The sequence below is a fragment of the Bidens hawaiensis genome, unplaced genomic scaffold, assembly GCF_021521415.1.
Source record: "Bidens hawaiensis isolate Kalapana, Puna unplaced genomic scaffold, B.hawaiensis_p1.1 tig00018412_1, whole genome shotgun sequence".
NCBI lineage: Eukaryota > Viridiplantae > Streptophyta > Magnoliopsida > Asterales > Asteraceae > Bidens > Bidens hawaiensis.
In genome coordinates, this window is record NW_027492777.1 from 104,715 (window position 1) to 176,803 (window position 72,089).

Consider the following 72,089-nt stretch of genomic DNA (forward strand, 5'->3'; position numbering starts at 1 on the left):
TCGGAAGTTTGCTCAGAAGATTTAGAGGGGGGCGGAGAAGAAGAAGATGAAGCAGCAAACATGGTTAATAAAATAAGAGAGAAAGGTAAGAACGATACCTGATGCGTTGGATGAAGGCGTGTATATAATCAAAGATATAGGGTGTCATATATAGACGGTTATAATTAACCTCGGGGGGTTAAAAGGTAAATATTCTGGCAAAACCGTCCCATCAATCAGTTTTCACAAGGATTTTGAATTTCAAAATGACAGTTGTATTCCACTGTCACCCGCCATTTTGGGGGCAATTGTTAGGCCATGAATTTTATACTGAGGATCCTTTATCCTTAACTGTCTTATGGATAGGTTATCCTTGAAATATGTATCAGGATATAAAGGACCGACGATCCTCAGTATTATTTTTTTACTAATGATTGTGTTTAGTATGGTGATGTGTTAGACAGGTTTGTATCAACTATCTTCATATAACAACTTCTAGCTGGAGCATGGATCCAGGATACTACTTCAACACATCTGATTATGGACTAATTCTATAGAAGATTGATGTTTAATAACAACAACGGTATTTAGACTTGGTCTACCGATTATATCGCTGCTGGATGACTATTGGCACGTGGTCAAAGATCGTGGAGCGGCTAAGTGGAGGACTTCCGGTTAATTAGGAGATACTGTTAATGTTATTATCTTATTTAAACGAGCTATGATCGAGTAGAAATAACACATGTAACATTGCACACGCTAGAGCTGAAACAAGCATTCTCTCTACACTAGCATACTTTGTAATCTCGATCATACACTCCACCACATTTGTAACCACCTTTTGTTTATTAATATAATCGACGATGATAGTTTTTACCGTCCGGGGGTTTTTTGTGCCGGAGATCACGATAATCATATACTTGTCGACCAAAGGTTACCTTGTTGATCATTGACTAAAGTAATCCGACCAAAGATTATCTTATTAATCCTTGACCGGAGTTATTTTACCAAAGATTACCTTGATAAGTTTTGACCGAAGTAAGACTATCTTGGTTAAGGGCTTTTTCCCTCGTGATCAAACCTTTGTGTTCACTAATATTCCGATTACACACTTGTCATTATCAAGTTAGCACCTTACCTCACTTAACAGATTTGGATACTTGATCCTTAACAGATTTTTATCCAAAACAAACTTGTACAACCAGCAATGCAGAAGTTCATTTGAAATTGTATATTTATAAATTGATTAAAAAATCATGTTGTAAAACATTTAATTGACCAAACAAAATGCCTATAACAGACCAACAATAACCCTACTTAAGCATCGAATTATCTTAATTAAACATCATTTAACAATTGATCTATATAGACTACGTATTCCATGCATGGCATAGCGAACACGTATACACTTGTACCCTTTTTAAAACTTTCAAACTAGGGGTATCGTTTTTATCCAAAACCTGAATACCGATCACCACCCAAATTAACCTAGGCTTGATTAAAATGTAACTGAAAACGATGGTAGTATTTGTTAGTGCACGGAAATTTGACACTGTGGATATGTTATCCTAGCATATAATATGGATCAATTATCCTTAGAATATGTTGCAGATCCTGTCAAGATCAGTGATTCTCAGTACTTATTGATTATTAATGGTTGTTCTCAGGTTTAGTCTTATATTTAGCTGGTATAACTGTTAGAAGACTCAGTCTATCCACTAACTTGCAGTCAAGAAGATATTGACGTGTCTTGATCAATTATCCTTCTGAAAAATTCCAGAACTATGTCAAGATCATGGATCCTCGGTATTTGGTGTTGTTAACGGTTGTTTCTTATATCAAGTACAACGGCTGATGACCAAGTCAAATCTATAATCTCGCCATCCAATTAAGAAAACGCGTGGATGATGAAGGAAACAACTCTAATTAAAGAAAAGATTGATTGAAGGCGGATTTTTAGGGATTATTAGTTATTCTTTTCTTGTATATAATGAAGATATGATCAGCTAGGTAAGACACATGATATACACACACACTAGAGAAGAAGCAAACATTCTCTCTACACACTAGCTTACTTTGTAATCTCGATCATATACTCCACAACACTTGTAACCACCTTTTATTATCAATATAATCGACGGTGATTTTTCACCGTCCGGGGGTTTTTTGTGCCGGAAACCACGATAATCATATACTTATCGACCAAAGGTTACCTTGTTGATCAATGACTAAAGTAATTCGACCAAAGATTATCTTATTAATCCTTGACCGAAGTTATTTTACCAAAGATTACCTTGATAAGTTTTGACCGAAGTAAGACTATTTTGGTTAAGGGATTTTTCCCTCGTGATCAAATCATTGTGTTCACCAAGATTTCGATTACACATTCAATATTATCAGCATAGCACCAATCCTCACATAACATATTTGGATACATTATCCTTGAGTGATTTTTGTCCAAAACAATTTGGCGCCCACCGTGGGGCCATTGGTGCTATAATCCAGAAAATACTCTATCATTCTCAACCTTTTCATACCCATATCACTATCAATGGCCTCTCAATCAACCTCCGCTTCATCAACTATGTCGGCTACGGTTCCTCTCTCATCAAGATCTTTGCCGCCGATGCCTCCGCCAATCACGGGAGCACCACGGGCTGCTGCTGCTGGAAAGAAGACGCAAATTCCAGTCTTCCAGAGCTCAAAGAACACTACTACCACTTCAGTGGTTAACTCTAACAATGATGTTTCTGCTATATTTTCACAGGTTAAGGCATACATGGAGCAGTAGAACAAAACCAACCATAGGATCCTACGTGAAATTGAAGATCTCAAGAAAAGAAAGAGTCCGGCGGAGGATCAGACTCCCTTGATGCCTAGGGTGCTGGAATTCTCTACTCCAGGATCCATGGCTCAACATTCTCAAGGTTCCTCGATCTTCCAGCAAAGATCATCCAGCCTTCAACCAGGGTCCGTGGGTCAGCATACTCAAGGATCCTCGATCTTCCAGCAAGGATCATCCATCCTTCAACCAGGGTCCGTGGGTCAGCATACTCAAGGATCCTCGATCTTCCAGCAAGGATCATCCATCCTTCAACCAGGGTCCATGGGTCAACAAACTCAAGGATTCTCGTTCGTTCAGCCAGGATCATCTATCCTCCAACAAGAGTCCATGGTTCAACCAGCTCAAGGATCCTCAACCTTTCAGCAAGGACCATCGATCCTTCAACCAGGATCCTCCGGATTGTATCTTCAAGGATTCTTCAACTCCCAACCACTAGGATCCTGCATCCACAATCAAGGATCCTTCTTCAAGGATCAAGGATTCTCAGTGGTTCAACATCAAAGGTCTTCGGAGGTCCATGAAGGAGACATTATCCTCATGCAGACCATAGCTTCTGGAGGACCAACTCCTATCGCAGATTCTTCTTATCCCAGCTACTCATCCGGGATACCTACCTTCACCCAACAAAGAGGTAACCCATATGATCCTATATCCTTTAACGCTAATTGTGGTCCCATGCAGGATGCAGGTGTCAACCAAGCTATGGCCAAGGAGCTACAGAAGCTCAAGGATATGATATCAAGTGTTCCCGAGGTGATACGACCAATCCCCGAGATACCTGAGGGAAGTCACAAGTTATCCAGATTTTCTCCACCTATCTGTGATGCTGAAATCCCAAAGCGGTTCCAGACCCCCAAAATGAAGACTTATGATGGGACCACCGATCCTGAAGAGCACGTTGCACAATATATGGAGCATATGGAAATCAACCCTATCCCGGAGAGACTCAAGGAAGCTTGCTTGTGCAAAGGCTTCGGATCCACACTCACAGGATCCGCCTTAAAGTGGCTGCTAAGTCTTCCTCCCTTTTCAGTTACTTCTTTTTCACATTTAGTTAACTTGTTCAACAGCCAATTTTCCTGTAGTAGGAAATTTGAGAAGTTAACTAATGATTTATACCGAGTTATCCAACCTAGTGATGAATCCCTTAGGGATTTTGTTACGAGGTTCGGTAGGGAAGCTCTGGAAATCCCTAATCTTGACATCGCTACTGTTGTTGAAGCATTCAAGATGGGACTTCAGAGGGGCTCCCCCTTTTATGATGATCTTGTGATGACTCCTTGCAGGTCTCTAGATGAAGTAAGAAACAGGGCACTCCGGTTCATACGATTGGAAGACGAAAAAAGGATCCAGGATCGTCTGGGGGCTCAAACAAAACAGGAATCCCCTGACAAAAACAAAGGATCCTCATACAGGAACAACAACTCAAAGCCGTACAACAAGTTCAACAATCAAAACGTACGAGCAGTTGAAGAATGAGAAGATGATGAGGACTACCCAAGTATTTCCGAGTATTGCTTCTCTGTTGATACTCATGGTTTGATTTGCGCCATGAAGGATCTTGGAGAGAAAGCAAGGTGGCCTCGAAAAAATGAGAAAACAACATCCTTCAAAGACAAGTCCAAGTGGTGTGCATTCCATGAAGACTTTGGCCATCAAACAGAAGATTGTATTGGTTTAAGGAGGGAAATTGGATACCATCTGAGCAAGGGTCATTTCAAAGAGCTCTTGGGAAGAAAAAAGTCTAAGGTCCAGGATCCTGAAGATGCACCACAGAAAGAAACTCCGCCCCCACCAGACGCACAAATAATCAACTTCATCTCCGGTGGCTCAGATATATGCGGTACTTCTTTCTCCTCGACAAAAAGACACGCCAAAGAAACCAAGTTGGAGAACGGAGAACGACCAGTCATATCCACTACTTTGACGACTGAAAAAAGAATCTTCTTTGATGAAGAATATAAGACAAGCTTCCAGGATCCTCACCACGACAGTTTGATTGTAACTTTATTTATTGCTAACCATTATGTGCGCAGGATCCTAGTCGATGGTGGAAGCTCGGTCAACATCATCCAACATGACGTGCTGCATAAAATGAACATCCCGGACTCAGAAATCATCCCGAGAACATCGGTGCTAGTGGGTTTCAGTGGTGAAACCAAGAAAACATTGGGGGACATCAAACTCCCAATATATATCGAAGGGTTAAACTCTTACCAAAAGTTTTGTGTTATTGACAATCTTTCTTGTTGCAACGTTATTCTTGGCAGGCCTTGGATACATGGAATGAAGGCTGTAGCCTCTACCTACCATCAGTGCATCAAATTACCAACTCCTTGGGGAGAGTAAGGATATATGGTGACCAAGTGGAAGCCAAGAACTATTATTCTTCATCCATGAAGCCGACAGCTAAACAAACGATAGCATAGCAATTACAGCAACATCCTAGGGACGTGCTGGAAGCTCGGGAGAGAGACACAAAAGAAGTATCTTTAGATCCTGAAGATCCAGATATGAAGGTGTTCCTAGGATCCAGTATCCCTGACGAGATTGAGGAGGATATAATATCCTTTCTAAAGCGACGAAAATCCACATTTGCCTTCAAACATTCAGACATGATAGGTATTTCTAAAGAGGTAATTACTCATAAGTTGGGCCTTGATTATTCTATTAAACCCGTCCATTAGAAGCAAAGGAAATTCGCTCCTGAGAGGAACGCGATCATACAAGAAGAAGTTGAAAAACTTCTTAAGGCCGGTATGATCAGAGAGGTTAAGTATCCTCGATGGTTGGCTAATGTGGTTGTTGTTTCTAAAAAGAATGGAAAGTGGAGGGTGTGTGTCGATTTCACCGATTTAAACAAGGAATGCCCCAAGGATCCTTTCCCGTTACCACATATAGACTCCATGGTGGATGCAACGGCAGGGCATGAGATGCTTACCTTTATGGATGCTTCCTTTGGATTTCAACAAATTCAGATGGAACCATCTGATCAAGAGGATACAGCATTCATGACTCCTACCGGAATATATTGTTATATTGTTATGCCATTCGGACTAAGAAATGCAAGGGCAACATATCAAAGATTGGTCAATATGATGTTCAAGGATCAGTTAGGCAAAACCATGGAAGTCTACATAGATGACATGGTAGTGAAGTCAAAGAGGGCTGAGGATCACCTTAGAGATATTGAAGAAGCATACAATATCCTTGACCGATATAACATGAAACTGAACCTGTCAAAATCCCATTTTGGTGTTAAGGCTAGAAAGTTTCTAGGATACATGGTGACCAAAAGGGGAATAGAAGCAAGCCCCGAGCAGATAGAAGCCATCATTAATTTAAAGTCTCCTGTGAATGCTAAAGATGTCCAAACACTGACGGGAAGAATAGCTGCCCTCAACAGATTCATTTCCAGATCCTCAGAGAAGTGCAAAGACTTCTATGATATCTTGAGGAAAAATAGAAAGTTTGAATGGACTCAAAGGCATGAAGATGCACTAAAGGCTCTTAAGGATTATCTATCCTCAGCGCCTGCTTTGATGAAGCCAATAGATGGTGAGTCGCTGTCCCTATACTTAGCTGTGTCAGGAAATGCAATCAGTGTTGTTCTAGCCAAAGATCATGAAGGACAGCGGCACCCGGTATATTACGTAAGTAAAAGCTTGTTAGATGCAGAGGTCAGGTATTCTCACAATGAAAAATTAATTCTTGCTTTGTTTATGGCCTCAACCAAGTTGAGACAATATTTTGAAACACATACTATTATTTTAAGAACTAATTATCCTGTTAAGAATGTGCTTAGAAAACCAGAATTGTCAAGAAGGATGGATAAATGGGCTGTGAAATTGAGTGCATATGATATTCAGTATGAGCCCAGAATAGCCATTAAGTCACAAGCGCTTGCAGACTTTGTGGCTGATTTCAGTAGTGACATACAAGAGGAGGCTGATTTGGAGGTTCAACAACTGGAATAAACCAAGGATCCTTGGATCTTCTTTACTGATGGAGCATCCAACGTAAGAGGAACAGGATTGGGTGTCCTACTAAAATCGCCACAGGAGGACATAATACCCCAGTCCATTGCGTGTGCATTCCAAGCCACCAATAATGAAGCGGAATACGAAGCTTTAATTGCAGGTTTGCAATTAGCTAAACATATTAGGATCAGGTATCTTCAAGTATATGTAGATTCGTTATTGATGGCTAACCACTTTAATGGCTCATATGCTGTTAAAGGTGAAAAACTGATCAAGTATCTAGATGTTGTGAAAAAACTATCAAAGTTCTTCGATTCTTGTAGTATTATACAGGTACCAAGAGAAGAGAATGCTGGGGCAGATGCCTTAGCAAATTTAGCTTCATCATTGAAGATTCCAGAAGATACGAAGATCCCAATCATCCACATACTCTCACCAGCAATAGGAGAACAAGAAGTTGGGGAGATAACAACTGACAAAGAGATAGTGCCTAGAGATCCATTACCCTCAAGTAATCAAGGATCTTGGATCCTCTCGATCAAGAAGTTCCTTCAAAATGGAGAGATTCCAGCAACAGAGAATCCTAAGTCCTTCAAACTTAAGGTATCACAATACATTATATTAAATAATATTCTGTATAGAAAATCCCTTGCAGGTCCATACTTGAGATGTATCGAAGATCCTGAAATTCAAGAGGTGCTCAAAGACTTTCACGAAGGAGATTGTGGTAATCACACCGGAGGTAGAGCCCTATTCTCTAGAATTCTGAGAACAGGATACTACTGGCCAACTATGAAGAGAGATGCCATGGAGTATTCGAAGAAATATGACTCATGTCAAAGACACGTCAACATTCTACATCAGCCAGCATAGCCTAATATCCTCATCATGGTCTTTCATGAAGTGGGGCATGGATATCGTGGGTAAGCTACCTAAAGCGCCAGGAGGAAAAGTATTCATGCTTGAAATGATTGATTACTTTTCAAAGTGGATAGAAGCAGAAGCTTTCGTTCAAGTCCGCGAAAAAGATGTGATATCCTTTATTAAAAGAAATATTATTACTAGATTTGGTATCCCTTCAGAAATTATTTGTGACAATGGTTCCCAGTTTATCGGGAAAAGAACCACTAACTTTTGTGACAGTTGGGGCATTAAGATGATTACCTCCACACCAATTCATCCTCAAGCTAATGGTCAAGCAGAATCAAGTAACAAGATTATTATCAACAACTTGAAGAAGAAATTAGGATCCAAGAAAGGCAAGTGGGTCGAAGAGCTACCATATGTTCTTTGGGCTGATAGAACAACACCAAAGAATGCAACAGGTCAAACACCCTTCTCATTGGTGTTTGGCTCAGAAGCTGTAATCCCTACGGAGATGGTGGTTCCTTCTTCAAGAACAAGCATCCGTGATCCTCAAGCCAACAACGAAATCCTTCTCCAATATCTGGATACTGTTGATGAGCTCAGAGACCTAGCTAAGATCAGAATGGCAGCATATCAGCAAAGGGTAGCTGGGGCATACAACAAGAATATCAGGATTCGAAGATTTCAAGAAGGAGATCTAGTTTTGAGGAAAGCCTTCCAAAATACAACCAATCCAGCGGATGGAAAGCTAGCACCTAAGTGGGAAGGCCCCTACTTGATCGAGTCAGAAGCCGGAAAGGGGGCATATCACCTGCTGACTATGGAAGGCAACAGGTTACCTAGAGCATGGAATGCTATTCATCTCAAGAAATACTTTTTCTAATCAGGGTCAAGTATCCTCAGAAGGATCAAGGATCCCAAAATTGGTAATATCTATCTGATTACTTATTCTTTTCAATTTCTTATTGTTTTAAGGATAATGTATTCTTAACGATTTGTCTCTTCCAAGTTTTAAGTAACAATGCGGGTTTCAATAAGAGGTTCAATGTCTAAGAGGTTGGCCACCTCTCCCTCACGCTTAAGGTACATCGCTATTTTCCTTGGCCTAGCTCACGTTTGGGTATGACCCCCGATGGTCATATCCTCTAAGGTTTAAAGGTTTTCACCTTTCTTATAAATAGAGTTTCTACACTCTCGCCTGGAGCGCACGCTATCCAACATATAGTCCGGGGCAGCGGGACCAGTACACGCTTAGTGGCTGACAATTTCGTTGTCTTCGGATATATGGAGGATCCTACGATTTATGGTAGATGTACCATATCACCGGTTTATAACGTTTTCACGTTATCTCAAGACAAAGGTTTCTAACATTTTCATGTTAGCTAAGGTTTATAACGTTTTCACGTTATCTCACGTTTGGGCTAAATCCTGGTTTGGGCGAGTCCCCAGTTGACATCCGTATCCTTGGGCCAGTCCCCAGTTTGGGCTTGTCCGCAGTTTTTGGGCTTGTCCCCAGTTTAACACCATTTCACGGGCTTGTCCCCAGATTACACGGGCTTGTCCCCAGTTTATTTTATGGGCTTGTCCCCAGCTTAATGGGTTTAACCCCAGGTAACATTATAAGTTATTTGCAACAGATTTTCTAAGTTCATCATGAATACAAGTTTTTATGGATTCAAAATCCTTAAATTACTTCTCCAAGGATCATCAAAGGTTCGGTACTTATGGTAACTTAGGTCTAATTAGACCATATGGTATGATTTATACTTGTAAGATTACATTTATTTGGCTAAGATCTTTATAAACTCTGTTTATTCAAGGATTTAAGATCTTTAAATTATTTTTGCAAGGTGTAAGGCCCCGAACCCGGTAGCCTTACTTTAGCGTCGGATTTACTCATAAACACAGTTCTTACAAATCAGAGTTCATTAAAACTTTCGCGGAATATAAAAACTTTCATGAAACGTTACAACAATCCAAAACTTGCCTTAGTTAAACATTCTTGTCTTTCAGAATGAACGTCAATTACATTAAAACATCTTGAGTCTTCAAATGCCAGTCTCCTATTCGCCCACCATGTGCTTGCTCAAGCTAGTTGTCTCATTCTACTCACCTGCGTGCATACTAAAAGTCAGCTACGCTGAGTGAGTTCTAGTTAATCGGACGCCATACAATACATACACATACATACATATCCGAAGATACATATCCATACCTAACTAGTTACCCTTCTGTTCTACATACATACTTACTACCATACATACATACATATCTACAATCACTAACCTCAGTCTACCGAGAGTACGTTCATAGTCCGCCGTCTATACCTGTACTCAAGGTCGTGAACACGTAAAAGGTCCGCAGTCCTTACCTATGTTCACCATTTATGGTACGTGCAAGGTCCGCAGTCCTTCCCTATACCATCCTACATCCACAACACGTACAAGGTCCACAGTCCTTCCCTATGTTGCAACCTAAACCATAGCACGTACGAGGTCCGCAGTCCTCCCCTATGCTACCACAATACAAATACAGCACGTATAAGGTCCACAGTCCTTTCCTATGCTGATGCCTATCTATAATACGTATAAGGTCCGCAGTCCTTAACTACGTTGTCATCTATTATCTGTAACACGTATAAGGCCCACCGTCCCTATCTACGTTTACATCTATCATCTACTTTACGTATAAGGCCCGCAGTCCTTAACTACGTTGTCGTCTATTATCTGTAACACGTATAAGGCCCACCGTCCCTATCTACGTTTACATCTATCATCTACATTACGTATAAGGCCCGCAGTCCTTAACTACGCCATCACCAGCCGAGTCTATGTCCGACAAAAGCTAGAGGGATTTGCCATCCTAACTTACTATGTCGAACGTAGAACTCACATACCATTCGTGTACCTGTATACACATACTTCACATATACAATAATTACATTATAGCATAAGAACACTCTAGGCGTTCTTTACATCATTCATTTAACAACCATACCTCTTGTCGATACGTGCAATATCCAAAGATCGTTCACGCCCCGACAAGTATTCATTTGTAATGTTCATACATCTTCGATATATAATATTCGTACCTTTATTTTTGACCTGACAGTACGCGCAATATCCGAAGATCGTTCGCGTACCGACAAGCAATCATTCATATCCATCACATATATCACATATGGCATACACTTATCACTTAGGATAAATGTATTAACAACACATCGAGTATGCACACAGCCCCGAAAACATAACACATAAATGGGGCTAGAAACTCACCTGAATCCTGTTACGCTCTCCGTTAATCGTTATTCCCTTCTTGAGCTGTGCACGGCTAACTGTATAATATTTACATTTATCAATTAACTACTACTACTTATGTTGTATTTCTATCTTTATACAACCCACAACGAACGGGGGTCCGGGGGCAGCGCCCCTGGCAGCGGGGTCTAGGGGCGGCAGCCCCTAGCAGGGTCCAAGGGGCAGAGCCCCTAGCTGGGGTCGAGCTGCCAGGCCAGCTTGGAAAAATTTTATTTACATTAACTGTCTTAACACATTTTCCATTAGGTTTTTAATTTATTTTCTAATCGAACTTGACTTTAGGCGAAGTTAAACCTTAGGCGAACTTAGCTTTAGGCGAAGTTAAACCTTATGCGAACTTAGCTTTAGGCGAAGTTAAACCTTAGGCGAACTTAGCTTTAGGCGAAGTTAAACCTTAGGCGAACTTAGCTTTAGGCGAAGTTAAACCTTAGGCGAACTTAGCTTTAGGCGAAGTTACCAGCTAGGCGAACTTGGCCGTAGGCGAAGTTAAGCTTTGAAGGCGAAGTTAAGCTTTGAAGGTGAAGTTACCAGTTTGCAGGCGAAGTTATCAGTTTGCAGGCGAAGTTATCAGTTTGCAGGCGAAGTTGCCCAGTTCGCAGGCGAAGTTGCCCAGTTCAGCTATGGGTATGGTTTTTATCAAGCATTTTGGCGATTTTAATACCCTTGTTATGGTTCGACATCACCCACTAACGTTCCCTAACCATTTCGTTCGTATATATATCCCGTATATACTATAAAGCTTGGATCTTTAAGCTTAAGGACATTCAATAAAACATAAACTTTAAAGGTCAAGAACATATCTTTTGTGCTCGTTTGGATCTCGTTTAACTTGTTTAATCACAACTAATCGTTTACTCTCTCTCTCGGATCTTGCTCGTTTCTCTCCCTCGGCCGCCGGCCGTATATGGCGGTGTGTGGTGTGTGTGTGTTTTGGAGTGTGTAGAGATTATGATGGAAATGAAATGAGGGTTTAGGGTTTTAGGTTGGTTTAGGGGATATTTATATCCCTTAAAGCCCATGGACCTAAAGCCCATTCTCATTTAACCCATCTCAATTAATCTAAATCCATGATCCGTTCTTTACTCGATATTAATTAATTAATAACGCGGAAATCACTAAACGTAACTTTCTTTATTCAACATTATAAATTTTAGGATGTTACACAAGGATATTCTATCCTAAAATTTTTACTCAAGATTATTTCCTAAAACCTTCAATGAGACTAAACCTATATCAAACAAACTTTCAGATTAACTAGTAACAAGAGAATAGTCAAAAAGTTTTCAATTATTATTAATCATAAGTCACCTGGACTTACCCAAAATTCTTAACCCGGATTTCACTATTCAAAAGATGAACCATCCACCCGGGTTAAACAGGTGTTACTAGTTGTTCATGATTTGCAGGAAGAAGGTTATACAACCGGAAAGGAAGTTCCCATGGAAACTCCATCGATATGTGACAATTATATCCAATTTGTCAAATCTCATCTGTTTTGCAGGAAGCTTGATTTCAAAGGCAAAATGACAGCTGTGATCTTATCACAACCGCCATTTTGGGGGCAATTGTTAGTGCACGAAAATTTGACACTGTGGATATGTTATCCTGGCATATAATATGGATCAGTTATCCTTAGAATATGTTGCAGATCCTGTCAAAATCAGTGATCCTCAGTACTTATTGATTATTAACGGTTGTTCTCAGGTTTAGTCTTATATTTAGCAAGTATAACGGTTAGAAGACTCAGTCTATCCACTAACTTGCAGTCAAGAAGATATTGACGTGTCTTGATCAATTATCCTTCTGAAGAATTCCAAAGCTATGTCAGGATCATGGATCCTCGGTATTTGGTGTTGTTAACGGTTGTTTCTTATATAAGGGTTGATATTTATCAAGTACAACGGCTGATGACCAAGTCAAAGCTATAATCTCGCCATCCAATTAAGAAAACGCGTGGATAATGAAGGAAACAGCTCTAATTAAGGAAAAGATTGATTGAAGGCGGATTTTTAGTTATTCTTTTCTTGTATATAATGAAGATATGATCAGCTAGGTAAGACACATGATATACACACACACTAGAGCAGAAGCAAACATTCTCTCTACACACTAGCTTACTTTGTAATCTCGATCATATACTCCACAACACTTGTAACCACCTTTTATTATCAATATAATCGACGGTGATAGTTTTCACCGTCCGAGGGTTTTTTGTGCCGGAAACCACGATAATCATATACTTATCGACCAAAGGTTACCTTGTTGATCATTGACTAAAGTAATTCGACCAAAGATTATCTTATTAATCCTTGACTGAAGTTATTTTACCAAAGATTACCTTGATAAGTTTTGACCGAAGTAAGACTATTTTGATTAAGGGCTTTTTCCCTCGTGATCAAATCATTGTGTTCACCAAGATTTCGATTAAACATTCAATATTATCATCATAGCACTAATCCTCACATAACAGATTTGGATACATTATCCTTGAGTGATTTTTGTCCAAAACAGTATTCTGATCGAACTTGTACTTCGAAACCGAATACATATTAACCCAACCCAAATAAACCCAAAATAAATAACCCAAAACCAATTAACTTGAATCTTATTTGGTTCAATAAACAAGTAGGATTCCTATAACATAAAACCCAAATAATCCAACTCGAAACCCAATTAAAAAACCCAAACAACACCTCTAAATCCCGACCAACAAAACAAAATTAAAGTTATTAAAATCCAATAATCTTAAAAGAAAAAAAAATCATTAACTCTAACAAAACACCATAAATACTAGGGATGAGCGTTTTCGGTACCGAATTCGGCACCGATTTGGTACTGTTCGAGTTTTGAGCTTTCGATACTGGCATGGTATCAGTATTTCTCGAATTTTACACGAAATATCGGTTTCGTACCAAACATTTTACCAAGTATTTCCAAATTTCAGGATGAAACTTTTTAGGATCGATACAGGTACAATTCCGAACTCGTGATAAACACCCAAGTTGTCTATTTCAATTTTCTTTGAAAGAGCCGCTAAACGATCGGACCAGACAGGCGTTGGTAGCTTGACCGCCTTACCCGTCATTGAAACACAAGCTGTAGACGTATCATTTTCACTTTTTACAATTTACCCACCATGTGAGCTTCAACTAGCAACAAACCACTTCTTCTTCATCATCATCATCATCACTACAGATCTTCAAAACCCACAAATCTCCACACTGAATCAACACCACCATGAAGCAATTACACAAACAATCAATCACAAACCAACGCAGAGACGAAGAATCACCCACTTCCGAAGCCTTACCATACTCTCCAAAATCCCTAAAACACCCTTCATCATCATCATCATCATCATCATCATCATCCTCCAGATACATTCCAAGATCCATCAATTACCTTCTCAAAGAACAACGCCTCTTATTCATCCTCATCGGAATATTAATCGGATCCACCTTCGTCCTATTCAAACCCTCAAATTCCACCGACCCAGATGCCCAAATCACGTCAATTGGCCATAACGGTGAAAACCCACTTGGGATCTCACGTAAAGATTTGGTTTTTAATCTCAACCGGCCGGTTAGGGTTCCAGTGAGTATTGGCGGGAAGAGGCGGCGGGTGGTGGTGACAGGTGGATCTGGGTTTGTGGGTAGTCATTTGGTGGATAAGTTGATTGCTAGAGGTGATGATGTCATTGTGATTGATAATTTTTTTACTGGGAGAAAAGAGAATGTGATGCATCATTTTGGAAACCCTAGGTTTGAGTTGATTAGGCATGATGTGGTGGAACCTATACTGCTGGAGGTTGATCAGATCTATCATTTGGCTTGTCCGGCTTCGCCCGTGCATTATAAGTATAATCCGGTTAAAACCATTATATCCTTTTCTCAGGTCTTTAGTTTTTACTGTTAATGTTATTGGTTATCATGTCATGTATGTGTATGCATGTTTATTAACTTAGGATTAGTTTGTAAAGTATTGATTTCATGCCCACATTGATATGCATAACAGCAGGAATTTTGACCTTAATGTTAGACGTATGTTCGAGCCAAAATCATAAAATTCGGTGATTTTGTTGTTCGGTTGGTGATTTTGGATATGGTTATCTGTATAGATTGTTAATAATAACATGTGGTATTGTTAACTTAGTAAGTCTTTATTACAAGTTTAACGATAGATTTTGTTATGACATGCATGTGACGCTATGACCGAAATATTAGCATTCGGTTGCATTATATTTTCTTGTGAAAGCTAAAGAACTTGTATAAATACCAAATTTGAATCATTTTTCCACTTGTAACTGCTATTTGTAGTGTAGATTTAAGTGAAAGGTCATATTTTGATTTAGTGTGTTTTGGTATGATTTCTTTACTTGCTACGTGATTTGAAGTGATAAGAGTTTAGAATTCCTTAACTAATGTGATTACAAGACCAATGTGATGGGCACTTTAAACATGTTGGGACTTGCCAAGAGAATAGGGGCAAGATTTTTGCTTACCAGCACGAGTGAGGTGTATGGAGACCCACTTGAGCATCCTCAAAAGGAGACGTATTGGGGGCATGTGAATCCGATAGGTGAACCATTATTTCAAATTTATCTTATTTTACTTTGTGTTTGTGTGATGCTTGTAAGTTGTAACCATATAGTTTATGATATTGCATAGGTGTTAGAAGCTGCTACGATGAAGGGAAAAGAACGGCTGAAACCTTGACGATGGATTATCATCGAGGTGATGGCGTTGAGGTAATTAATGAATAATTACATTTTATCGTTATTCTTTTAGTTCATTTCCTTGTGATATGAACATTGCAAACAACTTATTGCATCATTATGGCAGTATGAAATGTGACAGTTATGGCCTTTACTGTAGGTTCGGATTGCACGTATTTTCAACACATATGGTCCTAGGATGTGTCTGGATGATGGGCGTGTTGTGAGCAACTTTGTTTCACAGGTGAAACCGAAGCCTCCTTTTAATTTTTTCTTTAATTAGTTGATAAATGATATACTATCACTTACTTTATGAATCTTGTATATGATTAAATTTCTTATGAGAAGGTTGGTTTTGCAGGCCATTCGCAAGCAACCAATGACAGTTTATGGTGATGGAAAACAAACACGAAGTTTTCAATATGTCTCTGACTTGGTATGTTATTACATAAGCTGTAGGATAACTTTTAATAAGCCTTTTGGTTAATGTAAATTGTAAGATTATCTAAGATTTAGTTTTAAATCTAATTCTGATGGTTATTTAAAGGGCAACTTGCACAAATAGAGACAAGATTTACATTTTTTAATGATTTTAGCAACCGGCTATAAATTAAGCCGAAAACAGAAATTAACTTATAATTTAGTAATTTACTACCCATTTTAGCAATTAATCTCATTTTAACTTTTTCTACTTGTACATTGCTGAGGTGGCACTGGTTGGTGTCATACCAGATGCCACATCACATTTTAAATATGCATTAAAATCTCTAATTCAAAGAAAATAGAAAATAATTTTATTTACAAGTTTGAAAATTTGATTTACTAAAGTTTTTATTTAAAGTAACAGTTGAAGGTCACATCATATGCCACATGACATATACATATACACTAAAATGACAAATTTATGTCAACCATTGCAAAAAGGATCAGCTTAATTTGCTAACTATGAAATCTAACTAGATAATAAGCTGTAAAGAAATGTAATATGGTTGCTAAAATCTGTAATAAAGTCTAAATTAGTTTCTATATAGCCCAGAGTTTAAAGTTGTTTGCTAAAATCTGGGAAAAAAGTGCGCAAAGTTCGTCTCTTTGGTGTATATTTTCGAAAAAATAATAAAATAAAACTCATTATCATTTTGCAGTTAATATTAATCTGTTTGACCCTGCATGTCAAATTCCACCTTTTTAGTTTACCAAGGGAGTTCCGTTTGTACTTTGTAGTATGATTTAGTGTCTTCAGATCAGATTAACAATGAATAATCTTGATCTTTTTAGTGAAACAAGGTAAATAATTTGATAATAATTCAGGTTGATGGACTGATGGCACTAATGGAAGGCGAGCATATTGGACCTTTCAACTTGGGCAATCCAGGAGAGTTCACCATGTTAGAACTTGCTGAGGTTTGCTAGCTCGTGCCCCCAATGTGTTTTTTGACCGGCCCATTTTGTCACTTCTAGGTTTCAAACTAATCATGATCATATGATCTTCGATATTAGGTGGTCAAAGAAACTGTTGACTCAAGTGCTACAATAGAGTTCAAAGAGAACACTGCCGATGATCCTCAAAAGAGAAAACCGGATATCAGCAAGGCGAAAAATATGTTAAATTGGGAGCCTAAAATAACACTTCGTGAGGGTCTGCCATTAATGGCGGCTGATTTCAGAAACCGAATCTTGAATGAAGACGAAGGCAAAGGTGCGAAGTGAGATTTTCTTGATTCATACATATGTGTATAGATTCAGCAACTTATATCTATATGTTTGCTTATTTCTTTCATATGTGTTTTTCCCATCCAAACCCTTTAATTGGATTGGTTTGTTTGTGTAATAGATTTTGATGTAGCATCAAGAAAGAATTTTATTTTTTATTTTTTGCTGTTTTTTGTGTCAACTGATGTTATCCACATGAATGTTACTTTCTATCTTTTCTAGTGGTTTCAATAAAGTTTATAGTTTTTAACAAAAAAAAAAAAAAAAAAAAGCAAGGGCGCGATTGGGTCGGGGTCGGTTAAGGAAGCTTCTTCATAAATCCATTATATGTTTATAGGCTTAAATAAAAGGAGGAAAGCAACCTTTTGAGTCCTAAAAGATAGAAAGAAAGCATGTTGGAATTTGTTAATAGATAGGCATCTGATTCAAAGATGATTGTAGCTTGTGGAAAGTGGCTTCGTGTGCCCTTCTTCTATGAATGTGTTTGTATTTGAGCATTTGTTCCTTTAGAATATAGGAATACAATTCCTCATGATCACTCCAATTTTCTTTTTTTGCCTTTATTCTTCTTTTCAATGCCCAATCTCTTTCATACCTAAGTTCTTTTGACAAAAAGAGTAAAGCCAAAATGAATTGAGTTTTTCTTAGTCGAGATTCACCCCGATGAGAGCCGTTTAGGTAATTTTTCATAACCAAAGAGTTTTAAGATCCGTAAACTCTAACCATGTTTGATATTAGTGTGACGAGGCGTGAATAGAGAGCGTGTAGTACTTTAAAAATCATTTTGGGATTAACATGTTTTTATATTCTTTTGTTGTGTTATAATTACTTATATACCCGTATCGTTTTCGGTTTCGAGACGAGCTTGATGTTCATGATCATATCTTGTTGAATAAAAATAACCTATTTACCTATTATCTATGCTTTATTGCTACATCTTATTTGATATAAATACATAAAAGAAAATGACCAACATAACTTTTTAACCATCTTTCTTGAAACAGAAGCTAGCTAGAAAAAGGATGGTGATATTGCCACCAATCAAGGTACTTTCATGAAGTACAGCCATTGATACCCATCTTACAACTTCTACTGTGATCACCATGTGATGGTGCATGTTGATTATTGAAGGATGCTCCATACCCACATGAATCTTTGGTCATCCCCAATAGATATACTTCACCTACTCAACATAATAGCTCTTTTAGCAACTAAAAATGGACCATAAGTACTTGGTACACATGCACAACTTTTATTACATTGGGTACATATGTTTAAAAACACTAGTGCTATATAAATAAATCATGTTGTGGTTGTGTATGAGAAGGAGCAAATGTAAAAATGGAAATTTTGTTAAATTCACTCTCATCTACTTTTATTGTTGAGACATAATGATGTGGTCCTGAACAATGATACATTTCGAGGACATAATGATACATTTCGAGGATGTCGTGGATCACTTGTCAAGTTACTCAAGCATCTGTTACTACATCTGTTTCGTTTCGTAACCATCTATAAGTTATTCGATGAAACAAGTTACCGTAAAATCCGTGTTATCTGTTATTAATACGTAGAAGTAAAGACAAGATGAAAGATACAAAAATCTTATATAGTTAACAACTTAAAAGATATAGCATAGTAATAGTTTCAAACTTTCAGTCACGTCGATCTTAATCTTATCTTAATGTACATTAATGTAATTGTGTGATACAAACAAAACTGGTGGGTCCCATGTATTTATGAAATTAATGTAGTTTGTAATTGTAACATGGGAATTCAACCGTTACTTTTGTTTTCACTTTGAATGCTAGTCACCCCACCTCATGTACCTCTGGCCTCACTGTGCTTCTGAAGCCATGTCCCATGGAGTGTTTTAATTGTATTTTAACTTGTTCTTATTATTTTTATTAGTAATCAATCTGATTCATTATTATATCCTAAACACAAACTTTTGTTTTCAGAGAGCCTCATTCTTTATTCAAAGCTTATTTTAATCTAATTGACAACTTAATCAAGTTATCAATGAACAATGTAAGTATGTATGTAACACGCTAATATGTTCCGTTCCCGTTCCTTTCCTATCATTGTTTTTTTAAAAATAAATGCTTAAACCCTTGACACTATTACATTTTTACCACTTCCTGTAACTTGACTATAATGGTAACAAAAAAGCGAGATGAATTTTAGACAATTATTACGCTTATCACAAACTTCTAGAAGGTTTTCCACAACTTTGGACGATCAGGACTAATGTTGAAGACTTTGAACGGTGAAGATCAACCTAAATTGCAATTACCAACTTAGCATAAGGGGAAACAATATGATTATATAATTTTGAATGTGCTTAAATGTTTTATAATTGTTTAAATCAAATGATATAAATCAGCCATAATATAAAAAACACCAAGTGTACAATATATTTTTAAATACAATAGTAATTTGTAAATGTGCAAAATGACTATATAAATTAATTAAGCAGATTCTATAGGCAGGTCAAAAGCACCACCACTTAGTTGTAAAACTACTACACAACTCACCATGAAAACCATTGATATATTTTGTGCTTCACAAGCTGCCATCACCACCATGGCTTCCGACATTCACCACCACCCCTCCTCCTCCTCCTCTTCCTCTTCCTCCGGTCGCGCAATCGACCGACACAACCCGATAATCCAAGACCAAAAAAGACTCACCACAACAATTAATCATCTCCCACCACCACCACCTCCAAACCATCACAAAAATAATAAAAAGACAAAGTCCAAAACATTAAATGATCAAAAAAGAAAAAACATAGATGAAAACAATGAGGAACAGGAACAGTTAGTTACAATTAAGAATAATCAAGTTGTTAGAAGACAAGGCGGAGTGTTACTAGGCTGGGGTTGCACTAGGCCTGGTGATTTCATTAGCCCGGCTAATTCTTCGAGGTTTTTGTTGTCGGATAAAGCGTTGTCTGATCAGTTTGATCCTCTTTTGAAGCAAGTTTTACCGCCTGCACCACCTGTTGAGGAGAAAGTTTATAAATTGGATAATGAGATGCCTTTCAAGAAGGATGATGGGAATTTGAAGACGACTCCACGGTCTTCGTCCTCTTTGTCATTACGCTCGTCCGATCAACAGGTTTTTTTTTAATATGTAATTATGCTATGTTAGAATCCTGTGTATTACACGGGTTGAATATAAAAGGGAAAAAAGTGGTAAAGTTAAGTAGCAGGACTGATAAAAAAAGTATATTATTTGTTATGTGACGCGGTTATGTAACTAGTTTATGTATCACAAAAAAATATTCATTTATGTATATAAATTTTTATGTGTTTAAAAAAATGTTGTTTCTATATATTGCAGGTGGTTGTGTTAAAAGTGTCGTTGCATTGCAGAGGATGTGAAAGAAAAATGAGGAAACATATATCTAAAATGGAAGGTATACAAAAGTATAAAGTTGATAATTACTCTATGTTTCATGTATATTTTTACTAGTCTTCAGTATATATAAAAACAGGAACTTTTAATACTTTTGTTTAAATTCAAGACTTGAAAATATTGACATAAATGCAACAATTGTTGTAGGGGTAACATCCTTTGACATAGACTTTATGGCAAAGAAGGTGATGGTGGTCGGTGACATAACACCTCTAGCGGTTCTCACAAGCGTGTCAAAGGTCAAGAACGCTAAGTTATTAACTCCAACAACAATCGCGTGTCCACCAGTGCCTCAGGTGAACTCGGATTTCTCCGAAATCAAGAAGCAATTAGGATTCGTCGCGTAAATTAGTACGGGATCAAGTAGGCTAGTGGTTTTAATCTTGGAGTGTTTTGGTTCATTTTTACTATTTAAGTTATGTTGTGGACATGATTTGTGATTTAGGTGGAGGGACAAAACGTACTCTATGGTATTTTTGTGATTATCAAAATAAAATAAAAAATAAATTGGAATAGTTTTCATAAGCCCAAGGTGTGACAGTAACATGACATTGAATTTGTTCTGCCCAAAAAATAAGTTATAATAACAAAGTGGGAAGGCATAAGAATATTTGTATGGTGTAATTTTTATTATTAACCTTATCTTCTTCCTTTTCTTTTCAAAATGCTCTTAAATAAACATTTCAAAATTAAAGTATTTTCCAGAGTGACTGTTTGATTATCTTATCTATAAATAATCTTGATGTGAATAAGTAGTTTGCATAAAAGAAAAAGGCAAATAATGATGAAAAATTATAAGGTAAAAAGTAAGGGGTAAATTGCACTAATACATGATAACCTTTTTTATAAGTTGTTATTCAAACGGTGAATTTGTAAACAGTGAAGTTGTAAAACATACAAGCACCCCATCTTTTCCGCAAACTTATTCAATTTCATGTTTTGGATGTGGGAAATAATCGTGTCGAAAAAGACTACTGAAAAAGAAATGTCTCACCATAGAAGCTATTGATTGATAATGATCTTGTAGAAGAAGATTTCTACATGTTATTTGTCATATGATATATTTGGTCATTAAAATCACATGCAACCTATTATAAGTTTATATCATATTGATTAATAGATTTAAAAGTATTATACTATTATTTACCATGCTTGAGTTCTATAAGGGCCATAGTTTGTATGGGGCCTATGGGCCATGGTTTGTGAGCTTTGTTCTTGAGTTTTAAAAGAACAATAGTGTGTTTGTATGGGCCATAGAATATATATATCCATACAAGTTTGTTATTGTTAATAAAAAAAAGTATCATTTTGAAGATGCAAAAATAACCGACCTGCCGGATTCGAACCAGCGACTAAGGATGGCTTTGAGATGATACCCACTACAGTCCTCCGCACTACCAACTGAGCTAAGGTTGGTTTGTGTACTACGATTTTATTTAAATTTTATATAAAAGTGAAAAATCAATTAGAGGCCTTTATAGTTGACTAACTCCACAATGGATATAGTTGACTAAAATTTGAATTCAGTGATATATCATGTAACTCCACAGCTGAGGACTGAGGTTATGAATAACAAACTCAACAACATGACCAAAAACTGATTATCTAATTGATTGTTTAACCCTAATGTATCATAGAATCATTTTTACAAAAGCAATCCCAAACACCCCTAATTCCGTATTCCAGATCAAAAATAAAAAGGTTAGGTTCATACTTTATATGATGATGGTCAGTTTTTGCAATAATAAAATGGACATTTACGAAGACATGAAAATAATCCAAGGTCATTAATGCCCATCCTGTGTTATAATGGCTCAACAACATTTATCATCATTACATTTTAAATCCAACATCACCTTGTACAACATCTGAACATTTAACAAAAACACCTAAACTTGGTTCTTCATTGACCGGTTCTTTGTTCCCGTTATTTGTTCACGTGGTTCTATTCCTACAGCCTAAACTCTTACTCCTACCATCCACCTGCAATTTCCATTACTAACTCATCTACCAACACCTCAGCAATTTGCTTACCGACAGCATCCATTTCATCAACCGGTTCGAACCAATCCAGATCCTTATCGATAGATATATCCTCAAACTCCTCATTTGCATCTCTTTCTTGCTTAGCAAGCACCTTCTGCAACTGATCTTCAAACCCTATTTCAACCAATGTCATTTGAATTCCTCGTTGGCCTAACGGGGTTGATACCATAATCTTTGAAAGGACTAGCATCGCTTCGTTTATGCGGTCATGAAACAAACGCCTTTCGGATCTTGTAACGGTTGAATCCTGGGAGTATTTTTTTTCAAGATGATCGAATAATATAGGATCAATAGGACAATCTATGGAGTAAAATGTGGTTATGAATGTATACGGGTCATGGTCATAGAAACTGGAATCATGTAGCAGATCGGCTAAGTATGTAGATTCCCAACTTTCTGACTCGGAGACTGTAAATGATGATGATCTTTGTTCGGTTTCTTCGTCATTTGTGCTATCATAAACCGATTCCAACTCCATTTTCAGCAGATGAAGTTGCTTCCTTAGCGCTGAATACGCAGAGGCGTTACATACATATTTATAACTTTGGAATAATTAAAGAAATGGAATTAAGGAGTTTGAAACATTAGCTACCATGTATTCGCGAACTGACTCTCTCGAAGCACTCGGAACCGGATGATGCATCTTCTGTAGGAGGAACTTCCAGTACTGAAGTTTGACCATGTTGGTCAAAATCCTTTGAGCCTTCAGAAGATTCTGGCTCGGGTCCAGACAACTGAGTGCAAACAGTACCCTGTGAGTTTGCAGTCCATGGTTATTACAGCTTCTAGAAGGTGAAAGTGAAAACATAACTAATAGCCACTAAAATATAAAGTTAAAAATTCAAACTATTTTTCTCAATAACCATGGTCCATGAAAAACACTTAGATTTACTAATACCATGCCTTCACACAATACTAGAAAAAAGTAATCAATGCCAAGTGTCAATATGGTAAAAAAGCAAACCTGTGAATTTAAACTGTCTTCATTAACAGATGATGAATCTGCATCTCCTAGCATGCAAACATCAATAACAGAAGGTGACTTTGTGGTAGCATTTTGAATATCAGAAATAAGTAACTCTTGTTCAACATGATCCTCGTTCTCAAAGCAAGTCTCGGTCGGTGAAATGTAATCAAATTCATGAACACATGCATTACAATGTTGTGAGGACCGACATCTTCTACTGTAAGGTCTTAAAATTTTGGACCGTGGCTCTTCTCTGTGGCTTAATTTACCCTTCACCCCCTTACTTTTACCTCGATTAACAGGCTCGTTATGCACCATCATCTTCTCATCAGCATTAACTTCATGATAGTTACTTGTTTTATGGATTCGATTGTGGGAAGACGGAGAAAGAGATCTTGATCTTGATGTGTTTCTGAGATATTCATCTCTCCAACCATATTCATCAATGACTCCAACCGGGCCCGCCGCATATCCAGTTTTATTGCGCCGTGTTTCAATGTTGGGAACCGAAAGCATTTCTTCCAGTGTGTTATTTTTACCAACTCCCATATCTTTATATCCATGAGTTTTCCACCGTTGTGACATTCTCTTTTTTGCTTCCTTAATCACTGCAGATTCAGACATATTAGAGTGTGAACGCCTGGGGCGGGCCCTCGCACTTTGGTGAAATGAATTCCGTGGAGAAACCGCCATAATTTCTGATTCACTAGCATATGCACTTGCATATTCCATAAAACCAGAATCAAATAAACTGATATGCCCGCTTTCAAAACCCTCTTTCATTTGAGTAGTAATTTGTCTTGCAATATCTCTAGCTTCTTTGGACTTGTGTCTGGAAGATTTGAATTCACTTGGTGGGCCCTTGTACAATTCGGATTCTGTATCATTGTAGATCTTTGCAAGATTTGGCTTAAGAACCACAATTCTTGTAGGGGAAATGGTGGTTGCATCTTTCCTTTCTGGCTGATATCTTGATGATCTACGGGAGTTATCATTACTGTGACATGAATAGCCTGAATGTGCATCTTCATTTCTTTGATGAGAAACAGGAACACAATAGTTTATTGTTTCTTGCAAGACTTTTACATTGGACACGTGTCTGACAGCATTTGAAGGCTTTAAAAGTGTTATCTGGTTGCAGAGAGGACCATAAGGGTTGTCTTGTTGATCCTTATGCAGAAAACTGAGCATCAAGTCTGAGTTGGAATCTACTCTTTCAAGTTTGGTTTTGATTGCAATCGACTCTCTAAATATTTCATCACATCTTTCCTGGATATACCCTAATTCCAGCTTCGTGGATCTCCGTTTTGCAGTGAATTGCGGTGAATAAAGCTGATTTCCAACATGTGATGCTTCTGGATCTTCATACACATCTTTGAAATGTTGTAGTTCCACTGTGGTCTTCCTATCTAACTGATGATTGAATGACTTTTCATTCTTCTTGACAGTATTTTTGGAAATTTCAGGCACCTTTTTTTGTTGTCTGTGAAGAGGCTGTGGAGATGGCAGTCCATCTAGACCCATAAGCTTAGCTATAAGACTTGGTGACCGCTTTTTGGCTGAAGTTTCGTTCATCATTTCTTTAGCCAATAATGTCTTCATGGGTGTCCCATAAACTTGTTTAGAAGACGTTTGCCCAGTTTCATACATGAACTGCAATCACCATATCGATTAAGTCACCTGTTAACTTCTCTTAAACATAAAAGATGCAGAGAAAGTAGAATATTGCAACACTCATAACTTGCGTAAATTAATCACAGTAAATTAGCTCATGACCTAGTGACTGTAAAAGAACATACAAAACTAAGTAATAAAGCCTTGTCTCACCTTCTTTTGCTCCGTGAAATCATCACTCTGGGACCTGGCGTGAACAGTTTTCCGGTTCTGGTTATCTCCATTCCCTGGAAAAAGTTATTAATGTTTGCTCAAATGCAGAAATGCATCATTAATTGTCAGATAATAACATAATTTCATAACTAGATCAAGCAAATTATCACCAGACAACTTGTAACTAGAACCATTTGCCCTAGCTAGCAGGATTACAAAAACAGAACTATTTAGTTCAAATTAAAGGCTATATTATTAAACAAAAAGCAAAATAGGTAGGTTAAAAAAGCATTTAAGCATCTAGATTAGCTAAATCCACACTCAATTAATAGGCATTCAGAGCACCACGCCATGCCCTGCACCACCATAACTCAACAACTTATAAAAGGAAACAAATCACCTTAAACCACCACCACCACCGCACGCGAAGCCGACTCTACAGTCAACCCTAGGTCTCACAGGTCATAATAAAATCACATTAAAACACAGCAAAATAATAATAATAATAATAACAACAACAATCACAAATCAAACCCTAATTTTCATCAACATAAAATTCACATAACTACAGATAGGGCTTCAAATCCTTCAATTTCCTTCCTAATATGCAAAACCTAATATTCACAGCATAAAATGACTAAACTCAAAAAGCTGATTCCACACATCAATTAAACTGAGCAAATACTATATCAATATTAAACAAAGTCTCACTGTACTCAACTGCTTTCAATCTAACAGCTGAATATCCTCAACAACAAAGCATAACAAAGCTAACACAAAAATTACTGAACTAGAGTTTAATTTTAACCTCCAAAGAGGCACGGTAACTTCGATTTCTTCCGCTTATCTCTCTCCATATTCAACCTACAACACAAAATTACCGTTAGCGGAGTTAACAACCTAATAATATATAATATATGAAAATAACAAAATGTAAGTTAACAGAGAGAAGAATATACATTAAATTCGGCTTCGGTTGAATGAACAATTTGGTGTCTAGAGAGAGTATGTGTGTGTGTGTGTGTGATTTTGAACTTTCAAAAATGTTGTGAAGGAGGTGAGTGACAACAGTGAAAAAGGCCCCTAGAAGAGCAAGTGGATCCCGGTCCCACCGTAACCTGTAATATCTCTTTTGTGACACGTAATACTATTTTTGTCTTAATTGTATTTTGAGTTTTTTACTCTACGGACGAATTTTCTTTACTTTAATTAAACAAAACGTAATTAACACTCTAAATCGGATTACTTAAACTGAAAATGAATTAAAGATAAGACTATACGTTGCCGAGCTTTTGTTGGCTCTAGATTATCTTTAAATATTGCATCATATCGTATCGATTAGACATGAACATGGTTTTGGATAAAGCCTCTACTCACTCACTTAAACTTTTTTTATGAATAAAATCGCTGCTCACAAGTAACTTTTCTCAAACATTCCCCTCCAATTTGCCTGTTAGCACCCGTGAGTGAGCTCACGCTGGTATATTCGCGCTGACACAGTGACACCCATTATGGTGTTCACGGGTAATGTGGCAAAGCTCACTGTCCGCGCCCCTATTGGCCTTGCTCCAACAAACAGTCTGTGGGTATCGTGATGAAAGTGGGAATGTGTAGTAATTGAAACCTGTTGTAATGATTAGATAATATTTAAACTGAAATGGAATGATGTAAATTGTATGCAAACCTTTCGAAAGTGTGATTGAGGAGAAAAAGGCAAAAACGTTGTCATGGTAAAAAAAAACTCTCGGAATGAGAAAATGCCAAAACTATCTCATGTATGTAAGAGGCATTGTGGTTTTTAGGCATTAAAATTGTGTTACTGTTACATGGGATGACCAACGCCCCACTACACATGCCCTACACATCGAAGTGAAATAAATAAATGAAAGTAGTATTTAAGTTTTTCTTGCCCTATTTTTTGAAAACTGAAATACAATTTGGTTTTGGTTATATCTCGTTAAGAAAAAATGAGACGCACCAAAACCAGGAACCAAATTATCTCGAACTTATATGAATGTTGGTTATTAGATTTGCGGTTAAAATTCATTATATTAAACCAAACGTGTCATATATAGATGTTTTTAACAAAAATTTCAAATACGAGTTATTATTTTGAGTCATATTTTTCAGGCTTTAAACATTTTTAACCGAGCCGAAACTCATAGAGAGACTCTATTGCATGTTGTTGGCCTTAGAACATAACATAAATGTTTTTGTTCTGTACACGAATGCCTTCATAATTTATGTATGATACAAAAAACATATATCCGTTTTTACTTTGCCATAAATAAATTGGTCCCGCTCTTCAAGAAGATAATTCCTCATCTATTCATAAAGTGGTCCTAGTTTATTTAAACTCCAACAATTTAATGTAATAATACTTTTTTTATTATTATTATTATTGACCCATCAATCCATCATGTGACCAAGTCACCAAACAAAAAGGTCTCGCACTCCATGGTTGTTTGGTTCTCCTAACTACTTTTTAACAGAATAAACCTTTTCAAAGAAATTGGAGTTCGAAGAAGTTGGATTTGCAATTATAATTTCCTAATCGATGTGTTCGTATGTTTTCTGTTTACATGTCTGGATTATCTTAAACTTCTATCCATGTTTATTCTAATAACGACTCCTAATATGTCTAAAAAAATCCCATTTATTATTTAATTCAACTATGTGTGTCTACAAATTTATCCCAACATCTTTATCTCTCTACTTACAACGCACGAGTTTTTGTCTTCTTGACAGCCCAATAATCTATATATTTTATCTGTACTTTATATGGAAACCCCTTGTTTTGCCGATCTCTTTCTCTCTACCTAGCCCATCCAACCTAGATATGGTTACATCTAATCACCATCTATGACTATCGCTGTGTCATTGCGAAGAAGTATGTACCCCCACAAATGCATGAACACTTGTTTCAATCCTAGCATGAATATATGTGATCATCTCTATTGTTTCATAAGTACCCTCTATTCTTACAATTGTCTCACATCAATCGACGTGACTTACTATTCTACATATTTTTATGGTGATTTTTAACAATTGAAAACAATAATTAGATGTATAGGAAAATGTCGGCTTCAACAATGGTTTTGTAGAATCGTCTTCTACACAATATTTTGAGCCTCGAACTTGTATTCTCCTTTGTTTAAGTTATGATAAACTTGCAAAATCGAAGTCGTAAGCCTTGTTACATGAAAAGAGATCTCCTTATGGCCACCATCAGACGTGAGAATCAATACTGTTTTGCAAAACTAATAGAAGTTAAGTGCATGTGAATATTGCGTACATTTTCTTATTTTAATATGGTGTGTTTATATGGTTTAGATGTCAGTATCATGAGGATGATCACTAACAGAATAGTAAGCCATATATTATGTTCCTATTGAGGGAATTTGCCTGATCCATTATGCACGTTGCCATGTAAGCATAAAGGCAACGAGTATCCACACATGATCCGAGCCCGTCGAGTCGTTATATCATGCGTTTCCGGTTTTATTCCCGAACCCAACCAACTTTAAACATGAAATATTTTGCAATATACTTAACCCACATAGATGGAGGGCCATGCTATGGTAGTTGCCAAACTTATTGAAAGAAAATGACATTTCAAGTGGTGTGTGAACAAAAATTACCTGTTTTTGATGGCAATTGAAGCTAATTAAAATGATAGGACCATGTAATATTAAAAACAAATGAATTACAAATATTAAAAATATATAAACTCAAAATTCTTATATCACATATCTTTCCTAAAAAAACTCGAATTTAAATTGATCGTATGATATTTTATTATATTTATTGCGTAGTTATTATTTTGTATAGATAATTGTTCTGTCTTTATTTGTATTGAAAGATCAAGTCATGTGACAAGAGAGAGTGCCACAAATAGCTGCCAACTATAGTCATTTAAATGGTCGAGTATTTGGTTGGTTATTAAATGTTTAAATCAAACCAAACTAGCCAAATAGGAGGTTGTGAATTCATCCCCTACAATAGACATAAAACCATCAGCAATGACGAACTCTCAAATGACAAAAAAAAAAAAAAAAAAAAAAACTTGGCAAGTTAGGAGCCTCTGACCCACGTATGAGCCAGTCGATCTACAGAAAATGAATATTCTAGCTACGTCTCTAGACATTTGTGGCGGATGCATCCATGTGGATGGATGAGACGGGAAGGGCCATTTGAGCGAGATAAATAGTTTGAAGAGAAAGGATCAAATAAAAAGTTTGGTTTCTTAAGAATGCTAGGAAGGATGGTATTTTAGTCTACTATTTTAATATTGAAACCCACTTAATTTAATTTCAAAAACTCACTTAATTAAAACACATTTAATTAAAACCCACTTAAATTTTCACTCATCTCCTACAACTACCACCGCCCACCGCCACCCACCGACACCACCTTACCGGAAAAGTCTTCGGAAATTTCGCCGGAAAATAAAACATTATGAAAAACAAAATGAAAAAGACACAATGGAAAAAACACTATGAAAATAAAAACACAATGACAAAAACACAATGGAAAAAACACTATGAAAAATAAAAACACAATAACAAAAACAAAATGAAAACACAATTAAATAACACAACGTAAAAAACACAATGCAAAAAACACTATGAAAAAATAAAACACACTTGTATAACACAATTTTGTAAAACACAATTATGATAAAACACGCCTTTTAAAACCCACGATTATTTTTTTATTTTTATAAAGCAATATGGTACTCATATAAAAGATAAAAAAACACTCGTTTTTATGGTGAAATTGTTTTGAAAAAAAAAATGTCGTATAAAAAAGTTATGAACGTTTTAAAATGATGGGGGAATTTGACATGCGCATTGCATGTGGAGAGAGAAAGTCAACAAATGTGTTATCCCTAATATGCCATTACCCTTGTTTTACACTTGATAATATCTTTAATCTAATCTCAACCATTCAATTCTCAAATGAATGGACAAGATTATTTCTTATCCTTCCTAGGAAAACTAATCTTCTTATTATAACTCAACCGATAGTTTGAATTATACTTCATGAGAAATGATCAAATAAGAAGTTTGGTTTTCCTAAGAAGGCTAGGAAGGATGGTATTTTAGTCTATTATTTTAATATTGAAACCCACTTAATTTAATTTCAAAAACCCACTTAATTAAAACACACTTAATTAAAACCCACTTAAATTTTCACTCATCTCCTACAACTACCACCGCCCACCGCCACCCACCGCCACCACCTTACCGGAAAAGTCTTCGGAAATTTCCCCGGAAAATAAAACACTATGAAAAACAAAATGAAAAAGACACAATGTAAAAAACACAATAGAAAAAACACTATGAAAATAAAAACACAATGACAAAAACACAATGGAAAAAATACTATGAAAATAAACACAATGAAAACACAATTAAATAACACAATGCAAAAAACACTATGAAAAAATGAAACACACTTGTATAACACAATTTTGTAAACACAATTATGATAAAACACACCTTGTAAAAGTCCACGAATTTTTTGTTTTTATTTTTATATAGCAATATGGTACTCATATAAAAGATAAAAAAAACACTCGTTTTTATAGTGAAATTGTTTTGAAAAAAAAATGTCGTATAAAAAAGTTATGGACGTTTTAAAATGATGGAGGAATTTGACATGTACCTTGCACGTGGAGAGAGAAAGTCAACAAATGTGTTATCCCTATTATGCCATTACCCTTGTTTTACACTTGATGATATCTTTAATCTAATCTCAACCATTCAATTCTCAAATGAATGGACAAGATTATTTCCTATCCTTCTTAGGAAAACTAATCTTCTTATTATAACTCAACCCTTTAATGTCCACTTATCTATATCTATACTATATATAATATATAAGTGAGGGACCTCTTAAATTTTAAGAGATGCCACTCTTGTTGCATATTATACAAGTAACAATGCATATAATTTTAAGAATTTAGGGGTACAGTAATCTTTGCATATCCAAATACAATATACAATCGTGGTCCTTTAACTTTAATCAAATTTTGTTAGTATATTAAATAGTTACATATTCTCCCCCCCCCCTAATTATTAACCAACTACCCCACAACATTTAAACGGCTGTATCTTTTTCACAAGTTAATATTTTTTCTAAAAAATTACACCATAAAAACGAGCATTTTATTATCTTTAATTTGAGTATGGTATTGCTATAGTTTATTAATTTTTTAAAAACTAACATGTTACATGATTACCAATTATTACCGGCAATAGGTCGGGCATGTTCGACTAATGGTGTTGGAACGGTTTAGGGTTGAAACAGGTTAATACAAAAAGGGTTAATTTAGTTCATGTCGGGGTGAGTTTAGATCGAAAGGGTTAATGTCAAAACGGGCTTCGGGTTAAAACGCTTTCGGCTTGAAATAGGTTCGTAAAAAAATTGGGTTAAAAGGAGTTTATTTGAAATTATTGTACATTTCATCTTTGCTTCTTGCTTGTCGCCACCTATTATGCGCGTTCAAGCATCAGTTACATGGATGACATTGTTTATACATACCGGTTGCTCGCGTATAGGCATTATGTGGTGCGCTTACTGGCATCGATTACACGCCCGATGCCACGTTAAATGCATACCACCGTCGGGTTTCGCACGTACCGCTGCGAGGTTACAAACGTACTAACAACGGTTGCGTTTCTATGCGCGAACAACTGGCTAGTTAAACTGAAGAGTCAAATTTAACTATTTAGATCATATAAAGTAGTCCACATAATCAAGTATTTAATGAGTGCTTGATCTTAAACAATTCTAAACTTCTAACATTGTTGGCAGAAAATGTTATAATTTGCCTAAGCAATATAGCAAACAATTATAAAACATAGTTATTGGTAACCTACATGTTTCTAACGGGAAATAACGTAGGAATCAAACAGTTTTCTAGTAGTGGCTAGTGAGTAATCAAGTTTTATATTTTTCTGGTCACTTATTTTTAATATTTTCGTAACAATTGAATAATATTAAAATTTACGTTATTCAGATAGTTATTAGGTTATATTTATCCGAATCTTAATTTTTATAGACATGCTACATTTTTTTTCAATTAAATAGTCAAGTCCTTCGTTTATAGGTTTGATAGGCTTTTGTACGTTATATGGCCTGTGACGGAAAAGATGACCACAAAAATAATCCTGTCGAAGAAGAATCTGGCAGAGTGATTGGTAATTTGACTAGCCATGTATTTTTCATTTTTATTCTATAATTTTTGTATATATACTTATAAGCAATGTTTTGGTTTTATGTTCTTAATTAGTTTTCGATAATATCTAATAATGCCTTGTAAGTAAAGGGTTTTTATGATGATTGATGGGTATTTGTCATATAGATCTGTAATAATAATAGATCATCATACTACGGTGAAACTTTTATCGAATTTCATAACTTATTCAAACGAATAAAGTCGCGGAAATATACTTAATAGTCTTAAATCGCTAGTGATCTTGCATGATCAAGTGTGTATGTTATACTCTCATTGAGTCATTTCACCGTTAAGTAGAAGACATTTAACTAAGAAATTTTTTTTATAGCAGATCAACATTTCTTTAAATGTATAGAGAGATCTTTGCTCGCGTGTAGATCGTTATTGTATCTTGAAAATCTTTTGATCTTTTTCCAAGTAATAATTTGGGATCAACGCGAACAAAATTTAAACAAGCAAACATTAGGATTGTGCATTCGATTGATGTGTGAATTGTGATTACCGGAAAGTTAAAAACAAGAAGATTCAGTCATCTTGGTAGATTAGATGATCTAACACAATATTAACTTTTGCATAAACAGAAATTTAATATAATCTAAGCAAACTTATTGAAGGAGAAGATACGTAAAACATGGCTGCATACCATTAAATTAAAATAAGGGGGGAAATGTCAAAACCCGAATTTCATAATTGCTTAACAACCACGTTTTAAGACAAAAAGAGTCATATATAATATCCACATCAATATAAATTAAGATTTGGTTGTTGAACAACAATGGCAATTTGTTTTTTGTTGACTCTCATTATCTCAAAATGATCAATAATAGAGAGAATAGAGATAGATAATATGAAGGCCCTATTAGTTGGTTTCATCAGTCAACTATCATTTTTATATCATATCAAGTGATTTTTTTCTAAAGCCCGGACACCCAGGATCATCCTAGCAAATAAATCATCCTTCTAACTGAAGAACATAACGTGATGACCCACGCAAATTTGACATTATTTGGTTTCACAATGTAATGTTTTGGGTTTGATTCACATATATTAAATATTTACAAACGGATAAGTCAAACTGTAAAATCAAACCATATAACACCTTTGGTTCCAACTTGCAACTTTCAAGGTCATCTCCAGGTTACATGGTTCGTGATGTGCATCTCTAGTTCTCTACTCTCTAGCTATGTAAAAGTTTGAGGTCTTCTCGATGGATGAAAACTATAGTTAAAAAACAGTTTTTTTAATCTAATATATTCAGGTTAACTCAATAAATCTTTGATAAAGATTCTTTTAGAAATAAATAATATAACTTGGTCTGCTCTACCTCCCAAATATTAATTCATCGAATACTTTATTGTTTTACTTTTTCGAGAGAAGGTATTTGTGAATTTAAAATGAGACCATATGATTCACTCGAGAGTGATATAAAATAATTGGGGTTTGTCTACATACTCTAGCATAAGGACAACGTACAATAAGAAAACATGCAAAACAAAATTATGGATTTGGTGTCTCAAAGTTTGGTGATTTTGCATATTGTCAAATATAGTTTATTGCATATCGTATTTAAAAACTATAATAATAATAAAAAATATACCATGCTATGCTTCTCAAACAAGCTCCCTTTAATTATATAAACACTAATGACTAAACTTTTAGGAAATGTAAGGAGAGCTTATATAGTGTGCAATAAATTGTTTTGTCTTCTTATAGATTATAATCTTATAATGGTGAAAACCGAATAAGAAAATGTATAGTGTAAAAATAAATAAAAAATCAGTAAGAATAATGAACATTTATAAATTTGTTGAAAATATTATGGTTCGTCACAACAATTCTCTTTACCCTCACGAGCTTCTAGTTTCTTCAAGATAAACTAAATTATGATTTATGAATTTAACTTGGCCTGAAGATCGTCATAAGGTTACATGCCCATGTTAAAATACCACGCTATTGTCACGAGCTTCAGGTTTTCTCAAACTAAACTGAATTATGGTGTATGAATTTAACATGGCCTAAAGATTATCTTAAGGTAATGTGTAAGGGCATGTTAAAATACCATGTTATTGTCACATAAACAATGAACAAGGTGACGTGTAAGGGCATGCTAAAATACCATATTATTGTCACATAAACAGTGGACTTTTAACTAAATTACTTTTTAACAAGTGCATAATGGCTTTAATGATGCATGGGTTGGGTATGCTTAGAAACACTAGCGCCAGTACCTACGGGTTGCGACATATATAAAGCTGCGAGATGTGTTGTAAACGAATGATGGTAGGGTGGAAGGTTTCAACTGGTGACGCCCCTATCCACCCTAAGAATTCAACAAAGCTCAATTATCATCCTAATTACGTTCAAATATGAAATTGATAATCACAATTACTGCTATATTCTCTATAATAACTTCTAGGTTCTTTAAATGTTCTTTAATGCGTATGTCTTCTTTTTTACTTCCCTAAAGCCAAATCTAGAGGAAACAAAATCTTAAAGTACACAATATATATAATAAGGACATTTGGAACTTCATATTTGAGCTATACTTTGAAAGATTAATCTTGAATTAATAATATAGTTAAGGGTTTTATTTGTTATGTTTTAATTTAGGTATTTGATTTGTAGTAGGTTTAGGAAAGGTAAGTCTTGGAGAGCAAGTTTAGTAGGTCTATAAATAGGGTCTAGTTTATTAGTTTTATTGGAAAGAGTTGAGAGAGAGTTTAGAGAGAGTCAAGGAGTCTCATCTCCATGTACGTTTAATAAGTTCGTAAAGTTCGTTTGTTATGTTCGTTTGATTATATGAAAAGAGTCAAGGGTCGTTACCCCCAATATCTCGTGTTCGTTGGTTTGATAAGTTTGTTTGATTTGATTGTTTGATCCGTCTGAGCCAGCAATTGGTATCAAAGCTTAGGCTCGTTATTGGTAAAAGCTCGTGGGTTTCTTAGTTTGTAGGTTTTGGATATTGGTAGAATAGTTTGAAAAGAATTCGGTTGAGGTTTGGTGCATAGAAGTAACATATTATTTTCTTGGGAATCGTGATTCATACTAAAGAGTTTGTTGCTTTAGATTTCTTTTATTGCCACTGTTCACCATATTCCATCTAAGGAGTATTAATATATTTTTTCTAGGAGATCGAAAATTCACAAAAAGAATGTTCTTGATTTAAAGCAAAGTTTATGGTAATTGGTTATTTATTGGAGATTGGTTTCGGGATCGGAAATCAATTCTAACTGAAAAGCAGACTAGAAAAGGAGTAACGATAGGAAAGACGCGATGGTGAGTGAGGGACTTCCGGTATTGACGAAATCGAACTACAAAGTATGGTCGATCAAGATGGAGGGATTTCTGAAAGAGTGTGGTTTTTGGGATGTTATTGAACCTACAGTCGGCTTAGTTGTAGATGAAAGGAAGATGTATACAGCGTTAGGGTTCATATATCAAACCCTAACGGAAGACATTTTGGTACAAGTTGGCATACTTATGAATGCTGAGGAAGTATGGCCTGCTTTGAAGATTCGATTTCTCGGAATTGATTATGTACGAAAAGTAGAAGATGAAAAAGCAGCTCAAGAAGCCACTGAGAAAGAAAGATTGGATAAGATCGTTGAGAAGGAAAGGTTGGATGCTATTGTTCAAGAAGAACAAGCACGTAATAATGAAGCTCGGGAAGCTGCAGAGAAAGAAGAAGCTTTGCAAGCTGTTTTGAAAAGTGAAGGAAAAGAAAGGTTGAATGAAGAAAAAGAAAGAATTTCTTCAGAAGAAGAAGAGAAGATGGAGAATCTTAAGATATGTTTTTATGACTCAAACAACCTTGAAGATGAGAAAGTTGTTAAGATAAGTGAGCAGAAACAAAGATCCGCTACTGATGATGATAAGAGGAAGGATATTGTACTGAATGAAAGGAATGATGCAGCTAACTGGTCTGCATATTTAGAGTCAAGTGTGAAAGTCAACAATCAAGCAATTGTTGATGGAAGGTTAGAACCGAATGATAGGTTTAAAAGAATTTTCAGAATGAAAGACCCAATGGGGTTTGATACAGAAAGAATGAATGACTCATCTGCAAGTTTTGATGAGCAAAGAATGAAAAGAAAAGTGAAAAAAAAGAATGTGGAGAATGAAGTGGTATGTGAGATCAATGTGGATGGTTTGAATGACGAGCATGAAGAACTTGTTAAACAAATTTGTTACAAACAATTGAAAAGAAAGGGTAAAGATGAACCAATGATTAAAATTTAAGAGTTGAGAGTGTTATGCGGGATTCAAGACCTTGGTGGTACAAAAATAGATGAACAATTCAAGAATAAGGGGGTGAATGAAAGATTAATCTTGAATTAGTAATATAGTTAAGGGTTTTATTTGTTATGTTTTAATTTAGGTATTTGATTTGTAGTAGGTTTAAGAAAGGTAAGTCTTGGAGAGCAAGTTTAGTATGTCTATAAATAGGGTCTAGTTTATTAGTTTTATTGGAAAGAGTTGAGAGAGAGTTTAGAGAGAGTCAGGGAGTCTCATCTCCATGTACGTTTGATAAGTTCGTGAAGTTCGTTTGGTATGTTCGTTTGATTATATGAAAAGAGTCGAGGGTCGTTACCCCAATATCTCATGTTCGTTGGTTTGATAAGTTTGTTTGATTCGATTGTTTGATCCGTCTGGGCCAACATAATTCATGATTATATGTTCAATCATTTTATTTGTTGACAAAGAAAAATCAAGGAGACGTGTCATATAAGGATGCCAATAAATAAATCTTGTACCAATATATTACGTACACAACTAGATTAGTTGCCTAAAAAGCTATATTAGCATTGTAAAGTATCTTTACGACTTTGATCATGGAAGTTAGAAGTTTATAATATATTATGCATCAAATTAGGCACCCCACTAATCTAATCTTTATATTCAATGATTAATTTAGTGAAATTTCAAGAAAATTTGTAACAATAAATAGCGTAAGCCAATAACAACTTGACCAAGCAACCACATATAATAATTTGCAATTTGTTACGGAACTGAAAGATGGTTAAAAGGGGTTTGTTTGGGAAGACCAAAGATGTGTGTGTCTTTAACCATATAATCTAGACTTCAAAAGATAAATAATTGAGATAACTGTTACCGGATAATTAACAGAAAATGTTTTAACCATATAATCTTGACTCGTGCTAACTAATTGAATAAGATAAATCATAACTTTTGTTGGGCATGAAAACCTTAAGAATGTTAGAGATCAGGCCCTTAAAACATACTCAAACAATTGATTTTATAATCTAATAATATATCAGGACTCTTTGGTTTATTCAATAAACTTGCACGCAATTTACGTTGACCCTAATTTGGAAAATAAGATAACATATTCTATAAAACTAAATAACACTCATTATTCTTACCATAGCAAATAACATACCAAATAAATTAAAATCTATTTTTAAAACTCTTACGATTTAGCACTTCAGTTTTCACTTCTCTTATAGAAATACACGTTAACTTTTTGATGAATGTTTCATGATTAACTTATAAAACTAATGAAAGCAACAATTTAATATAGAAAGAGTAAAGTGTCATTTTCGTCCCCGAGGTTTGACAAATAATGCGAATTTAGTCCAAAAAGTTTATTTTTTGCATATGGACCCTTCACGTTTCTCTATTCTTGCCAATTACATTCAAAACACTAACTTCGTTAAATTTAATCGTTAAGTCAGGGTAGATATGTCTTTTCACTATTTCTTTATTATAATACTTATTTTAGTGAACTGCGGTTTTCGTCCCTCTAGTTTGTCCAAATATGCAGTTTTAGTCCGGCAGTTTCACATTTGCAATTTTCTTCCCTATAGTTTTATTTAACTTGCAATTAAACTCGAATTCCCTAATATCGTTAAGTCTGGTCGGTAATCCCATCAGTGTGCCCTTCACGTGAGGGGCAGTTTTGTTCCTTGTTTTTTTTTCCTTTTTCCCCAAATACACCCCAGCCCCTCATGTGAGGGGGCTTGCGAATTAGGACTGAAGTTTATTTAGGGAGAGAAACGACAAAACTGGTCGACACGTGAGGGACATGCAAATGGATTAACGAACAAAATTAACGAGGTTAATAAATTTGGGTTTGACTGCAAGTGAAATAAAACTACAAGTACGAAAATTGCAAACTTGAAACTATTGGACTAAAACCGCAAATTGGACGAACCACAAGGACGAAAACCGCATTTCACTAAAATAAATATTATAATAAAGAAATAGTGACAAGACATGTCTATCCCTGACTTGAGGATTAAATTTAACGGAGTTAGTTATTTGGATATAATTGGTAAGAATTGGGAAACGAGGAGGGTCCATATGCAAAAAAATAAACTCTTTGGACTAAATTTGCATTATTTGTCAAACCATAATGACGAAAATGACACTTTACTTGTATAGAAATTTTGTTAAATGGATACACTCTTGTGATCACAAAACCCTATCATGTCCTATAACTCAATAACTCATGAACAATGTACCCTTGCGCATCAACCTTAGCTCATGGCCAATCCCGATGACAATATATTCATCACATATCCTTTTGACTATTCTCGTCCCATAATTTATTTCACATTCTCGCGTCTTATGCATTCTTTTCACATTTGTCAGTCTTATGAACCTTTCCACAAATAGTATTATCACACCATGTATCCACCCATGTTATTTTCATTAACCCATAACCTTGCTTTCGTCATTCACATACTACCATATGCATAAGGACATAACATATCACATTCTCTATATCTATCCCGCTACTCAATGGCATTTTCATATTCATTTGGTGCCCAGCATATTATTCATACAGAACATTATCATTCAAGAATCCACACATTTATCATATCATTTTATGACATGATAAACTTTCGATGACCAAAGTACGCAGGGACACTGAAAGAACCTCCAAATTAGCCATATGTTTTCTTTCTGGAACGACTTTCTTATTTGTTAGGTCACCACACTTCCCAAATTTAAAGAGCCACATTGTTCACTCTGGTAAGACGATGTTAACCTAACTAAGTTCACACTGACTTTAGTGTTTGGCTCAGGCATTCATCCTGAAAACCTTACCGCTGGCTACCACTTAACAGTCGTTGTGGCACCAGAAAAGCAGATGTCTCTGCCGTAACACATAGTGGGACAAAAACCTGGGTGAGCTTGGGATTCGAGCTGAGAACCTTGCAAGGCCTAGCTAAAATCCTTCATTACCATAATCCACCAAAAGTGACACAAGTGAGGATCGAACTTGAGTCTCACTAGAGAAACTAAGCCTCTTACCACTATGATATAAGCGGGGATTCTCCAAACCACATGTTGATACAACTTTATAATTAAGCAGTAATTAAAGATTAAAAAAAAAGAAGAAGAAAGAAAGAAACTTTTATACAACGTTAATCCAAATTCACAATATCACACACTGTAGAAATAAGCATTTCAAACTTTCATCAAGTTTTCATTTTTCACAGAAAGAAATACTTTTCAAACAAACGGTTAAAAGTTAAAAACTAAAGAATATGTACATTGAGAATTTGTCTTTTGGTTATTGGTTTATGCATTTAAAAAATGATTCTATTACAACGAAATCTTTAAGTTACATCACATATTCGAGAATATGTACATTGAGAATTTGTCTTTTGGTTATTGGTTGATGTAGAATGATGAAATCTTTCCAAGTTACATCAAATATTCAAGAATTGATCTGAAAATCGATACGCGCCCTTCAAAGAAAGACAAATTATTTGTTGCGTGAAATTGTGTCGGTTTAGGTCATTATGTAAATTTTAAATTGATATAATACATATTTTATCGTTTTAGTTTCTTAGTTGATTATGCTATGTAACAAGAATTGTAATATTTAGACTAATTATCGTAATTTGTAGTTGATTATGATATTATTGATCCGAAATTATGTAAATATGAGTAGCGAAACCCATCCCAAACTCGACTTATTACGGTCCCTAATTATCTATTATCATTGTTGAGCTAATTAAGCAAACGTAAATGCAAACTCATTGGTCCTAGAAAAATACAATGTCCTCGTATTTGTTTTCAAGACGACCACTTTTTGTAGTAAATAATGAAACTTTATTAGTCCAAACCGATTAATCACTCTCTCTAAACCAAAAGTCTTTAATAATTAAATGTCCCCATAAAACTGGATTACGTTATTGAGAAAGAAGACAAAAAAAACATAGCCCTAAAAATATAATGCAGTCCCCAACTTGATAATATAAAACAAACAGTTCGTTTGAAAAACAAACCCCCTTCTTTCATAGAATAGGGTACGGTGATCACAAAGATTCTTCAAATCTTACTCCCAAGTCTTCAATGTCTTAATTATTATTTAAAAGAAATTTTTAATACGATGTAAATTCACTTAGGGTCGCAAACGATCCTCGATTAGACTGATAAATCTGAAACTCGAAATATTAAGGACCAACATTCTGGTATTAGATTAGTTTTAAAACATTACATAGGTATGAGATAGGTATGATATTAATGATATTCAATCCAATTACCAGAAAGATACACATGTGTTTACTCAAACCACACCCATAGTTTTTTCTTTGATGTCAGAGGAATGTACTAATCCAGTAATTTTTTTTACTTTTTATATCTTTAAGTTTGTTGGGTAATCTTATCTTATTATACTAATAAATAAAAATAATGATGCCTATGTGTCATAACCACATTTATTCCTAGATTAAAATTCCCTGCTAATCTTCTAATATCTCTTCTCCTTTATCCATGTTATCCATGGATCATGAGTGAAAATGGTTTGACCCATGAGTTACATCTCAATATATAATGCACAAATTAATGACTATTAGCAACAATCCAAAGCCTAAAATATAATATGTCAACAAATGTTATAAGAATTAGAACTTGTAAATTCAGTTTAAATTATGCGAGACTTCTCATTTCATATATATAAATTTTTAATTATGCAATTTAACTTAAATTTCCAACTAACGTGATTATTAGTTTTGTATCTTTATTTATTTTTCTAAACGTAATCATTCTAAAAAAACTTTTAAACATTGAAACCATGATCAGTTATACCAAAAAAAAATAGAGTCCTGTAATTCAAATTTTTGCTAAAAAGTTATAAATCTGAAACTCAAATTTGGAAAGGGGGGGGGGTCTTTCATAAACATTTATTACATAATCGATTTCAACAAAACAAATCTTATGTTTGTGACACTCGTCAATTTCAGGTTAACTCCGTTAATCCAAACTCCGTCAATTCAAACTTAAGATCACTAGAACTATAACGCACATCTCATTACATTTAAACTAGGGTTTTAAATGACGCTTGACAATCACTACACATGTAGTCTTTCGGGATTTCACCGAAACGCACACGAGTCGACTCAAACCATTGGTGAACAAACGACAAACATCAAAACAATAAATACGTGATAATTATGTGTTAACATATATGTTACTTGATATGTTAGGTGGAATGCTAAACACAAGAAGCAAGAACTAATTGTTTACACTAGAAATTTAATAACTAGAAGTAGAGGGGCCATTGTGTAACATAATTATTATTAAATAATAACAAAACCCTAATCCCCCTACCCTTTCCCTAGACCGATCGCCCCCCCTCCCTCTCTTCTTGGCTGCTGTAAACATACACACACACATACAAGGATTTTTCAAGCCTTTGTTGAAGAATTAAGGTGCTAATAGGTAATTAACTACTTCTCTATGCATTCTATGTGTTTAATTTTGATATTGAATGGGTTAATCAAAACCCTAGATTCTTGAAAGTGATGATTAAGATGAGTTAGGGTTTGATTGTATGTTTGATGATGAATTGCTAGTGAATTGATAACTAATTGCTTGTTAATTACTTGTTCTTTGATTTTAAACTTTCAAGTAAAACCCTAACTATGTGTGTAACGTAAAATTGATATGCATGGTTGGTAAATATTGTGTCTAGAGTGTTATATGCATGGGTTATGGTTCATAGATTGTTGTTATGTTGAGTTTTGATGTAAACTGGTACTGGACAGATTGTTGATTTGATGTTTAGACGACTGTAACTGGATGTTAATGTGGTAATTGGTCGAAATTATTAATACTACAGTGTACTAGGTTGAGTCTAGTTTCTAAAAAGTCCAAATTTGTAATTTTTGAACGTGTAAAAGTTAACTTTTATTATTTTACAAAACTGTAGTGCAAGTCTGAATTGTGGGGTCTGATGTTAGGCTATTTTGAAATTATCATATCTCATAAACTACAAGACCAAATGGGTTGGTTCCACTTCTGGAAGTTAACATTTTGAGTTAAGAAGCTAACCCAATTGGTCTTGGATTGATTGGAATTACCATTTAACGGGAATAACAAATAACATTCTGTTGCGCATGATTTTGGCTGCTGTGAGTTTACTGTAATGTTTTGATCATTGTGAGAAATCTATGTGGAATAAAAATACAATAAAAATAGTTCTGGAAACCTAGCTCATGTGTCCTTTTGTGACGATTTTTGGTGAATTAATTGATATGTTATGATCTGTTGAATAGAGTAATCTTTCAAGTAGAAATCTGTCTTGATAAAACTAGCTGCTGAACTATGTGAAAATACATGAAACGTGTTTGTTAATAGATAATTGCCATGTTTTGACTAAATTGCCCTTGTGGGGAGATAATTTACTAGTAATGTACAATTTTGGTATTTGATGCTTAAGTAGTTGTATACACATGTAACGTGTCACCAATGTGTTTGTCGAGTCATACATAATTCACAAACGAAACACGAAACGTATCTCATGCATAGGTATTATGTGCCGAGTCTAGAGACTCAATAATAGTTTAAATACTTAGAGAAACTCATTTTTGTTTTAGAGCACTAGTGAGGATTTTCTTTGACGCGCATCTCTCGGATTTGTTTTTGAATTCTTCGCAAACAGTGAGTTTCACGTTCCCCTTTTACTCTTTTAAACGCTTTTTACTTGGGGGAGATAACATACTCCAAACGCTTTAGAATTTGTTATTAGTTATATATCACTTGTAAGGCTAAGTGGCAAACAAACCAACTAAAGTCCTTCATAACATCGAACCGTTTAGTATTTGTATAATAGCGAGTCACTGTTGAGTAGTACTACTGGGTTTGACAAACCCCACCCAACTCTAAACTCGACTGTAGGTCGAGTGGGTGTAATCTTGGCTAACACGTTACCATGGTCGTGGTTAACATGGTGGCAAGGCATATGATAAACAGTCAGCTTCGGTGTCGAACACTTAGTAAATACTTGTTTTATACAGCTACCTATTGATATATAATTGACTTAACACTATCTGGTAACGCAAACGCAAACGCAAAACGTAAACGCAAACGCAAACGCTTTATTTATATAAACTTGTGAACTCACCAACCCTGTGTTGACACTTTTAGTATGTTATTCTCAGGTAGCCGAGGCGGGCGCGCGGTATAGGATCATGCATTCGTTGAACACCATCATTTTAAAAACTTGTTTTGAACTTTTATTTATTTGGTTTTAAGTCGTCCTGTGTGACGCAACCCTTGGTTATGATTTACGCTTCCGCACTTATTTAACTTAAGGTTTTGTGATTTGAAAACTTTGAACATCATGTTTGATTATAACTAATGATTCCGATCCTGTTAGTTTACACCCTCTGACGGTAAAGCTCCGTTAGTGGATTTTGAGGGTGTGACAATGTTACTCTACTAATAAAAGAAAATGTTGATGCTTAAGTGTCAAGCCTACATTCACTCTGAGCATAATTTTTCATCATTATTCATAATCTCTCATCTAATTCATCATAACTATCCATTAGTCAAAACCATTTTGTCAATTGAGTTATAACATAGTTAGATGGATTTTATTAATCATTTAAAGATGTATAAATGTCACGTTTATAATCACCATTCAAGAAGAGTTTATGCTAAATGAAATCAATTATTGGTTTGGTTGTGGTTTTTCAACATTGCAGAAAATATATATTTAGGTGTGTATATATGTAATTTGATGACATTATACTCAAGATAATTGTCTATATGCATATTAATCATCATGGAAAATATATATTTTATAAGTCGTGAAACGTGAAAAATTTATAATTCATAATCGTTTACTTTGTCTAATACATTAGTTTACATTTTAAATGAGATCTTAAAATGATGATTACAAATTTGAAATACTTCTTTATATACAAAATTTGTTTCACATGTTGCGCTTAATGTGAAGACACCTTTCGGACATGCAATCCTATTACCGAATTGTGTTTGTCGCATTTCGACTACAGCTGTATCACATGTTTTATTCTGATTTGACCCGAGACAATCATCGAATACCTGCAAGTCATTTAAAAAAATGGTACTTCGATAAAAACTAATATAGCCTCAAAGGCCTATGTAGGACCTTGCATTTATAACAACTCGGTTTATCACCATCAATGAATCTTTTAGATTTATTATATGGTATTAAGCTACACGCAATTTCAATCATGAGAAATATTTTAAGAATCACAATTAAAATATCATACCTGATTTATTTAATTTATTTTTACCTTTACTTTTGTTTTTTTTTTCAAATAATAGAACTTATATATTTTCGCCATTTAACAAATCCCGTGTAATACATGGGTTCAAAGGCTAGTAAATTTATATAAAAATTAAAATTGTAAGAAATGTACTTGGAGATTCTAAAAAATAACTTTTAACAAACTAACAAGCCGAAATTACCGGTTCCTTCTCAAACTCCTTTAGTTGTAGCGGTGAGTTGACGATAGTAATATATGGGGTATTGGGCTATGATTTCGTTTGGGCCTAGAAAACCTTGTCTGTTGGACAGACACAGATCCTTATCAAAATGGTTTCTCACATCTGGGCCGAGTTTCGCTTGGGCCTGGAATTGGAAATCCAATTTTGAATTCGGGTCACTCTCCACCAAGAAAATAATGAATCAAGAATGCTTGTGGGAAGGAGATAGTCAGAGAGAGGTCATCAATGGGATTAGGTCTAAATGTCTGATGGCTCTGGTGGCACCATTCGTGAACCAAATGCATTGCGAATACTATTAGTTGTTATACTCGAAAATGATAAACTACATGTCTACACCTATGTAAAATTTTCTTACCCGAATGATATGCAACACCTACCTATCTTACCTTGTTTTAATCTAAGATATTTAGTTGAAAAAAATTGTTTTTTTAACACATTTTAAAAGATAATTTTAGTTATATCGTGTCTTGTGACTTGGTGAGAATATGCAAAACCTTTTATCCAAAATTTAAAGAATTTTTAAAAACATTTGAAAACTTAAAAAAAAATATACAAAAAGTATTTAGCGGTAATAATTTAGCTATAACGTATCTTGTGAGAATATGCAAAACCTTAGAGCATACACAATAATTAAGGCATTTTTAAGGGTTGCTTTTTGGTGTTTTTACATGTCATCGGTTTTTATTTATTACGGACAAAAAGTTTTGGACACATTTTTAAAAAAGATCATGGATAAGAACTAGAAAAAATGAGATGGAGATGGACCCTTTTTGTGGTTGGTGAGGATGATAATGTATTTTAGTGTTTTTAAATTTTTTTATTGGATGGGTTATGAGAGTTTAAAAAAATTGATATTTTTATGATGTTCCGTGACTATGCATGTTTTTTTTGGAGTTTTTCGTAGTCATTATCGTGGATGCTCATATATCCAAAATTTAAAGATTTCTTTAATCATTGGAAATCTTAAAAACAAAATATTTTAGCTGTCAAAAGCTTTATTATCATATTCTGAAAATAAAAAAAGGTTAATTTAAAAAAAATAAAAATTCAAGAACTCTTTTACAGATAAAAATCTAGTGTGTGAAAAACTTTTATATTTTTATTAACGCTCTACTATTTCTTTTACCACCTGTGTATTTTTATTATATTTGAAAAGCGTTTAAATTTTCCTTCAATATTTGAGTGAAACCCTTAATATGAGAAAACCTCTTTAAGTCTGATTTTAAATATGAGATCTTATGATTTTAAGTTTGAACTTTTAACCATTACTCTCATGTCTATACCCACTTAAATTTTAATATTGAATAATTTCACTATTTTGTTATAAATATTTTAAAAATCTCTTAACTTTTGTTAAAAAAATAAAATCAAATCAAAGTATATGTTTATGAATATACCGATAATTTAATAACTTCCTTATTTTATAACATTCCAAAACTAGTTTATCCCCTCCTACACGCAAACACTCCCACCATAAATACATCATTTTAAGTCAAAAAATAATAATATTATGGATACCAAAACCGTTGCTTCTGACGTCACCACTCCCAACGGTACACTCGGACGCCACCTGGCACGCCGTCTGGTCGAGATCGGCGTGTCCGACGTGTTTTCAGTTCCCGGTGACTTTAACCTGACGTTGCTCGACCATCTCATTGCTGAGCCTGGACTCAACCTCATTGGCTGCTGCAACGAGCTCAATGCCGGATACGCTGCAGACGGTTACGCTAGGTCACGTGGCGTTGGTGCATGTGTTGTTACATTCACTGTTGGTGGACTTAGTGTGCTCAACGCTATTGCTGGTGCTTACAGTGAGAACTTGCCGGTTGTGTGTATTGTTGGTGGACCGAATTCGAATGATTATGGGACTAATAGAGTTCTCCATCATACGATTGGATTGCCCGATTTTAGTCAGGAGCTTTGTTGCTTTCAGACTGTCACTTGCAATCAGGTATATATATACGTATATATAAATGTTTAATTAAACTAGTTTTGTATGTACATTAACGTACATTCGGTTGGCATTTGCGGTAAACACAAGACTATTGTGGTTACAAATTCCTTTGGTTTCGGTTACGCTTGTTATGTTACTCCGTTATTGGTTTTGTTTACGTTTGTTTCGATAGTGGAACTTAAAAAAAACATTATTATTACTACTATTACTGTGTATAAATAACTTTGGTGCCCCAAGTGTCCTATAGAACACTTGGCGGCACCATATTAGTACATGAATTTTTTTATATATTATTTTTTGTTTTGTTATAGTTTAATTACATTACCAAAACGAACGTAATAGAAACGGATGTCATTTTTTTTTGTTTTTGAAGACAATAAGATTCAAGTCTAAATCTTTATTGCATTGATTAATAAGTTGTTGTGATTACTTGATTACAAATAACCCCTATTTATAACCATACAATTACTTGTTAGACAAGAATAGGAGAAAAACTAACTCAAAAACCCCATAGGTTTGTAATTACGACAACTAGGTCCCCGCACTTACGCAAGATTACACTAACAATCACCTCCTAATCTTGTGACACCGATGAAGCTTCGCATCTCGTTAAACTTCAACCGTGGCAACACTTTTGTAAGGATGTCTGCTCTTTGTAAATCTCCACTGACATGCTCCACCTTGATTTGTTATCTCTCGATGCACTCCCGAATGAAATGGTAACATGTGTTGATGTGCTTGCCTCTCCCGTGAAAAACCGGGTTCTTCATCAAGGCAATAGCCGATGAATTATCCACCTTCAACGTCACAATCTCCTCCTTTTCTCCAGTCATCTCTGACAACAAACCCCGAAGCCATTAGGCTTGACATGCAGCCGATGTAGCTGCCATAAATTCAGCCTCACATGATGATAACGCCACCGTTCCTTGTTTCTGTGAAACCCATGATATCGGTGATGTACCATAGTAGAAAATCAAACCTGAGGTGCTCCGACCATCATCCATATCCACTCGTATGACTACTATCACTATACACGTGCAACATACTGTTTCCGCCTCTCGAGTAAGTAATACCAAAGTCTAGTGTACCTCTTAGATATCGGAGAATATATTTAACTGCTTGAGCATGAGCTTGAGTTGGTGATTGCATGAATCGACTCGCATAACCAACCGAGTAGCTCAAATCGGGTCTCGTATGAGTTAAATACCGCAAGCTTCCGATTATCTTTCTATAACCAGTCGGATCTACCTTCAGATTTTCATCTTCCTTTGACAACTTTAAGCCTGGTTCCATAGGAAATTGAGTTGAGTTGCACTCCCAAAGATTTGCTTCTTTTAGGATCTTCGTTGCATAACCGCTTTGCTTTAACGTTATCCCACGATCACTTTGCTTCACTTCGATCCCGAGATAGTAATGCAACAACCCGAGGTCACTCATCTCGAACCTTGACTCCATTTGTCTTTTGAAATTTGAAATTTCTTGCACACTTGTACCCGTGACTATCAAATCATCAACGTAAACTTCAACGAGTAGTAGCCTTTGACCGGAACACCTTTTGTAAACCGCTTGTTCTTGCTTACATCGAGTGAAACCGAGTTCCTTTAACGACCCGTCTAGTTTAGTATTCCACGCCCTTGGAGCTTGGCGTAGACCGTATAACGTTTTAGCCAACTTGTACACTTTTCTTTCTTCACCTTTTTTAACGAACCCATCCGGTTGAAACACATACATGTCTTCTTTTAAATCACCATGAAGAAACGCGGATTTTACATCCAAGTGATGAACTTCCCAACCTCCGGTTGCTGCTAACGCGAGTAAAAGTCGAACGGTTTCGATTCTCGCTACTGGTGCGAACACCTCTTCGAAATCGATCCCATTTCTGAACATACCCCTTAGCTACGAGTCGGGCCTTGTACTTGGTTATTTTCCCGGCTTCATCTCTTTTAATTTTATAGACCCACTTTAAACCTATCGGTTTTACTTTGGGTGGTGCTTCGACTAACCGCCATGTCTTGTTTCTTTCTATCGACTCGATCTCCGCTTCCATTGCTTTTCTCCAATGTTTTTCGTTATTCGCTTCACGAAAATTTACCGGTTCATCATCGATTAATAATAGGAGATTTACCTCGTCGATTGTCGGGTCTTGCTCGGCGGGTGTCGGTATACCTTCAACCAGAAAGTCGCTAAATTTCTTGGGTAAAACCGTCTTTCGAGTAGTTCGACGCGGTTGAATTACTTGTAACGGTTCTTTGTTTAGGCTAGTGTCGTGTCTAGTCGGGCTTACGGGTGGGCTGCCACCTTCTGAATTTGACGACTCACTTCCGTTTCTAATACGAACCAACTCACCGGTATCATGACGGTCTACGGACCCGATGTCAAACCCGGATGTCACCTGCTCCGATTCGGGTTCAATATCGCACCTAACAATAAACTCAGTCCATTCAGGACCCTTTTCGGCCTCTTGTTTGTCAAGATCGGCCCACGCGTGCCTTTTACACTCGTCAAACTTGACATCCCGCGTAACGTGTACTCGTCTTTTGATCGGATCAAACATATGGTAGGCTTTTGTTCCAGGTTGAGTACCTAAGTGAATCATCACAATGCTTCGGTCGTCCAATTTCTTTTGACCGGTACCAAGGACTTTTACATACCCCGTGCATCTGAATACTTTAACGTGTGAAAGGTTCGGTTTTCTTCCTTTAAAACGCTCGTACGGAGTCGAATCCTTCAAAGATTTTGTTGGTGACCGGTTTAGTAAATAAATCGAGTGATGAACCGCTTCTCCCCATAGATCTTGTGGTAGTGACATCGCCTTTAACAAACTTCGAGTCGTACCAAGTATGGTTCGGTTTCTTCTTTCAACCACTCTGTTTTGATGTGGGGTGTACGGGGCCGTAAACTGATGTGCCACACCTATACTTGATAAGTAATCTTCCAACACATGGGATGTAAACTCACCCCCGTTGTCGGTTCATATGGTTTTGAGTTTCTTGCCCGTTTCATTTTCCACCCTTTTAACGAAATCAATGAGTAAACCCGCAACTTGGTCTTTCGTCTTTATCGTGAAAACCCACATATAGCGGGTGTAGTCGTCAACAACAAGTAAAAAGTATCGGTTGCCACCATGTGTCTCGGGAGTAATCGCGCCACAAACATCGGCATAAACGAGCTCGAGCGGTACCTTTGCACAATAATTAGATTCTTTTGGGATATCTGATCTTGTTTGTTTGCCTAGCATACATGCTTCACAAATTTGCATCGGGTGTTCGATTCTTGGCACTCCATCCGCGAGTTTCAGAGACCCCGAAGGGCATCGAAATTCAAATGCCCCAATCGAGCATGCCATATCCATGCAACATTATGCAAATTGACTTGTAAGCAAACCGGAAACACAACCTTTAAATTAATTTTATAAATCCGGTTGAAGGAACGCGGTACCTTGATTAGAAGTCTTCCATCTTGTTCGAATATCCATAAGATACCGTCTTGGATCCCGATCTTGCATCCTCCTTCGTCTAATTGCCCGAGACTTATAATATTATTTTTGAGAGATGGAATAAAGTAAACGTCACTCAATGCTCGTTGTTCTCCCCTTTGACCTTCAACTACTATCGTGCCCCGACCTTCGATTTCGACACACGAACCATCACCGAAACTTACTTTACCGGTCTTGTTACGATCGATGTTAGAAAACCATTCAGGATTTCCCGTCATGTTGTTACTCGCCCCGTTATCAAGAATCCATGTGTTTTTATCACATGGGGTTGAAGCATATTGCTTTGGATCAACCCGGCCTTCTTTTAGAAAAACGACATCTTCCTTACTCCGAGCTACTGTCATCATGTTTAGAACCGGTCCGCCATCTTGAGTGAGGTTACTTTGATTGTTAATCTCCTTGTTTCGGTTAGGACATGACATGGCAAAGTGTCCTAGTTCATCACACCGATAACATTTAATCTTTGACCGATCCTTCTTCACTCGGGGTTCTTTCTTTTCCCGATCCACAACCTTACCCTTTCCCTTGTTCTTTTGACTTGATTCGGTTCCCATCTTGCCTTTCCCATGACGCCTTTCTTGATTGCTTTTAGCTTTCCATTCTTCATATGTATATAGGAGTTGTTCTTGTTTACCGGACACAAGTTTGTCTTCATCTCCAGATCGTTCCTCGAACGCTTTTAGGCGTCCAACGGCTTCATGGAACGTCATGGTCTTTATATCGGCAAACTGTTCAATAGTAGCAACAATCGCTATATACCTCTTTCTTGGAACGGACTTTAAAAGCTTTCTCACAGGGGTCTTCTCTTCAAATGGTTCTCCAAGATTGCTTGCTTTGGAAGCTATTTGGCTAATCTTGGTCGAGAAGTCATCAATCGTATCCGTTTCTTTCATCTTGAATACATCGAACTCATGTTGAAGAGACTCGATTCGTGCTTCTCGAACCCTATCAACCCCAACGAAATGAGTCTTAAGTGCATCCCATATCTCTTTAGCGGTGGAAAGGTGAGCCACTTGCATCACCAAAGCCTCCGACATGCCTTGATAAAGATACACGATCGCCAACCCATCTATCTTCGGGTCAACAACCGTTCCCGTTCTTGGTTCGATAGCCTCCAACAACCCTTGAACCTTGAAGATGACCTTGATTTTTACTGTCCAAATTGTGTAATTGGTGGACGTAAGAATCGGAAACTGAATCGAGAGGGAACTCGGTTCTTTGGGAAAACCGACTTGATTATTTGACCCTACGACTTGATTATTTGGTTGATCACCCATCTTTTCTTATTCCTTGGTACTTCAGACCAAACCTTGATTCAATTTCTTGAACCAAAATTTGTTCGGCGAAAAAGATCTCGTATACAGAAGAAACTTTAATTCTTTAAATATAAGAATGAATATTTTATTTCTTTCGTAGCCTTCTGTGCAAATCTTCATTTATTCACAAAAGGCCAGAACTTCAAATAAAAAAAAACTAATCCTTCTCGAAGCCTCAAGTCTTCTATGACCAAAATAAAAGAAACCAATTAAAAGATTCATAAACTTAACTTCCCTGCTACGTATTCTTTACACCAACACCAACTTAACAAAGTTTCTCTAACGTGAACCAAAATAATTGGTCGCCGGTAATTAGATGTTCTAAAAACCTGTCGGCCTTGTTCAAGATCGAATCAATGTTCTAGAAACCCACCGTCCTTATTCACCTTCGCCGGAGACCAACGCAAACCTTGACGGAAAATAGATGACCACCGAATCTTTCTTTCCGGTAGCCGCTCTTGATCTTCGATCGATCTTAGAACCCGTGCTGAGATCTTGCAACCAGATTGCCTTCCTCGCCGGACTACCCTACGATCGGAGATGCCTTGCGTCGCCAGAACTTGTTGATCGATACTTAAGCTCTGATGCCATCGAAGACAATAAGATTCAAGTCTAAACCTTTATTGTATTGATTAATAAGTTGTTGTGATTACTTGATTACAAATAACCCCTATTTATAACCATAAAATTACTTGTTAGACAAGAATAGGAGAAAAACTAACTCAAAAACCCCCTAGGTTTGTAAGTACGACAACTAGGTCCCCGCACTTACGCGAGATTACACTAACAGTTTTGTTTTATTTTTTAGTTCACGTAAACTCGCCGTCTCAACGGACTCAACGAACTAGTTTTATCAATGTGCAAGTTTACCGACTGACCCCTCCCCGGGCCATAGGTCCACCTCAATTGTTATATATATAATTTTTCATTTTTTAGCTCTAGTACCAAAATCAAAATAATCAAAATCGGCCGAATTTGTGTCGAGTTACCGTCTCAATGCCTGAGACCGACAACTTGGATTTTACCATTGCTCGGGTTTGCCGACCAAATAAACATTATTTTAACTGTTTTATTTTTTTATATGTTAATTTGATGAATTAGTTTTTTTGGTTTCAACAATTTTACCAGCTGTGTCTATAGCGTAACGAACGTAATCGATACCGACCGAATTCACGTTGACTCACCGTCGTAGCGCTCAGGTTTTACTAACGTTGGAATTTTACCAGTTGCTTAGCGCAACGCGCGGGATAAAAGAAACTAGTTATTTACATATATAGAGAAAAAACATTTAACATCACCGGCCACATATATTTATCTATCTATATAATAATCTATAATATTTAAAAAATACTTTTCAATATTGATTAGCAGGTTCTATTAAATAATGTAAAGTTTACTAAATATTTGATACTAGACAGATTTCTAGGTGTGCATAGTATAAATCTAATAACAGTAATATTGCATTGATAATTTGTTATCTAGCTTAACTTGTTAAGTTTTTATTAATGTAGGCTGTGGTGAATAACTTGGAAGATGCACATGAACTGATCGATAACGCGATCTCGACTGCTCTGAAAGAGAGCAAGCCTGTTTACATCAGCATAGCCTGTAATTTGGCTGCAATTCCTCATCCTACGTTTAGCCGAGAACCGGTTCCATTTTCTTTAGCCCCAAAGTATGTAATATATTATGTTATGCGTGTGATTTATTATACATTTATACATGCTTTGAGCTTATGAGGTTTGTTTATATAGGCTGAGTAATAAGATGGGTTTGGAAGCAGCTGTTGAGGCTGCAGCAGAGTTTTTGAACAAAGCAATCAAGCCTGTAATGGTTGGTGGACCGAAACTTCGTGTGTCACGTGCAAGCGACGCGTTTGTTGACTTGGCAGATGCTTCTGGTTACGCTCTTGCGGTTACACCAGCAGGGAAAGGGCTAGTACCCGAGCACCATCCTCACTTCATTGGGACATATTGGGGTGCTGTAAGCACAGCATTTTGTGCGGAAATTGTCGAATCAGCGGATGCTTATATCTTTGCAGGTCCTATATTCAATGACTACAGCTCTGTTGGTTACTCTCTTCTTCTCAAAAAGGAGAAAGCGCTTATTGTTCACCCCGATCGGGTCATAGTTGGAAACGGGCCAACTTTTGGTTGCGTTCTGATGAAGGATTTCTTGCAAGCTTTAGCCAAAAAGCTTAAGAAAAACACCACTGCTTATGAAAATTATCATAGGATCTTTGTTCCTGAAGGGCATCCTCGGAAATGTACTCCTAGAGAGCCGTTAAGGGTTAATGTTCTGTTTGAACACATCCAGAAGATGTTGTCTAGTGACACTGCTGTTATTGCTGAAACAGGTGACTCATGGTTCAATTGCCAGAAATTAAAATTACCAAAAGGATGTGGGTAAGTATTACTTATTAAGTTATTAGTATTAAGTTATGTTACACATACACGTTTTGACGTTTTGATTTTTGAAAATGGTTATTGTAGGTACGAATTCCAGATGCAATATGGTTCGATAGGATGGTCTGTTGGTGCTACTCTTGGTTATGCACAGGCTGCTACTGATAAAAGGGTGATAGCTTGCATTGGTGATGGCAGTTTTCTAGCACATACAACTTAACCATAATCTTGTTAATCTAAATCAAGATTTTATAAAACTGATTCGTTTTTATCGATTGATAATATTATAGGTTATGGCCCAAGACGTGTCCACAATGCTTCGATGTGGACAGAATTCAATCATCTTCCTGATCAACAACGGCGGTTACACCATCGAAGTTGAAATCCATGATGGGCCTTACAATGTGATCAAGAACTGGAACTACACGGGTTTGGTTGATGCAATCCACAATGGTGAGGGTAAATGTTGGACTACCAAGGTAAAACAGTTATTTAACTTGTTTATTTATAAATATCACTGGTGCATAATTGTTAAGCATTAAGTTGTTGAAATTTTGAAGGTGGTTTGTGAAGAAGATCTTATTGAAGCAATAGAGACTGCAACCGGAGATAAGAAGGATTGTTTCTGTTTCATTGAAGTGGTTGCTCACAAGGATGACACGAGCAAAGAGTTGCTCGAGTGGGGTTCTAGAGTTTCGGCTGCTAACAGCCGTCCTCCGAACCCTCAGTAAAAGTTTTTTTTTTTTTTTGAGTTTTGCCTATGATATTCTGCTATTATGGTTTTCAAATCATCTAGAATTTGTTCGGTGACCTTATTACAAAGTATATGTAATAAATAAGTATCTTTCATTCATATTATAATAAAAGCTAGTATTGCGGTATTTTGCTAATTATAATGTGCTTGTATATATATTTGTTAATTATTCAATAAATAATATAGTGATTCAAGTTTACTTAAAACTTAAAATGCCATACGTTTGTACTAATATCCTATACAAGGTACAAATATGACAAAAAAGCTTGATAATTTACTAAAGTAAAATGTTTATGATTGAAAAAGGAAAAGATATTTTGACGTGTGCATATGACATAGATTTTGGGTTGAAAACGACATAATTAAGCTCTCCCCTTAAACACATATAATACATATTTATGATAACGGATGATCATGTCACGTCGCGTGTAAATAAGAGACTAAGAGAGAGCTCATCATGGGTAGGGTCTAGTACTTAGGTGACTCCGCCTGTAAACCAAACGTATAACAGGCATTTTTTGAGAATGAGCCATGAGGGCGGTGACAAACTAGTCCGCTCACATGCTATTATTTCATAAATAGCATGCATTTTCATAATTTTTACTAATAAACCAATTCAAATTCAAAATTAAATTAAATTATATTTAACTTTTAGAATTTATCCTTCAAACTTAAATTAAAATAATCACACACATCGGTTCGATCGATTCCAAATATACTTCACATAAGTTACATGCCATGCCCTAATTTTCACAAAAAAACACTATCTCCATATTCTTTAATCTTCTATTCTATTTATCAAAATATCAACAATCATTGTCAGCTCCTTCTTCACAATAGGTATTTTTGATTGTCACACTGTTGCTTTATTGTTGCAATCACTATAGTTTATAGGGAATCATACATTTGGAATATCTAGGGTTAGGATACGAGAAGTGTTCTACGCAATTCGATGTAAGTTTAAGATTTCGATAAAAGTCATTGTTTTAAATTTTGATTAGATCCATAATCTGACTGTCTGAATCTCAAATTTGTTTATGATATTAATACCAGGATTTGAAGGTAGACTCAATCATACTTTTTATGGTTTTATTTAGGGATTACTCTATAAAAAAGTAATTAAGTTTTGAAATTCTTCAAATCAGGTCACTCATAATATATTTTGTTCAAATCATGTTTCTAAATTATTTTTTGTATTCTTAATCCTAAATATTTTACCTGAATAGTAGGTGATGTAGATTTTTTTTAATTTTTAAATAGTTTGACATTGCAAAATATTCTTTAAAAAATTAAAAAAATTAGTAAAACTTGAGAAAAATACGACAAATTGCTAAAAAAAAGGGGGGGGGGGAAATGGAAAAAAAATGCATTTATTTTAAAAAAAAATTCGAATTTTTTTTGCAATTATTTTTTTTCTTAGTTTTTCAATTTTTTTAAAAATAATTTATAATATCAAAACTATTTAAAAAAAAAAAACAAAACATCAATCATTCAAAACTAAACTGTTACAACTTACAAACACTCAAAACAGAAACAGCTGAAATAATAACTTAATAAGTAACCCCCGCCCTCACTAAACCCTTGATAACATATAAAACAACCGCCGCCCCATTCCTTCCGGTTCAACCAGACCGCCGTCGCACCAACCACCATCATGTCCATCGCCGCCACCATCTCATCTTCTCTCACCATCCGATCACTTCCAATCACATCTCCGTCATCATTCCACCTCACCTACTCGTCAAAACCCTCATCTTTCACTCTCCAATTAAACACCCCCAAATTCACAATCCAAAACCCTAACTCTCGATTCTCCGTATCGGCAATGAGCGTCACGGCTCAGGAGACTCTCTCTCAGACATCGTTCGTTGATCAAACGGAAACCGGTGTTCTTCGTTTCGTTAAGTATCAAGGCCTCGGTAACGACTTTATCATGGTAAATTTTAATATTATTAGTTTATGGTACTAGTGAAATGTTGTGATGGAAATGATTATTGTTAATTGGGTATTAAGTTTGGTGTGTTGAGTATAGGTTAATAATTTGGATTCGGTTGAGCCGAAAGTGACTCCGGAGCAAGCGGTTAGGTTATGCGATCGGAACTTTGGGATTGGAGCTGACGGAGTGATTTTCGCAATGCCGGGAAGTAATGGGACTGATTACACTATGCGGATATTTAATTCGGACGGTAGCGAGCCGGAGGTGATATTCTATTCTTTCTGCACTCGGTTTACTTTATTGTTTTAATATTAGACACGATGTAATTAGAATAATGATAGACACTAAATAGTTTAATTCATAAATACTTGTATCATTGACACTTAACAGCTTGATATTGATATGCTAGAATGATGAATTAGTTATCTTGTTTTGTGTTGTTTGTTTATCAGATGTGCGGTAATGGAGTTCGATGCTTTGCAAAGTTTATATCTGATATCAGTAACTTAAATGGAAGACAGAGGTATATTTGATTTGTATACCAGCCAAGTTAAATTTAGGAGTTGGATGTGAATCTTTAGGTGCGGTTTTATGTAATTATTTTATGATTCTTTTTTGTGGAATTTGCAGTTTTACTGTTCATACTGGTGCTGGATTGATCATACCTGAGATACAACCTGATGGGAAGGTAATTCTATATAACCATATGTTATGGTTATAACTTATTTTGCTTTATAATTTTCTTTTTGCAAAAGAGGTTTTATATAGTTGCAACATTTTTCGTGACATGTGGATTCAACATTGCTGTTACTCTAGGTTAAAGTTGACATGGGTGAGCCAGTACTGAAGGCCTCGGATATTCCCACTAAAATACCACCAAATAAAAATGAATCCGTCGTGAAAGCACAAATTGAGGTAGATGGCGTTAACTGGAATGTGACATGTGTCAGTATGGGAAATCCTCATTGTGTCACTTTTGGTAACGGAAACCAGGTATTGATATATTTTGTATAAGTTTATTCTCTAGTATAGACAGATGTTTCACCAAAACACGTTGCTTACATTGGTTTCTAAACAGAATTTGGTGGTTGATGAATTAAATTTGGCTGATATTGGTCCTAAATTTGAACATCACACACTGTTCCCTGCTCGAACCAACACAGGTGACACTCTTTATTCAAGCATGAAAAACATTACCATCAAAATTTTATTATTAACACAATGTCTGGTTTAAAACATGTATTGTCTTGTGTTATATTTTGTTTTGCTTTTGTAGAATTTGTGCAAGTGTTCTCTCGTTCACATCTAAAAATGCGAGTTTGGGAGCGCGGTGCTGGTTAGTCTTCTACTTTAAATACATCAACTATTTGTGCACGAGTAATAAACAAGTTTCTGAAAAAAATTGTGTAACTAATTGTTTTTTTCTTTATTTATAAATGTGGATATAGGTGCGACATTAGCTTGTGGGACTGGAGCGTGTGCAGTAGTTGTTGCTGCAATCCTTGAGGGTCGTTCCGAGAGAGTACGTGTACACAATTCTAAACTGGTGTTTGGAATTCCTTATTCAATCTTCTTATAACTTATATAAGTTTTAATTTACAGAGTTGTAACTTATGACTTATCCACTAACAACCTTAACTCTCCCAAACACCTTATAAGTTCTAAGTCATAAGGAGATAAAATAAGCAATCCCAAGCACCCCCTAAGTTTAATTTGCATACACATGATTTAAATAAACATTTCTTGTCTTTTGGGACTGTTTTTGTTAATTATGTTATTTTTATATCTTATGTTATGCAGAATTGTACTGTTGATTTACCGGGCGGGCCATTGGAGATAGAATGGAGGGAGGAAGACAACCATGTATACATGACGGGTCCGGCAGAAGTAGTGTTTTATGGATCTGTTCAGCTTTAATAAATGGTTTCTTCCAAACTGCTTCTTTAATTTATTCACCTGAACAACCCCTTGTGTATCATGGGCCAAGCCCAACTATGGTCCAGGCCCATAGCCGTGTTGGAAAGAACACAATTTCATTGGCTGCTTGTTTGATATGAACACATTTATAGTTTCTTGAAACATCAATTAACCCAAAGTATTAAGAAATTATGCATAAATCTTTAGTCCAGCCGTTGTGCCGTTGTGGGGCGTGAAAGTTAACCGTCAAAAGAGCCACATTAGCACAACACCGCAACTCCCTTAGCGTGAAAGGGGCACCAAAGTCACCCCATGAGGGTAGCAAGCGTGAATACATGTTTGCTTGATTTACTCTAGTTATTAATATGATCAATTATTTCAATGCATCTAATGATTATTTTGCCCTTTCACTCACCCCTTTCATAACACCATCTAGTGAGGTTGAAATGCGAAAACTCATTTTCCATCTCGTTGCCTGTGTGTCATCGTTTGCCCGTTTCACCCTTTTCAAAACGGACAGTCTTATAAACTAAATGTTTACATAAATAGACATGTTCTTCACTTCTGTGTTTTAAGATTGCCTAAATATTGGCTAATTTGAATTTCTAAATCGTGAGATTTCAAGTATTGTGAGACTGTGAGTGATAATAAAAAGAAATGTCGTTTTAAAAAAGATTAACTAATTTGTCAACTTATAAACATTATATGTGGTTAACCTGATGTTGATGGTATTGGTTGGATATGTGTCTTTTGTTTTTTTAAGAATCAAAATAATTTGTTAGTGACTTTGTGTTTATTTAGCTTTTAGGATTTTGTTTGGCAAGATTTTATAGTTAATAAATTTACTTGGGTAGGCAAAGTTTCATTATTATTTTATGCATTATCTTAACACAAAACGATGGAAGTTCTTTTTACCTAACGTATTTTATCTCATGATTTCAGGTATTATTTGACGATGGTTGTTAACTGAAGAATTTATTTAGTTGGTTACAGCTATTAAGTGGAGTTAGACCACCACTTATATTTTTATTAAACGTAACGTAGGTCCAATTCCATTTGGTGAATATCAACTCATGAGACGCCAACACATTTTGTACCGCGTTATATATGTGTTTGCAACTTTGCATTACCTTTTTTTTTTCTTCCTTTTTTGAATGACAAATAAAGACCAGGTACACCCATTATACATCGGCAAAAGTCCGCTTAGGCCCACGATCGTAGACAACACTGATGATTTAGCCCGTTATTAATTCTAGGGAAAATCCATCACCCGAAGGCCCATTATAGTAAAACACATAAAACCATGGCTTGTGTTGTCATGCATAACATTTTATCACTCATGAGACTTGAACTCATGACTTTCCATAAGAAAAGCATGTCGCACCAATTGACAATTTTTTTCTTTTTTCTTTTTCTTTTCCTATGGAACTCTTCTAGAATTCAAATAAATAAACCTCACAAGATTGATTCTCATTATACAATTTTCATTTTTATCATTCTCTCTTTACATTTTATAAATATTAATTTTTAAGAATAATTAAATTTGTATGCATATAGTATTATTTTAATTCTTCAAGACGTGGCTTATGCTGAATTTATATATGTTTTAATTTAGAATAAATGCTTTGGAAGTAAAAAAAAAATAAAAAGATTATATTTTAACTTAAGCATACTTAAAAGTGTCACAAAGTAAATCAAAGTATAAAAAAAAAGTGAAGATGACAATTCTTTCATCATCCTTTCATTACGATATCTTTATCATTCTCTAGACGTTATACTCTTAACTAAATACGTGTTCAAGTGTTTCTCTCCCTAACGAACGGCTCAATAATCACTCATGATTATATGATCTTTGTTAGGGAATGGTCACCCCTTAATAGAATTAGCCTCACTAGGGTGCTTCGTTGCTTTCACATGGCCTCGGATCAAAGGTAAACTTCAAGAAGAGTAAGGTTTACACTATATGGTGGAGGATTCGGAAGTGGAAAGATTAGCAAAGCATCTAAAGTGTAATGCTACTTCATTCCACTTCAAGTACTTGGCGCTACCAACGGGTGCAAAACATCTTCCTTCTCGGAAGTTGCTTTAATAAATTGGACGTGACAGTTTGCCACTCTATTACATTTCCGTATTTAAAGCTCCTAAAATCATTGTTGAGGCGTTGGAAAAAATAAGAATTTATTTATGTGGTGGGAACCGGAAAGGTTCAAGGAAAGGAAGATACACTGCGTTGCTTGGGATAACGTGTTTGAACCAAAGTCTTAAGGCAGGCGAGGAGTAGGAAGCTTAAGATCCATCAACATCGATATTAATAGAAAAGTGACTATGAAGATTGTTTAATGAAGAGAATGCTTGTTCGTATTTTTTATTTTGATTATTAAAACTTTTGTTATTTTCATGATTAATTCAATTATTATTTACCTAGTTTAAGAAATGATATGTTCTAAACAACTCCCCAAATATCAATTATTTACTCACTTTTTTTTTCTTCTTTTCTGAATTTTGAATTAACACCCACATATAACTTAAGCCCTCTCCAATTTCTTTTTCTTCTTATTTCATGTGTCACATGTATGAAGACAAACTCAAAATATTTTAATTAATGTGCTTATAAAATGTCAACTTTTGATAGCATAACCATTTATGATGAACAACAATCCTATACTCCCAAAGTCAAACACCAAGACACACACATAAAAGAAAGGAAAAAAATACCACTTGCCACTAGTAAAAATGCAAATGACACATATAATATCTTGATCATGTTAAGATATGGGACATGATACAATTTAGAACACAGGGGTGATATTGACTTATCTCTTTTTAAAAATGCATAGAAACTATACACTATTGCAACTTGCAATTAACTAGGACTTCACTCTCCCATCAACATGGAAGCCTTAGCTTTCTAATAATAAAATTAATAAAGCATTATGAAATTTTGGTCACCCACTATATACGTTAATTGTATCTTATCAACTACATTAACATAACAAATTTTCCAATAGAAAATGATCAATATTGTTACAAACTTACAATATTGCTATATTAACAAGTTTTTAATTAATATCGATTTAATATTATATGAAAGAAACTAATCGAATGTCATCTCGATTTAATCATTATCATTAAATTCAACTAAACCATTGGAAATTAGTGCTTTTGATCTCAACAAAGCTAATAGAAAAATGAGATCTTGATCAAATTCATTGTATTTATTTGTTGAGTACAAATATATAGAAAGAAAAACTAGAACAAAAACCAAAATGAAGATATATTTGAAACTTATTTGTCAATTTCTTCCCCATTTATATATGGTGACATTAAAGATTCCCATGAACTACCAATTAAACAAATGGAATTTGACAATCCACAAAAAAAAATTGTTTTTACTTGGTTTTATATTACTATATAAACAATTTATGTTGGAAAAAGAATCCAACTTTATTCTACACCAAAAAATAATCTACGTATTCACAATCGTCAAAAAAGATTATAATATTAATCTCTAAATAATAAACAATTAAACCCTAAAATATAAAAAATAAAAGAAATCTCTAATGACACTAAATTAGTCCTAAAAGTGAAGCCATTATAAGAGAAAAAACACCATTTTTTTTACTTTTAAGTTCTTTAATTGATATTATATATTTTGGCGTGTTATAAACCTAGAGTTAATGGGCGGTGCTATATGTTACAACAATAGACGAATAATAAACCAATACAATAAAAAAATATTTGTATATAAGTAAGCTTTTTAACTACTAACCAATGGCATTTTATTTTGATTTTTTATATGACTATGGGTGCCTTGCCATGGACCTTTAACTATTCTCAGTTGTTCGATTGATGCGATAACCTGTTTTTATACAATAAATCTGACGCATACATATACATATGCATACACACATGACACATACATATAATATGTGAAAAACTATTGTATTACACATCATATTTTACAATATGCGCAAGGCAAATCAGTTTAACATACCCAGTGAAAATGGATATCCGAACTCCTTATATAAAACCTAACAAGACAAACAACAAATGCTATCAATTTGGTCATAACTCTTATTCTAAAACTTCAATAAAACACATCCAAAACTTACTTCGTCTCTAATGTCAATATTCTTATACTTTTGGGTGAATGAAACATGCACTTTATTAATTAATGACTTATATGTTAAAATATAGAGACATCCACTTCTAACTTAATACAAATCTTTTGTGATTAGTTCTTTTTGAGGGATTTAACTAATATATTTAGCAATGGTATCACCATCATATTCAATTGGTCCCCAACCTAGATGAAATAAATATTTAAAATTGTAATAATTGAGCTTTTATGTTGATTAATGTAGTTTCTTCTATCCATAATATAGTTCCCAAAACATATAAAAACAAAACTAATGGGGCACTCGAAAAACCACCAACTTTGGGAAAGAATAGTTATGTTGCAATCACAATTTATATAATTAGATGTTGGAATACAAAACGTTTTATATGTACCATAATTTAATCAATGATTTGCTAATCGGAAAAAGGTTACTACAAATGACGGATTCAAGATGGATTAATGGCTCAATTAGGTTTCAAAGATATTTGAAACCAAACTACTTCGTATGAAAGTTATTCGTTAATAGGTTCCGTCTAGAGAGGTGTTGGAAAAAAGAGGAGCTTGAGTTGACGAGTCTTGAGCAAATTGTGAAACGAGTTTAGAAACGCTGGATCATTTGTTAGCATCTTTGCCTGGTGGCAAGAGGATTGGTTTTCTTAAAATGGTGCAAACTACCCAATTTATTTGTGGATTCGGTTATATAAGTGCTTGGTATTCCGACTTCATATGGTTTGTCGAAGGCCTCAACAAAGCCAATAAGTCTAGTTTTCATGGCTACTCTGTGGTTCTTATCGAAAGTATGAAAAATACGGAATGACAAAAAACTTTAATAGTTACATGACTCAAATGAGACTTAAATCGTGATAATAAAGGTGAATAGTTAGATGACACATAGGGCAACCATATCTTTATTAGATTGAAAATACACACATGTATAATTAGTTTTTTTCCGTCAAAATTAAATTAATGATTAATATAATTATTAATTAAATTTTGACAAAAAAATTAACATAAACTTTAAAAAATATAACTGTCAATTAAAACGGCAGTGTGTAATAAATTGGCTATTTAGACATCTAGAACAAATAAATAGAGTAAAACTATTAGAAAACATATTTAAAAAAAGGCTTTTAAAATATAAGTTTTATATAGTTGATTTTTTGAGGATGATCGACTCATGATGTTTTTTGATTAAATTATTGGATATAAAAGGGTAAATATATTCCTAGCGATTTAAAAGATTTGTTTAGAGATCACATTACATGTGTTGTTCTGGGGGTATAAAGTGAGTATCAAGCAATTGAAGACCCCACAAAACAGAATGTTTAAAACATAATTAATTTCATTCTTTCTGCTTTTAATCTCATGAATCACATGATTAGATCGCAAAGCTCTTCCGCTTAATCATGCTAATTACAAAAGTACAACACCAAACACCATCCCATTTGGTTGGATACCAGATGTTACAAATATGCAGCATCTACTTTAATTATATATAACTTTTAATAACAAAGTTTTGTTTTGTTAGTAATGCGTTTTTTTTTCTTTTTAAGTTTCCCTTTCTTTTTCTTTTTGGCGTTTAAAAGAAAAGAAAAATTAATAATATAAAGTAAGTGTTTATGATTAATTGTGAAAAGGAAAGAAATATTATACTTACATAACTTAAATTGATAATTTCACAACCGGTGCTATAATTAAGTAACTTATAAAAATGGTTACACAACTTATTTATAATCACACACACACTTTATTTGCAAAAAACTTTTTTTATTTAAAAAAACTTCATTTTTTTTATCCATAAAAGTATAACAAGACTCTACTAGCATTAATCATTAAAGAAAATAAAATGTCTTATTCTATGGTGAAGTTTTATTTTTCTTAAAAAAAGTCAAACATGTTATTAATAATTATAACAAAAATTTAATAGATATAATTTATAATTGAAAGTGATGAATAATTATCAAGTGTGTTTTCCCACTATATATGAATTGTTAGAATTTCTATTGTTGATGTGTCATGTGGCCATACTTAATTGAAGAAGTTCACTAATAGTTTATAGTTTGTCTATATATTACGGAGTATAAACTTATGAACACTTTGTAAACGTCTAGTAGTGTTATTTGCTAGTAATCTCTTAACATGAACTTACAATAGCAACTTCCTTATATCAATCAATTCAACGAATGGTGAATCCATAAAATTTTGTGACAAGATAGCAACGAGTTGGTTTTATCAATTACGGTGTTAAATTATTTGTAACCCAAGTATAAGTGACAGTAGAATTAATATATTATGTATGCAAACAGTTGGATCTATATCAAGATAAACATCAAAATTGTAGTTAAAAATGGAAACAAGAAATTAGAAACATCTTATTCATCCACAACAATTACTATCCAAGTTATAACCAATTTTCAAGAAATGAAGCAATGGAAAAAAAAAATTGCAACTCATAAAATAATAAAGATTAAGATTATAATTAAAAAAAATGTTTGAAAACATCGTTGATACACATACACACACAAAAAAAAAAAAAGAAATCAAAGTTTTAACATATTTAAAAGAAAAACATGCATGAAACATATCATAGCTAATTAATAAAATTAGGAATGAAGTCAAACTAACCAAGTAAAGAGAGAAAAAAAAGGTTCAATCTGAAACTACCTAAGCCATTTGTTGCAAAATCTTTGGTTCTTTTGACTTGAACGGGTGGAGCATGTACGTATAGACTTCATAGAAGATCATTCATTCTTTTATATATATACAGGGAGGGATATTTTGAGAACCATGTTGAGTTTTAAGAACTTAAGAACTCAATCTTAGGCCACACATTTAATTAAATGGATTGGAATATGTGATTGAGATTAAATCTGGCAAAAAAGTCAAAGTATGAAAGAGAATAAATATGTAAATGGTTACACTAACTTTTACGTCTGTTACACATGTGTAAAAAGTCGACTCGGTGCGTAAAAAATTCGGTAATTTTTTTACGTGTATGTAACTTACATATATTACGCATGTGTAAAAAAAATTCGAAAAAAAAAAATCGTTACACTGAGTTCTTTCGAGTTCTTAAAACTCAAAGGGGTTCTTAATTGAAATCTCCACTATACACACACACTCTTATTAGCATGTTTAACTCATATATATACTGGTGATATATATGAGGTAAAAAAGTTTGAAAATTAATGAACCCACATCTCCTGTATCCAAATCTGATATATGTGATTCATCTAAGATGTAACATATACAATGTTACGTTTATGACGCGTAATATATGCCAGTCAAATAAAACATGCATGGTGAGTTAAGATGAAGATGTTGACAATGTATGAATGAGAACATCAATACATGGAATCGTGGAAGCTTAATATAAAGGAAATCGCATTATAATGATTTAACTCTTTAACCAATATATAACATATTTATGTAAAATGTATATAACTATTAATATTAATATAATGTATATATAGCACAACCTTGATTCGTTAAGTTTGACAAACTATCAAAGAATGACATCATGCATGATCAAAACAAATTCATCTTCTTTCATCTTAATTATTTTATTGCTTGGTGGAAATGTAGAATGATTATATTACTATATTGATCTCAATATTGCTCATAATAAATTAGAATAAGATAATAATAATCAGGTTTAATTAATATAAAGAAACAAGCTAGTCTCATGCAATCTGATGATTAGGTGCATGTACATTCAACGTGCTTTGCATGTGGGTCGACATTATATTTTATAAATTTGTGCTACATTGGGTTTAATTTATATATAACATTGTGAGTGTGTTTTACTTTTTAGTAACACTGTTGTCATTCTAAAATTACTATGCGGCACGTTTTAAGTCTCTCTTAATTATATAACAATAATAAGAAATAATACTATTATCAATTTAAAGTAATTTATGAGTGCTAGCAGTAAAAAGTGGTAAAAGGCGTCACTAAAATTATAACATTCAATACTTAAATATATATTAAGGCATGTTTAGTTTGACGCCTTGTGTTAATACTTTAATTGAATAGGAATTCAAATTTCATTTCATGGTAGGATTGTTCACGAGTTGAGCCGAACCGAATGAAGGTTTGCTCGTCGCTTGGCTCATTTACAAACCGAACCAAAAAGAACAGCTCATTTACAAACCGAGCCAAAATCGAATCGAGCATTTTTGTGATCGAACATCAAGCAATTTCTTAGCATTGCTTATCTCTTTTTCACTTCATAACTTTCAATAAGAAACAAGTTAGAAGTTGTAAATAATAAATTTGTAAACAAATTAGTAATTTTTAAACAAACATTTAGTAAATTATAAACCGATTACAACCATATATCATCGCTGCTGCTATTAGTATTATCATAACCAGTACCGAAATTTGTTTTTTTATGGTTTCCAATCGAGACATATCTTTTGATTGTTATACCGATTACCAAGTGTTATTCAACACCTTTATGCTACTAGACCAAAAGCTAGATATTACAACCAAATTTATTTTATGATTTTTTTTATTTTTATTATTATTATTTTTTTGAAAATAACATAACGATTCCCCCTTTTATTTTATGTCTATTTTGTAAATTGAACAAGTCAATGGTGGTTTATAGACGAAAGTAGCAAACTCCTTACAAAGAATTGCAGGAAGCCTGATTATAACAACTTTTTGTGTGATTTTAAAAGTGACTTATAACAGAATAACAAAGAGAAGAGACAAAACTATACAAGAGGTTATGATTCCCGAAAGCAAAATATTTACTTAGGTAAAAATATCGTATGCTACAAAGGTTTGAGATATTTTTTTAAAACAAAGAATAATCTGACTGAATAATAATTAATTAATGAGTTATTCGAATAGAATATCATCTTTAGTGGCTCGGGTTAAATGTAACATGGTGTTATCCTCTATTGATCAAGTTTGAGCTAACTTATAGGGGTGACTGAGCTCAATAATAATAAAAAATTTCAAACGAAATCGTTAAAATTTACACTACGAAGTGAAAAAAAAAACGGCGGTGAATGGGGACCCCCGGTCCCTCTTATCCTACGCCCATGGTGCCCTCATATATTGCTTGGTATGCTGGGAGGTAGAGGAGTCGGCGGAACATATTTTTGTATCAAGTGGTATCTTAGTGGTGTAAGGCTTCGTTTTCTGCTTTTAGCATACACGATATATTGTATATGTATAAGTTTATGATGTTTCCAAATTGGAAAGGTACAAGTGTTTCATGCTATTTGTTTTATAACAATGTGATGCCTATGGAGGGTGAGGAAAGACATTTTCTACCGGAAACAAGTGCAAGTTGGGGAGGTGATAGATGGTATTAAATCTTTGAGTTTCATTGTGACTCTTATAGAATAGGGCGAACAAAGAGTCAATTACATGGAAGAAGTGGCGGGCATTTGATATCCAAATGCCGATTTTTGGTGCGATTGATTTGGTGATTTGTTACTTTGTAACTTTTGGTGTGATTGGTAGTTTTAATACCGGTGTATGTTCGGTGTGGTTAGCATCCCGTTATACCTTTGTTGGTGTTTTTATATAAAGTTTTCTTGATCGTTAAAAGTTAAAACATTTACTACCCACTAAAAATGACGGTATATATTAATTTATTTATAAACATTTTAAATCATTAGAGGCTTAATTAAAGCAAAAACTTTAGGTATTTTATGTTTAACCACAATTGTTAATTAGTTAGTTATGAACACATATAAAACTATGTGCTAAAAAGATTACAAATTAATAAAATTGACAAAAGAACTAGCATACTATTAGGGTTTGGTCATACTTTGATATCAAGGTTGAGGTTTTCTCCATTGATGTGTGGATTGATTTAGGAATCTTGTGATGAAGAGTGGTCGTTAAATGAGGACCTCTAGTTATTTCATTGAAATAATGATTATAACATATTTGGTACGACTTAAATTCACAAATTATATATATTTTTTAATGTGACAATTATTTGACAGTCGATAATTCTTTTACTTTAGATTCTTGATATATAATTTGCATATCAATATATTTAAATATCAATTATAATTGAAAACAAATATCAGTTTTAGTGCACCAATCCTATTTTTCTAAGATGGTCAAAAGTTTGTGATCGTGTGCATATCATTCCAAGAAAGGCCAACTTCTTTATGGACCTATGCCATAATTTTTTTAATAAAAAAGGCAACAAACATATTGATAACTTTATATAAATGGGATTGTAAAAATCAAGAAGGCATATTCTCTTACTGTTAGCCTATACAAGAATCATTTTGTACCAACTAACATAGACTTTCTACCGAATAACAAACAAATCAAGAGACTTTCCAGTTTCCACTACTCTAGAAGAAACTTCATGCTCTATTTACTAAACCAAAAACGTTGCTGCCTTTTGCTTTAATTAGTTGCTTTTTATTTTCGAAATTTGAACTTTTACAAACAAGTGAAACGCCAACAAACAAACCACCTCCACAACCCGGAGAGAAGCCACCGACCAAAACAACTCCAAAAATTACATGAAAGAAAATTTACACCAGTTTGACCAAGCTAACGATCTAGGATGTTGCTTTGAGACATGGTCGGAACGTTATTCTCAGTCGTTCCAAGATGTTGCTTAATCATTGAATTTTCATGTAAATATTTAGAATTTACAATAGGGAAAACCACCTTATTACCATTCATCAAGTGAAAGAAGCCAACATAAACATGAGGAAAATCTGGACCGTAAAGGTTTTACTTTCACGAAAAAGAAGAGCTTTAAAGGCGACACATGGGAGAAACATTTGGACTCTGATAGCTGGAACCTTAGACAAACGAATGATTTGCTAAAATGTGACATTTTAAGAGGTTACAGTTACGTATACACTTATGAGTGGAAACGTCTGACTCCGTTTCGCATCTAAGGCACAAACACTACCTCAAACGTATCCCCTCATAAGGAGTCTAAGTGGACATTTCCTCTAAAATATGACAGATGTTAACAAATATATGGTCTGTCTGTGAATCTTGCCATTAAAGAAAACCCTTACAAACCAGACGTTCTGACCATGTCTCAAAGTTTGAATACTTTGTTTTTCGTAAAACCTTTACGGTCCAAAATTTTCACATATTTATTTTGACTTTTCTGCTTAATTAATACTCCGTAGTTGGTTTCTAGTTATTTGGTGATTTTCCTCTTTACGGTTAGCTATAACAGCCAATTTCTGCATGTTTAATAGATGAGTTGACAATTATATATTATATGGTCAGAGAAGAGTGAACTTCAATATAAGCCATAGAAAATACCTGATGTAATCCTGACCATTGATATTGATGTATCGGTTACAGGCGGTTTTCTTCCTATCTAGTCCTCTCTCATGCGGTTACTTCCCTCTTCTTAAACACACGCTCCCGCAACCGTCTGTTGTAATATTACACGTCCTTCCAACTATCTTCTTCTGCTTTTATGTCTCTTGAAGCCGGTGAAAGGAATCATTGTTTACGAACTTGAAGATTCAATCAATTGGTGTTGGATTCTAAGCAATAATTCCAATTGCGCTGGTGCGTCAACTAATCGCCGGTCAGGTAATAATTGTTGTATGATCAATTTTTTTATTAGCTGCAATGCAATCGTATGATTGATTAGGTTTTGGTTTTCATATTCCTTCTCTAATTACTAATTATGCATTCTTCCATCTCCATTGGATACTATTTCAGGGGTACTCTTTGTATTTTAGGGTTTTTTTTCTTCCATGAACACACAAATGTGATATTGATCAGGGCTAATCAAAATAACCAAAGATTTTTATCATAGATGATGTACCTGGGTTGTTTAGATCACACAAGCCAAGCTCTGAACTTTTGTTAGGCAGTGTTTTCTTTAATACTTACAATTAAAATGCTTACATATAGTTATTGAGCATTTTAAATGAAAATATTATCATATAGATAACATGCAATACTGAAGAAATCTTAAACTCTTTTTTTACATAAGTTTATGAAGATTTTGAAGTAATTATATTTATATTGATTGGTATAGTTTGTTTAATCATATCAGACTAATTGTTAAATTAGTGTTATACATATCTTTTGCATATAATGTAAAAATGTACTTATTTATTTTAATTTTATTTTTTTATCAGATCCAAGCAATATATTTTTCAAAAAAAGTTTTGATCACAGTTTCACTTTACTAGCTAAATTTCACGCCTGAACTCGACCTTCAGATTCCAACTGCTTTTGGTTAGCACTTTCTGTTGTAGTTTATCTTCAATAATTTATTTTCAAACTCTTTTTATTACTTGTATTTGTTTTTGTAGACCCTTTTGCTGAAGCTATTGTTGAGGATCCTGGTTATGGGTCAAAAGAGTACATTCATATTCGCATTCAACTATGTAATGGTAGGAAAAGCTTGACAACTGTGCAGGGTTTAAAAAAAGATTTCAGTTACAACTAGAATTTGAAGGATCTCAAAAGGGAATTCTGTTGCAATGGCACTGTTGTTCATGACTCTTAACTAGGCCACGCCAGGTTACTTAT

At 34.8% G+C, this 72,089-nt stretch overlaps 5 protein-coding genes across 5 annotated transcripts; 4 read left to right on the forward strand and 1 right to left on the reverse strand.

Moving 5' to 3' along the window:
* Nucleotides 1-14,166: 14,166 nt before the first annotated feature.
* Nucleotides 14,167-17,625, forward strand: LOC143555907 (UDP-glucuronic acid decarboxylase 1-like). Its single transcript, XM_077045373.1, has 7 exons — nt 14,167-14,875; nt 15,427-15,569; nt 15,659-15,738; nt 15,866-15,949; nt 16,067-16,141; nt 17,014-17,106; nt 17,203-17,625. The coding sequence occupies exons 1-7, from the start codon at nt 14,229-14,231 to the stop codon at nt 17,410-17,412; spliced, it is 1,332 nt and encodes a 443-aa protein (XP_076901488.1). The 5' UTR covers nt 14,167-14,228; the 3' UTR covers nt 17,413-17,625.
* Nucleotides 17,626-19,826: 2,201 nt separating this feature from the next.
* LOC143555908 (uncharacterized) lies at nt 19,827-21,446 on the forward strand. The gene is made up of 3 exons (XM_077045374.1): nt 19,827-20,538; nt 20,764-20,839; nt 20,986-21,446. Exons 1-3 carry the CDS (start codon nt 19,954-19,956, stop codon nt 21,183-21,185), a joined length of 861 nt encoding a protein of 286 aa, XP_076901489.1. The 5' UTR covers nt 19,827-19,953; the 3' UTR covers nt 21,186-21,446.
* A 1,157-nt stretch (nt 21,447-22,603) lies between these two features.
* Nucleotides 22,604-26,827, reverse strand: LOC143555910 (uncharacterized). Its single transcript, XM_077045375.1, has 6 exons — nt 26,638-26,827; nt 26,487-26,542; nt 25,679-25,752; nt 23,849-25,504; nt 23,477-23,636; nt 22,604-23,391 (listed from the first exon to the last, which is right to left on the reverse strand). Coding segments are annotated over exons 1-6 (2,529 nt in total). The 5' UTR covers nt 26,640-26,827; the 3' UTR covers nt 22,604-22,810.
* A 20,363-nt stretch (nt 26,828-47,190) lies between these two features.
* LOC143555906 (pyruvate decarboxylase 2-like) lies at nt 47,191-55,593 on the forward strand. Its single transcript, XM_077045372.1, has 6 exons — nt 47,191-47,631; nt 53,958-54,121; nt 54,201-54,851; nt 54,939-55,056; nt 55,142-55,330; nt 55,412-55,593. The coding sequence occupies exons 1-6, from the start codon at nt 47,191-47,193 to the stop codon at nt 55,580-55,582; spliced, it is 1,734 nt and encodes a 577-aa protein (XP_076901487.1). The 3' UTR covers nt 55,583-55,593.
* A 1,580-nt stretch (nt 55,594-57,173) lies between these two features.
* LOC143555901 (diaminopimelate epimerase, chloroplastic-like) lies at nt 57,174-59,590 on the forward strand. The gene is made up of 9 exons (XM_077045370.1): nt 57,174-57,541; nt 57,638-57,805; nt 57,994-58,064; nt 58,172-58,229; nt 58,358-58,534; nt 58,620-58,704; nt 58,818-58,877; nt 58,990-59,063; nt 59,342-59,590. The coding sequence occupies exons 1-9, from the start codon at nt 57,260-57,262 to the stop codon at nt 59,456-59,458; spliced, it is 1,092 nt and encodes a 363-aa protein (XP_076901485.1). The 5' UTR covers nt 57,174-57,259; the 3' UTR covers nt 59,459-59,590.
* Nucleotides 59,591-72,089: the final 12,499 nt, after the last annotated feature.

Coding starts and splice junctions, on each gene's coding strand:
- LOC143555908 (XM_077045374.1), top strand. CDS start 19,954: ATGAAAACCATTGATATATTTTGTGCTTCACAAGCTGCCATCACCACC. Junction 20,539..20,763: donor TACGCTCGTCCGATCAACAG/GTTTTTTTTTAA, acceptor TATATATTGCAG/GTGGTTGTGTTAAAAGTGTC. Junction 20,840..20,985: donor ACATATATCTAAAATGGAAG/GTATACAAAAGT, acceptor CAATTGTTGTAG/GGGTAACATCCTTTGACATA.
- LOC143555906 (XM_077045372.1), top strand. CDS start 47,191: ATGGATACCAAAACCGTTGCTTCTGACGTCACCACTCCCAACGGTACA. Junction 55,057..55,141: donor TTGGTGATGGCAGTTTTCTA/GCACATACAACT, acceptor ATAATATTATAG/GTTATGGCCCAAGACGTGTC. Junction 55,331..55,411: donor GTAAATGTTGGACTACCAAG/GTAAAACAGTTA, acceptor GAAATTTTGAAG/GTGGTTTGTGAAGAAGATCT.
- LOC143555901 (XM_077045370.1), top strand. CDS start 57,260: ATGTCCATCGCCGCCACCATCTCATCTTCTCTCACCATCCGATCACTT. Junction 57,806..57,993: donor CGGACGGTAGCGAGCCGGAG/GTGATATTCTAT, acceptor TTTGTTTATCAG/ATGTGCGGTAATGGAGTTCG. Junction 58,230..58,357: donor AGATACAACCTGATGGGAAG/GTAATTCTATAT, acceptor CTGTTACTCTAG/GTTAAAGTTGACATGGGTGA.
- LOC143555907 (XM_077045373.1), top strand. CDS start 14,229: ATGAAGCAATTACACAAACAATCAATCACAAACCAACGCAGAGACGAA. Junction 14,876..15,426: donor CCGGTTAAAACCATTATATC/CTTTTCTCAGGT, acceptor TGATTACAAGAC/CAATGTGATGGGCACTTTAA. Junction 15,739..15,865: donor ATCGAGGTGATGGCGTTGAG/GTAATTAATGAA, acceptor CCTTTACTGTAG/GTTCGGATTGCACGTATTTT.
- LOC143555910 (XM_077045375.1), bottom strand. Junction 23,637..23,848: donor AAGACAGTTTAAATTCACAG/GTTTGCTTTTTT, acceptor GCAAACTCACAG/GGTACTGTTTGCACTCAGTT. Junction 23,392..23,476: donor AGTCAGTTCGCGAATACATG/GTAGCTAATGTT, acceptor CTGCGTATTCAG/CGCTAAGGAAGCAACTTCAT.